This window comes from Solanum dulcamara, chromosome 1 (genome assembly GCF_947179165.1).
Source record: "Solanum dulcamara chromosome 1, daSolDulc1.2, whole genome shotgun sequence".
NCBI classification, from domain to species: domain Eukaryota; kingdom Viridiplantae; phylum Streptophyta; class Magnoliopsida; order Solanales; family Solanaceae; genus Solanum; species Solanum dulcamara.
The window spans coordinates 62,998,104-63,070,192 of NC_077237.1; the positions used below are offsets into that span (position 1 = coordinate 62,998,104).

General features: G+C 37.0%; 2 protein-coding genes across 2 annotated transcripts; one reads left to right on the forward strand and one right to left on the reverse strand.

Moving 5' to 3' along the window:
• Nucleotides 1-13,544: 13,544 nt before the first annotated feature.
• On the reverse strand, nucleotides 13,545-14,658 carry LOC129893466 (uncharacterized). Its single transcript, XM_055969007.1, has 2 exons — nucleotides 14,649-14,658; nucleotides 13,545-14,310 (listed from the first exon to the last, which is right to left on the reverse strand). Exons 1-2 carry the CDS (start codon nucleotides 14,656-14,658, stop codon nucleotides 13,682-13,684), a joined length of 639 nt encoding a protein of 212 aa, XP_055824982.1. The 3' UTR covers nucleotides 13,545-13,681.
• A 6,738-nt stretch (nucleotides 14,659-21,396) lies between these two features.
• Nucleotides 21,397-22,324, forward strand: LOC129888389 (uncharacterized). The gene has a single exon (XM_055963374.1). It carries the CDS (start codon nucleotides 21,478-21,480, stop codon nucleotides 22,159-22,161), a length of 684 nt encoding a protein of 227 aa, XP_055819349.1. The 5' UTR covers nucleotides 21,397-21,477; the 3' UTR covers nucleotides 22,162-22,324.
• The last annotated feature ends 49,765 nt before the right edge of the window (nucleotides 22,325-72,089 follow it).

The following is a 72,089-nucleotide window of genomic DNA, read 5'->3' on the forward strand; positions in this document are numbered from 1 at the left end:
TCGTGCACCCCTTCTGCTTCTTCTATTCAAAAAAAGTAGTTATTTTTCCAGTGCTTCAGCGGGCTTTGGCCTTTTTTTGTTATAGGTATTGTTCCAGTTTGGAAGAGAAACTATCAGTCAATGACGTGTTCGTTGTCTGTACTATAACAAATGAGAAAAGTGGCAACTTGGTGTTGAAGGAAGAAGACACAAAAATGTTTACAAAGTTGATATTATGGATCCGTTAGAATCATAACTGACACGCCTCAGTAACTTATCAAGTAGCTCACTACTATGGTATAAAAAGATGGGAAATATAAACTTCTCAACTATTAACAAGTTGTTGACAAAAGAACTGATGTTAGGACTTCATAAGAACAAATTTGATGAAACTATTGTGTGTGGTGACTGTGCAAGAGGAAAACAAGTAAGATCCTTCTTAAAACCCAAACAGATGTTGACTGCTAAACTACTACAACTGTTGTACATGGACCTGTATAGACCCATGATAGTTCTTAGAAGAGGAGAAAAGAGATATGTGTTTGTAATTGTAAATGAATACTCAAGATTCACTTTGACACTCTTCTTAAGCCCCAAAGATGAGACCTTTGAAGTATTTTAGGAATTTGTCAAGATGGTATAGAAGAAGTTAAGTACTGAAGTAGCTGGATTAAGATCAGATCATGGTGCTGAATTTGAGACCTCCAACTTCCTCAACTTTTTCTGTGAGAATAGCATTGATCATAACTTATTTGAACCTAGAACTCCTCAATAAAATGGTGTGGTTGAGAGAAATAGATCACTAGAAGATATGTAAAGAACTATGCTAATTGCCAGTGGACTTCCTAAATTTTTTTTGGGTAGAGGCAGTGAATACAACATGCTACTTTCTAAATAGATGTATGCTCAGGCCAATCCTAAACAAAACTCCCTAGGAGTTGTTGAAAGGAAGAAAACCAAACCTGACTTATCTGAGACCATTTGGATATAGATGCTATTTTAACAACAATGGATAGGATGCACTAGGAAAATTTGAGGCCAGAAGTAATGAAGGCATATTCTTAGGATACTCCTCTCAGAGCAAGGCCTACAAGGGATTCAACAAGAGAACTAGTTGTGTGAAAGAAAGCATACATGTTATCTTTGATGAAGAGAATTGTGAAATTCTTTCCACTAATGATGATCCTAGAATCGGGTTGGTCCATGACTTAGATGAACAAGGCCAAGAAGTTCTCAAGGATAACACTTCAGCTGAGTCATAGAGGAAGCACAAGAGACAGGGGGAAGCATCAACTCATACAATTATGGAGAAGAATTATAGACTTCAGGGGGAATCAATCATAAGGAATAATCATCCTACCATCTAAATGTGACTTCTCCTTCTCAAGTTATGATACGAAGAAACTGAAAACAAAAGCTCTCATCCTCTAGAAAACATCATCTCACCCCTAGACTCAGGAATACAAACTAGGAACAAGGTGAGAAACATGTGTGTTTATTCATCTTACCTGTCACTGATAGAACCATAGAACATCAAGAATTTCTTACAAGATGTTGACTAGATTATAACTATGCAATAGGAACTATACTAGTTTGAAAGAAGCAAAGTATGGAACCTAGTTCCCAAGCATGTTGACAGATCTATTATTGGAATAAGATGGGTATAACAAACTGGATGATCAAGGAGTAGTGACTGAAAATAAAGCTAGATTAGTGGTTCAAGGGTATAATCAAGAAGAGGGGACTGATTATGATGAATAATTTGCACCTCTAGCCAGAATGAAAGTAATAAAGATGTTGATTGCCTTTGCAGTCTACATGGAATTCAAACTAGTTTAGATGGATGTCAAAAGTACCTTTTTAAATGGCTATCTGCTTCAGAAAGTCAATGTAAAATAACCACTTGGTTTTGAGAGTTTTGAACATCTAAATTATTTGTACAAACTGGATAAAGCCTTATATAGACTAAAGCAATCCCAATGAGCATGGTATGATGGATTATCATCCTTTCTCATAGAGTAGGGGTATGTCATAGGTAAGATAGATAACACTTTGCTCATTAGAAAATAAGGTAGTAGGCTTCTCATTGTACAAATATATATTGATGACATAATCTTTGGTGCTACTGATAATGAGAAGAGCTAGGAGTTTGCACCCGTGATGAATATTGAGTTAGAGATGAGTATGATGGGTGAGCTAAATTTTTTGTTTGGACTTAAAATACACCATATCAAGGCATGTAGATCAATACATTAGAACAAATACATCAAGAAACTTTTGAAAAGGTTTGAAATGGATGGAGCTAAGACAAATGACACTCCTATTAAAACTATAACCAAATTAGATAAGGATGAAACAGGGGTAGCTGTAGATGAAACCAAGTATAGATGAATGATAGGATCACTGTTGTATCTTAATACAAGAGACCAGATATTGTATTCAGTGTTGGATTGTGTGTAAGGTTTCAATATTCTCCTAGGAATCCCACTTGAAGGCTGTAAAAAGAATCTTAAGATATCTAAAAGGGACTCAAGGGTTGGTTTTATGGTGTTGTGTAGGATATTTATTTGATTATGTGGGTTATGCTGATGCAAACTATGTTGGATACTTGGTAGATATAAAAATTACCATAGGAATGACACTTTCTAGGCCCATTTCTTTTATCTTGGGCAATAAATAAATAAAACTCTGTAGCTTTGTACATTGCTGAAGCAGAGTATGTAGTTGTTGCCTCATGGTGTTGCCAATTTCTATGGATCAAACAATAACTTAGTGACTTTGGCATCAATTTAGGGTGTATACCTACTTTCTGTGATAACATAAATGTAGTCAACATGGTCAAAAACCCTTTCCAACATAAAAAGACCAAGCATATTGATATAAGACACCATTTTCTTAGAGATTGTGTTGAAAAGGGGTTGATTAAAATGATGCACTATGGGAATGATGACCAGATTGTTGACATCTTCACCAAAGCTCTTGGAAGGGAGGCATTTGAGAAAAACAGGATGGCCCTTGGGATGATGAATCAGCTATAACAAAGGAAGGAAATAGAATCTCCTCTTAATGACTAACTTGAAGAAGAGAGTAAGTTGATAAGTGCTCAATTATGAATAATGCAATTCACTGAGTTTTTGTCTTGTTTCTTAGGAAAAATCTTCACTAAAAGGAGAAGGCATGGTTAGGATCCAAGAAACTCATTTTTTTTAAAATAACTATTGGAAAGTGCTTAAGGATCCGATCCCCAAGGTACGTACATCCTTCTCAAAACAGTATGAAATATGCATAAAATTCTTTTATTATTTTAGAAATGAGAGCCTGATCCCTAAAGTCCTTCATTGATCCAATTAATTAAAAGTGGGAAAATCAAAGACTGCATTTTTAATGATTGCCCCTTCCTTCAAAATTGACAACTGTTATTTTGAAACCGTCCTAGCACTCTTTCCCACACAAAGCCTTCCACTTCCTCTACTTCTCAAGAAACCCTATCATATACCAACTCATTCTGCATCCAAACCAAATTAAACTACAGTCCTTCTCTCGCACAAAATAACTTCATCAATGGCATCTTCATCTTCCAAATCCTATGCCCCACTCATCGACTACTCTAACAATGATGAGTACGTATGACTCGATATCAACTTAGGAAGGGGGGAAAGCCTCTCTCTCTCTATCACCAACTCTTCCATATATTCTCCTTCAAAATTGCCCATTTCTGATCATGCATCACGACCACCATCCCTAACACCCTCAAAATCCAAATCTTTGAATTATTCTTGGACGTTAGATGAACTAGAGTCCATCATTACTCCTCCTACTACCTCCAAACCCTCATCTTTAGAAGATGTTGAAGTAGATAGTGATGGAGATATTATTCTAATAGGTACACTAGGACTGCATCTATCCCTATTTGGGGGATGAAGAAGAAAGGGCCCATTAAACCCCAAGAAAACCAAGATCAAAACCCTTAGTGTCCTCTGCACCCTCTTTCCCACCAAGAACACCTTTTAACAGAAAAAAGGTTGATTATGCTTTGAAAGAGGCTAAAATACAGAGAGTTCACATAACTAGGTGGAAGAAAAAGATTTGGGATGATGATGAACCAATCGATGTTGATGGGGAGGAAGTTGAGGAAGAAGTTTATACTCCCAGACCGAAAAGAAAAAGAATTATGAGAAATTTTTATGTCTGGGACCACAAGGTTATTATGCTATTCAAGCTCTCCTCAAAGGCAGAGTTCTTGATGAAGAGGTACTGTCTAATCCATTTGTTCAAAGATTATTATATAGACTTAGCTTTCAGGGGTGGAATTATTTGTTTAAAATCTTAAAGCTTATGATGCATAGGGAAGAAGTTATTGAATTCTATACAAATTTGAAAAATTTTGACGCCTTGGTGGTTATCAGTACGGTGAAAGGGGTAGAAATAGTGTTTGACAATGTTAAGTTGGGTGAAGTGTTGTTTGTTCCTTTGGAGAGGTTGAAGGAATATGTCTGGAAATATGATAAGGATTGCTTGTTGACTAGAAAGTTATAACAGAGAAAAGAAAAGAGGGTAGCTAGGAAGGTGCTTAAGGGAGAAATGTCTCCTGATAACAAACTCCTCTTTGTGATTGTGAATACAAAGATTGACTAGGGGTGGGAGGAGACATGAGGCCATCTTTAGGGATATGGGCATTATGAATGCTCTGGACCTAAATAAAAGAATAAACTTTCCTGCACTCATGATCAAACATATGGAAAAGGTGACAACACCTAAAATTGGTCCTTATGGATTGGCGTATGGGTTCTTATTAACTGAGGTGTTTAGGAGTTTTGGGTGTCTTTTAGAAAATGTGTAGAAGGAACTAGAAATGAAAAAATCATACTTTCCAAATTAGAAGAGTGTGATTGTGCTTCTGCATCTACTCCTAAGAAGAATAGTTGCAGCACAATGACTCAATCTTTGTTGGACTTGGAGGTTGCCATGAAGGAGATTGCTCAGTTGAACAAGGAGAATGTTGGTTAAAGGGAGTGCTTAGCAACTCCTCAGGCTCAGGTGAACTCTCTAAAAACTGAGATCATTGAACATCAGACCAAGCATCTCCAAAATATATCGTCCCTGATGGGCCTGTTTCTCAAAACAAGCCCTCCTGTCAATCCTTCCTAATGTTGTTTCCTTATTTCTTTTTCTCTTGTGATAATTCGTTTATTCCCTGATTCTCTTTAACGGACAATATTTTGATTTTTTCTGAAAATATTTTACTATGTTTTGTTTAGAGCCACAATGTGGCTTAATTTGTGCCTGCTATGGGTAGGATGGATTCTTGACCTTACAGTTTTTTTGCTTAAATGGATGCATGACCTTGGCTCTTAAGTTTTGTTCTTTGGGTTGTGGCTCTGTTTATTGAATGTTTATTCTTGGCATTTTATCTTCTTACTCTTATTTTTAATAATGTCAAAAGGGAAAAGATTTCTCCATGATCTCTAATGTTTAATTGATATCTGACTTCCATTTGATGGTCATATGATTGCTCATATTCATGTTGTTTAAATGATATCTGACTTCCATTTGATGGTATTGTGATTGCTCATGTTCATGTTGTGGTTGCTAAGGAGCATTCTTGTATTTGTGATTGAACTTAGTATGATGCAACTTGTTTTTTTACAAAACAATTGGATATGTTTGCCATCATCCAAAAAGAGGAAATTGAAGAGTACTTGTCTAGAAAGTTTTGTTGATTAGGCAAAATTGAAGAGTACCTATCGAGCAAGTTTTGATGATTAGACAAAACCTATTTTTAAAAAAATACATGAGTAGCATTGTATAAAAGGCAGGTGTTCAAGGAAAATAAGAAATCAGTGTCCAAAGAGGAAAGGTTTGTTGCTTTCCTATTTAGAGAAGGTTAAGGTTGCTACAACTATAAAAGGCACAAAGGCATAAAAATTTTTAACCACCTGTTGCATGCATAAGAAATAGTGATTCTCAAGCAATAAGAGAGCCGAAGCAAAGTTGTTCGTGAAGGTTTAGAGTTAGGTTGTTTTTGATATTTTTTTCTATTTTGTGTTTGAGTCAAGAGGTGAGTTGTGAGACTTGTAACAAGGAGTAGGTCTGGCTTCTTAAGAGAATTTTACACTTAGAAACAATTCTGGGGAATTGTTTGAGGGTAGGTACTAGAGGTAGTTCCTTTTATTATTGAGTTGTAATCATACAACTTTGAAATTTTAGTGGATTTGAAGTTGTGGTTTTTACCCCTTTAATAAGGGGTTTTTCCACATTAAAGTTGTGTGTTATTTATCTGTGAATTCGACTAACTTCTAAACTAAGAACATGATTCCCAGAACAGTGAAGGTATCAACTTTCTTCAAAAAGATTTGTTCCTTCATATATTTACCCTTATAAAATAATAATACTCAAACTTAGATTTTCAAAACATAATCAATACGGATAATTTAATAAAATATGTCCAAGTGAATAAGGGACAAGTAAAATGGACGGAGGTGGGAGGGTGTATAATATAATTGAGTTGGGGTGGATAGTAATTATAATTAATTTTATGGAGGCATGACATAGTGGTGGTCATAGAGAAGGTTAAAAGTTAGGAATAGAATGACCAGGAAGAAAATGTAAAATTGATTCTATCGAAGCGCAATATGTTTATAGGGAAAAGACATAAATTCCCCTTGAAGTTGTACTGAAAAATCAGTTACACAGTTCAACTACATGGGCGATCTATTACACACCTATACTACTCAAAAGTGTATTTATTTACCTCTTCCTAAACCCAATCTCAAGCCCGTTTCAGTCATAATTTTTCAGCGCGTCAGTACCTTTACAAACTCGATATTTTATTTTTTTAATTAAAATGGTCCTTTTTTTTACATCTAAACCCAATCTCTAAATTCTCAATTCTGACAACCCAAGAAAAATTCCAACCTCTAAATTTCCAAATTTGATAATTCAAGAAAAATCCAACCTCTAAATTTCAAGATTTGTTGTCCATGTCTCTCACTCCCTCACGAACTTTCCCACAACCTCCACTACTCTATCGTCCTCATCCACCGCAACAGCCTTTATGGTATTCTTCCCTTTAGGTTTCAGCATAATCTTGGAAGAAATATTCACCTAGTTTCTTGACTTTTTGTGCAGAGATGAACTCTTTATTAAAATGGTCCTTCAATGGTAATTTCTTGGAAATTAATGTTATAGCCCACACACCTTACCTAAATTTTCACTCGAAAAAAATTGAAGAATCTAATTGTTCATCAAAGCTTAAATTTGAAGCTCCAAATTGAAATTCAAGCTCAGTTCTTTTTAAGGAGAATCAAATGTAACTTTTTATTCTTTTCTCTCTTATGTATGCAAGAGGAAGTGGAAATATTTGGAATTTTGAATTACAGAAAGAAGAAGCAATGTGATCGAATTTGGGAAAGATGAGAGAGTTGGTGCTTTTATTAATGATAACACGTGACATTGGGGGTTCATGATTTAATACATGGCATTAATTGGGGGCGAGTGGTTCTCACTCTCTACATAATATCTGGGGTTGGTGTAGGAAGAGTTAAATAAATACACTTTTGAGTTGTATATAGGTCGCCCCAGTAATTAAAGTGTGTAACTGACTTTTCAGTACAACTTTGGAGGAGGGGGGGGGGGGGTTTATGCATTTTCCCTATGTTTATATGGTTAGCAATTAATGTCACGACTCATGCTTGTAGATGCAGCATCAATCTTAACATTTACTAGAAAGGATTGATTATGCTTTAAGATAGAAGTTCAACTCCTATCTCTATCGTAATTGAGTAGCAATAAACCAGTAGATGGCATGTGGTAAAAGTATTCCTCAACTTTCTAAGAATACAAAAGACAAATGCAAGAAATAATATAGCCCATTCATTGTATACTAAAACTTGAATTAAAATTCTCTTATGGGTTCTAAATTTTATAAAGATGGTTTCAAGTCTTAATAATTGAGTTTAAACTTAATATTTGTATATATTCAATAAATTTCTTAATATAAATACACTATTTAAACAAATATTACACTGTATTCGGACCTCTAGCTCCACCCCTGATTACGTTGTGCTACTTGCTGAGCTGATGTATATTGTTGTTCTCTTTTGTTGCTGCTCTTCTCATTTTCATACTCATTACTCTGCTTTAGCTATTTTTGGGTAATTCCCATTTTTGTGCACTAAAATTTTAGTGTAAAGATAGTATTTTTATTTTGTTTAGCTTGAACTCTCAGAAGTGAATTGAAACTTGGTTATATTTTAAAGTTCCTTCTTTTATCATCCTCTTGTTTTTGTGTTTGTTATTTTTATCTTTTTTGGACTGCTTTGGACTGGTTGCTTATAATCCATAAATATAATTTTTTAATTTGGCGGAATTTCTTTTTCTCCAACTTTGAAGGTTGTGCTCTATTTCCACCTGCATTTTACTCTTCTGCAGAAACTCAGCTCGTTCAGCTTGCTGCGATTGATAATATTCAGACGCATTCTTGAAGTTTTCATCTCTTCAAGTGTTGAAGCTTGGTTTTTCCGGTGAAATCGCAAAACTTTGTTGGATCTTAATAATCTTTGGATAAATCCGTTGTATAGCTACTCGATCTGCTTCATCGGAGCTCCGATCTGTCTTTCCACTCAAATTTTTCTAGCGAAGTATTTTTTTTTCAGGTGTGGATTCCCGGTGAAGAACAACCGATACAACTGCTGCAACTCAACTCCGTACGCCGACGTGAACAGTACTCCGATGTGAGCAGTATTTTTCGGCGGCATTCAGGTTTATTTCTACCGGAGTTAGTACCTCCGATTTTTATATCTTTATATATCTATTCTTTGTCCATATACTTGTTGTTACATTTTGCCGACTTTAGACCCCCAAATAATTTATTAGTTCATATGCATTTTCGTGGCTTTGGATAGTGATGGTAGACTAGGGTCATGTTCTCGCTCATAGACGGGGACGAGGGTAAGGAGGAGAAAGTGGGTTAAAGGAGCGTCTAGACTGAGAATAGGTTCTTGGAACATTGGGACGTTAAGGGGTAAATCCATAGAACTGGTTAAGATTCTAAAGAAGAGGAAGATTAATATAGCCTGTGTCCAGGAGACAAAATGGGTAGGCTCTAAAGCTAAGGAGGTAGACGGGTATAAGCTTTGGTTTTCTGGTAAATCGAAGTATAGAAATGGGGTAGGCATTTTAATAGACAGTGATTTAAGGGATCAGGTGGTGGAGGTTAGGAGAGTCAATGATAGGATGATGTCGATTAAAATGGTCATTGAAGGGATCACATTGAATGTTATTAGTGCTTTTGCGCCGCAAGCGGGCTTACGCGAGGAGGATAAGAGGCGCTTTTGGGAGGATTTGGACGAGTTAGTGGGAGGCATACCACCTATTGAGAAACTTTTTGTGGGTAGGGATTTCTATGGGCACATCGGGTCCATTTCAGGAGGGTATGATGATGTGCATGGGGGCTTTGGCTTCGGGGATAGAAATAGAGGAGGAATCTCACTTTTGGATTTCGCAAGAGCTTTCGGGTTAGTGATAGCCAACTCGAGTTTCCCAAAGAAGGAGGACCACTTGGTAACTTTCCGTAGCTCAGCGGCTAAAACTCAGATAGATTTTTTACTCCTTAGGAAGGATGATAAAGGTTTGTGCAAAGACTGTAAGGTCATCCCGACCGACAACCTTACAACCCGACATAAGCTCTTAGTGATGGATTTAGGGATTAAGATGACAAGGACGAGGAGGGTCGGGGAAGAACGACCTAGGATTAGATGGGGGAGATTGACAACGGTTAGTGCCCTAGAAGTGGGAGAGAAATTGAAGGATATGGGGGCGTGGGATAGTAGTGGGGATGCGAACGGTATGTGGGATAAGACAGCTAGTTGTATTAGGGATATAGAAAGGAAAGTGTTAGGAGTCTCGACAGGTAGTCGTAGACGGCATCGAGGGGACTGGTGGTGGAATAGAGAAGTGCAAGGGAAAGTGGAAGCAAAGAAGGTGGCGTATGCTAAGTTGATGAAGAGCAAGAATGAGGTGGAGAAGTGGATGAATGGGGAACTGTATAAGATAGTGAGGAAGGAGGGGAAGACGGAGGTTGCAACGGCAAAAACGGCAGCTTTTGAACGCCTTTATGCTGAACTAGAAGAGAAAGGCGGGGACAGGAAATTATTCAGGCTAGCCAGGGCCCGGGAGAGAAGGGAATGCGATGTGGATCAAGTGAAGTGCATTAAAGAAGAGCACGGAAAAGTATTGGTAGAGGAGACCCTTATCAAACAAAGATGACAGTCATACTTCCATAAACTTTTGAATGACAGGGGGGACAGAGAAATTATATTGGGAGATTTGGAACATACAGGAAGGAGTCACGATATTAGGGGTTGTAGAAGTATTACGGTCGATGAGGTTAAAGGTGTTGTTCATAGGATGCGCTGGGGAAGAGCGACCGGACCTGACGAGATCCCTGGAGAATTTTGGAAGAGTGCGGGCTCGGTAGGTTTGAAATGGCTGACTAGGTTATTTAATATCATCTTTACGACTGCAACGATGCCTGTAGAATGGAGGGCGAGCATCATGATCCCTCTATACAAAAACAAGGGGGATAGCCAGAGTTGCGACAACTATAGAGGTATCAAGCTTCTAAGCCATACTATGAAAGTGTGGGAAAGAGTGGTGGAGATGAGGATGAGGAGGGGCGAGTTTATTTTAGAGAACCAGTTTGGATTTATGCCGGGGCGCTCAACTACGGAAGCCATCCATCTTATAAGGAGACTAATGGAGCAATATAGGGAGAGGAAGAGAGACTTACATATGGTATTCATCGACTTAGAAAAGGCTTACAATAAAGTCCCACGAGAGATACTATGGAGATGTTTGGAGGCTAAAGGTGTACCGGTAGCATACATAAGGGTGATCAAGGACATGTACGAGGGTGCCAAAACCAGGGTAAGGACAGTAAGAGGGGACTCAGAACACTTCCCAGTTGTGATGGGGTTGCATCAAGGATAAGCTCTTAGTCCGTTTTTATTTGCCTTGGTGATGGATGTATTGACGCAAAAAATTCAAGGTGAGGTGTCATGGTGTATGCTTTTTGTGGACGATATAGTCCTCATCGATGAGACTCGTAGCGGAGTTAACGCTAAGCTGGAGGATTGGAGACGCACCTTAGAGTCTAAAGGGTTTAAGCTGAGTAGGACCAAGAAAGAGTACCTAGAGTGCTAGTTCAGTGAGACACCTCAGGTGGTTGGCGCGGAAGTTAGGCTCGGGGACCAAGCCATCCAAAAGAAAAGTAGTTTTAAGTACCTTGGTTTTATAATGCAAGGAAGCGGGGAGATCGACGAGGATGTCACACATCGTATTGGGGCAGGATGGATGAAATGGAGGCTCGCCTCCGATGTGTTGTGTGACAAGAAGATGCCATCACAACTTAAGGGCAAGTTCTACAAAGTCGTGGTTAGACCAGCTATGTTATACGGGGCAGAGTGTTGGCCAATTAAGGTCTCCCACGTCCAAAAGATAAAAGTTGCCGAGATGAGAATGTTGAGATGGATGTGTGGGCATACCAGGTGTCACGACCCAAAAACTGAGGTCATGATGGCACACATCTCAAAACCCAATCTGATGTGTAACCCTAAAAATAAAATTCACACAAGACTCCCAAAGGGGAAAGTGATTCCACGATTTAAATAAAAAGAAAAAAAAACAATGAAGAAATTATCCCAAAACCTGGTGTCATAAGTATAAAGAGCATCTAATACAAGGTTCGAATCTGAAGATACAACATAAGTCTCTGAATGATACAAAAGACTGAAAAATAAAGATAGACTAGTGACGATCCGAATTCTGGGACCTCACCACTAATCTGAGAATTACACAATCCGCTAGAATATTAACTGCCACGTGGGGTACCCCGACTAGTATCTGCATCAAAAAGGGACACAGAAGTAGGGGTGAGTACAATTCACATGTACTCAGTAGGTTTTAGCTGACTGAGTATAAGTAATTAATCAAACCTATGAAATAAACTAAGGAACGCTTCCACCTGCATATAGAAAAATCCCACTTCGGCATCAGTGCCGCCAGTTTATATATATAGTGGCACGAATAAAGTATAATAACAACTCATAATCACAATTAATCAAATAATTCAAGCAGCACAAATGTCAATGCAATGCAATGCAATATGATGATGCAATGATGTGGTGGTACGGTGGAATCAAGACTGTCGCACAGCCTGTCGTATACACCTGCCGAGCTGTGCTACCAAGCAGGACCCATGGGGGTCTCGCAGACCATATACCTCAATCTCATTATCCTTGCCACCTCCTCGTGGTCAAGGGATCACAATGCATCCACTACCCTGCCGGAAAACTGCCTCGGTCAGGGACTCAAGATACAAAGGTTAGGATCACAATACATCCACTACCCTGCCGGAAAACTGCCTCGGTCAGGGACTCAAGATACAAAGGTTGGGATCACAATGCATCCACTACCCTGCCGGAAAACTGCCTCGGTCAGGGACTCAAGATACAAAGGTTTAAAGGTGTTTCATTTTCTTTCTCAAAAAGAATTTCCATATTTCTCAACTTCCCATATTTCATGATGTGATGAATGAGGATGAATGCATCAAAACACATATGCATGGAAGTAATAATCAACTCACATGTGGTATAATGTTCAAAGTTCTCAAAACTTAACCTACACATGATATTCACCCTCAATAAATAGTAACGGGAAGAACACACTTTCATTTAAATATTCACCCCTTTCTCAACAATATTTCAATACTCAAGTATGCTCAAAACCCCCAACTCAATCTCTCAGGCGGCATCACAAGTCAAATAATATACTCAAGCCTCTCTCTTAGGCAAATCATAATTCACATGCTCTCAAAGCAAATAAGATAACAAATAAGGCCCCCACACGGGCTATGTAATACAAATAAACCCCGTCACGGCAACACATTAATAAATAAGCCTCCACACGGACATCACAATATATATAACATTCTCAACTCATACTACAACCCCATCCCAAAGTCTATAACATATGAATGACTAATTACCCCATCTCAATCTCAAAGAAAGATAGCCAAACCTACCTCAATTGCCGAAGCCGCACTCGAATACCTCCACCGGACAAGCAACTCTCGAATTCAGCGCCCGGAATGACAACCCACTATCAACAATGAAACATACACGTCACAAGGAGTCCAATGACACTCATATTGATAGGTTTCGGAACCGGGGGTAAAATGGTCCAAAAATTAACTATTTTCGAAAAGGGTCAAATCTGGAAATTTATTGAACAATCCCATTCTATTGGTAATAAGGAACTCATGGTTGAAAAACCCATAAAAATAGAGCTCAAAACGAGTTGGAAATCACAATTTTCCTTAAATTCGGATTAGGGAAGAAACAAAGATTTTTGGGGTTTGAAACTAAAATTTAAGAGTTAAAATCGTCAAAAATTTAATGAAAAAAGAAGGTTTTAGGTCAAAAATCACTTACCCAACACTTTGCCTCAAAAATCTCTTCTCAAATCACCTCAAGGAGTTCAAGAACTCAAACAAATGATGAAAAATATTGAAATGGGAAGAAAGGGGCATTTTCTGCCCAAAAAGTTACTGTTCACGCGTGTTACTGTTCACGCGTGTTACTGTTCACGCGTGTTTTGTACAAATTTACGAAAATCACCCTCAAGGTCATTACAATATCCACCACTAAAAAGGATGTTCGTCCTCGAACATAAGATAAAATAAAGTACCTGGGGTCTCAAAAAGCTGAGGGTATCGAGCCTGCATATCAGACTCTAACTCCCAAGTCGCCTCCTCAGTAGGCCGATGCTGCCACTGCACCTTGACCGAAGCGACCTCCTTGGTCCTGAGTCTACGAAGCCGCCTATCTAGAATAATTGTCGGCTCCTCCTCATAAGTCAAATCCGGACTCAACTCTACCGCATCATAAGAAATCACATGAGACTCATCCGGTATGTACTTGCGAAGCATGGAAACATGAAACACCGGATGGACAGCTGACAATTTAGGGGGTAAGGCCAACTTATACGCCACTCCACCTACTCTCCTCAGGATTTCAAACGGGCCAACAAACCTTGGGCTAAGCTTGCCCTTCTTTCCGAACCTCATCACACCCTTCATGGGCGATATTTTAAGCCACACGCAATCACCCACCATGAACTCTAAGGGACGAACCCTCCTATCAGCATAACTCTTCTGACGACTCTGAGCTGTCAATAGTCGACCCTGAATCAAACGTACTCGCTCCACAGCATCCCTAAGTAAGTCAGTATCCAATGCATCAACCGCAACAGAATCAAACCATCCAATGGGTGATCGACACCTACGACCATACAATGCCTCAAATGGTGCCATTTGAATGCTGGAGTGATAACTGTTATTATAGGCAAACTCTGCTAAGGGCAAGTGTTGGTCCCATCGGGCACCAAAATCAATCACACAGGCCCTAAGCATATCCTCCAACACCTGAATAGTCTGTTCAGACTGACCATCGGTTTGGGGATGAAATGCTGAACTCATCTCTAGCCGCGTACCCAAACCACGCTGTAATGCCTTCCAAAAGTGGGAGGTGAACACTGAAACCCGATCTGATACAATAGAGATAGGCACCCCATGCAGCCTAACAATCTCACGAAGATAGATCCTAGCTAACTGATCTGCATTATAGCTAGTCTTTACCGGAAGGAAATGGGCTGATTTGGTCAATCGATCCACAATCACCCAGACAGAGTCATACTTACCCAATGCCATGGGTAATCCAGACACGAAGTCCATAGTGATACGCTCCCATTTCCACTCAGGAATGGGCATCCTTTGCATAGGACCACCCGATTTCTGATGCTCATACTTCACTTGTTGGCAATTTAAACACTTAGCCACAAAATCAATAATGTCTCTCTTCATGCCACACCATTAATAGTGTTGTTTCAAGTCATGAAACATCTTTGCCACTCCCGGGTGAATCGAATACTTGGAACAATGAGCCTCCTCCAATATCATACGTACCCATTCACTAACCTTGGGCACACAAATGCGACCATTAATCCTCAAAACTCCTTCCGAATCAAGAGAGGCTGATTTTGCTTCACCACTTAACACTTTGTCTCGAATGGCCCTCAACTTTTCATCTTCAAACTGGTGTGTACGAATCTGGTCCATCAAAGTAGACCTAGCCTCCACCAAGGCCAAAATACCATGATGTGTAGAAATATCAAGTCGGACCAACTGTCTAGCCAATGACTGAACCTCCAATGCCAAAGGCCTCTCCACAGCCTTAAGAAAGGCCAAACTACCCATGCTAGATGCTTTGCGACTCAGGGCATCCGCTACCACATTAGCTTTTCCCGGATGATAAAGTATGGTAATGTCATAGTCTTTCAATAACTCTAACCACCTACGCTGCCGCATGTTCAGATTCGGCTGAGAAAAGATATACTTAAGGCTACGGTGGTCAGTATAGACCTCGCAATGCACTCCATAGAGATAATGCCTCCACAACTTCAGAACAAACACCACCGCTGCTAACTCTAAGTCGTGGGTAGGATAGTTCTTCTCATGTACCTTCAACTGTCGAGAAGCATAAGCTATAACTCTACCTTTTTGCATCAATACACCACCCAAACCGACTCCCGAAGCATCACAAAACACAATAAATGCCACGCCCTCCTCGGGTAAGGCTAGAATAGGTGCTGAAGTCAATAATTCCTTGAGCTTTTGAAAGCTCGCCTCACACTCATCAGTCCACTGAAATGCCACAGTCTTTTGAGTTAGCCTAGTCAATGGGGGCTGCAATAGAAGAGAATCCTTGAATAAACCGACGATAGTAGCCTGCCAACCCAATAAAACTCCGAATCTCGGTAACCGAAGTAGGCCTAACCCAATCACGAACCGCTGCAACTTTGGCTGGATCAACCATAATACCATCCTTGGTCACTATATGACCCAAGAATGTCACGGATTCAAGCCAAAACTCACATTTGGAGAATTTTGCATACAACTTCTCCTCTCTCAATCTCTGAAGGACTGTCCTCAGGTGCCTAACATGATCCGCCTCATTCTTGGAATAAACCAAGATGTCATCAATAAACACGATCACAAACGAGTCCAAATAAGGTCGAAATACCCGGTTCATCAACTCCATAAAAGCAGCCGGAGCATTAGTCAACCCGAAGGACATAACCACAAACTCATAATGCCCATAACGAGTCCTGAATGCAGTCTTCGGGATATCAGATTCCCGAACTCTCAACTGATGGTAACCCGACCTCAAATCAATCTTTGATAACACCGATGCACCTTGAAGCTGGTCAAATAAATCATCAATGTGAGGGAGAGGATACTTGTTCTTGATAGTGACTTTGTTCAACTGTCGATAGTCAATACACATCCTCATAGTACCATCTTTCTTCTTCACAAATAAAACCGGTGCACCCCACGGTGATACACTAGGTCTAATAAACCCTTTCTTCAACAAATCTTCCAATTGTTCTTTCAACTCTTTCAATTCTGTCGGAGCCATCCGATAAGAAGAAATAGAGATGGGTTTAGTGTCATGCTCCAAATCAATCACAAAATCGATATCACGGTCAGGAGGAACTCCCGGCAAGTCTGTAGGAAATACATCCATAAACTCTCTCACCACCCTCGTAGTCTCTATATGAGATGACTCCGTGGTGAGATCACGTACATGAGCCAAATAAGACAAACAACCCTTATCCATCAAGCGACGAGTACGAATATAAGATATCACCCCCTTAGGATACGAACTCGGATTACCCTTCCATACTAAGCTAGGTAAATCGGGATAAGCTAAGGTCACGGTCTTTGCATAACAATCTAATATAGCATGATAAGGAGATAACCAGTCCATACCCAATATCACATCAAAATCAAGCATGTCTAGTAAAATCAAGTCTGCACGGGTCTCTCTACCCGAAAATATCACCAAACATCCCTTGTATACCCGATCCACTACTAAAGATTCACCTATTGGGGTAGAAATAGTAATAGGCACAATAAGGGACTCACTCACATAATCAATACCCACATCGAAATAAATCGACACATAAGAATAGGTAGACCCTGGGTCAAATAATACTGACGTAAAATGATGGCAAACCAGAACAATACATGTAATAACCACATCAGAGGCCTCTGCCTCAAATTTACCTAGTATAGCATAGCATAATTAATGGTCACCCTTAGCTTGTGAACTACTACAACCACCACCTCGAGTACTCCATAAAGCACCTCAAACAACTAAAACTGGTGTATTGCAGACAACTTGTGACCCTGGCTAAATAGAAGAAGAATCACATATTTGCCCCTTATTCAAACTCACCATCACAAAACAACCTAAGTAAACTACTCCCAACTCATCATAGGAGGACCAACAGGTCTATGAGCAAGAACAGACCTCTATCACTTCTTAGCCATTCCCGCAATTATAAAAAGAAATAAGACATTCCATGTGCCTTCAAGATACCCAATTTTGAACAACCTGTCCTGACACTTGGTCAAAAAGATATAAGCCTTCTCAACAGTGATAACCTCAAACTTGGGAGACAATACCCTGACGAATCTCTCCAAATCTCTTTTGCTCCTAAGTAAACATAGCAACGCTAGAAGACATAGGTGGAACCACAGATCTCAAAGGAATCCAAAGTGGGCTAATTAGATATCTAAAATTTGAAATCTAACTATCAAAGTCTAACCGACCATCTTCCATACTTTTTTTTTGTTGCTCCACATCTTCATACTCATAATCAGGCTCGAATAGGCATCACTAAATCATCCTTAAGCAAGAGCCGATATTTCGAACCCGACAGTTACTTTTAATGCGGAAGAAATAGATCAGAGGTAAATAACACTTGATATGAATAAATCGCACGAAGGGAGTAAAAAGAAAGAAATTCTCCTATTAAGTATCTTGTAGCCTCTCGAAGATAAGTACGGACGTCTACGTACCGATCCGCAAGACTCTACTAGACACCCTGCTCTTTAACTTATAAGACCGGTGAACCTAGTGCTCTGATACCAATTTGTCACGACCCAAAAACTGAGGTCATGATGGCACACATCTCAAAACCCAATCTGATGTGTAACCCTAAAAATAAAATTCACACAAGACTCCCAAAGGGGAAAGTGATTCCACGATTTAAATAAAAAGAAAAAAAAACAATGAAGAAATTATCCCAAAACCTGGTGTCATAAGTATAAAGAGCATCTAATACAAGGTTCGAATCTGAAGATACAACATAAGTCTCTGAATGATACAAAAGACTGAAAAATAAAGATAGACTAGTGACGATCCGAATTCTGGGACCTCACCACTAATCTGAGAATTACACAATCCGCTAGAATATTAACTGCCACGTGGGGTACCCCGACTAGTATCTGCATCAAAAAGGGACACAGAAGTAGGGGTGAGTACAATTCACATGTACTCAGTAGGTTTTAGCTGACTGAGTATAAGTAATTAATCAAACCTATGAAATAAACTAAGGAACGCTTCCACCTGCATATAGAAAAATCCCACTTCGGCATCAGTGCCGCCAGTTTATATATATAGTGGCACGAATAAAGTATAATAACAACTCATAATCACAATTAATCAAATAATTCAAGCAGCACAAATGTCAATGCAATGCAATGCAATATGATGATGCAATGATGTGGTGGTACGGTGGAATCAAGACTGTCGCACAGCCTGTCGTATACACCTGCCGAGCTGTGCTACCAAGCAGGACCCATGGGGGTCTCGCAGACCATATACCTCAATCTCATTATCCTTGCCACCTCCTCGTGGTCAAGGGATCACAATGCATCCACTACCCTGCCGGAAAACTGCCTCGGTCAGGGACTCAAGATACAAAGGTTAGGATCACAATACATCCACTACCCTGCCGGAAAACTGCCTCGGTCAGGGACTCAAGATACAAAGGTTGGGATCACAATGCATCCACTACCCTGCCGGAAAACTGCCTCGGTCAGGGACTCAAGATACAAAGGTTTAAAGGTGTTTCATTTTCTTTCTCAAAAAGAATTTCCATATTTCTCAACTTCCCATATTTCATGATGTGATGAATGAGGATGAATGCATCAAAACACATATGCATGGAAGTAATAATCAACTCACATGTGGTATAATGTTCAAAGTTCTCAAAACTTAACCTACACATGATATTCACCCTCAATAAATAGTAACGGGAAGAACACACTTTCATTTAAATATTCACCCCTTTCTCAACAATATTTCAATACTCAAGTATGCTCAAAACCCCCAACTCAATCTCTCAGGCGGCATCACAAGTCAAATAATATACTCAAGCCTCTCTCTTAGGCAAATCATAATTCACATGCTCTCAAAGCAAATAAGATAACAAATAAGGCCCCCACACGGGCTATGTAATACAAATAAACCCCGTCACGGCAACACATTAATAAATAAGCCTCCACACGGACATCACAATATATATAACATTCTCAACTCATACTACAACCCCATCCCAAAGTCTATAACATATGAATGACTAATTACCCCATCTCAATCTCAAAGAAAGATAGCCAAACCTACCTCAATTGCCGAAGCCGCACTCGAATACCTCCACCGGACAAGCAACTCTCGAATTCAGCGCCCGGAATGACAACCCACTATCAACAATGAAACATACACGTCACAAGGAGTCCAATGACACTCATATTGATAGGTTTCGGAACCGGGGGTAAAATGGTCCAAAAATTAACTATTTTCGAAAAGGGTCAAATCTGGAAATTTATTGAACAATCCCATTCTATTGGTAATAAGGAACTCATGGTTGAAAAACCCATAAAAATAGAGCTCAAAACGAGTTGGAAATCACAATTTTCCTTAAATTCGGATTAGGGAAGAAACAAAGATTTTTGGGGTTTGAAACTAAAATTTAAGAGTTAAAATCGTCAAAAATTTAATGAAAAAAGAAGGTTTTAGGTCAAAAATCACTTACCCAACACTTTGCCTCAAAAATCTCTTCTCAAATCACCTCAAGGAGTTCAAGAACTCAAACAAATGATGAAAAATATTGAAATGGGAAGAAAGGGGCATTTTCTGCCCAAAAAGTTACTGTTCACGCGTGTTACTGTTCACGCGTGTTACTGTTCACGCGTGTTTTGTACAAATTTACGAAAATCACCCTCAAGGTCATTACACCAGGAGCGACATGATTAGAAATGAGGCTATTCGAGATAAGGTAGGAGTGGCCTCGGTGGAAGACAAGTTGCGGGAGACGTGACTGAGATGGTTTGGGCATGTGAAGAGGAGAGTCCCAGATGCACCAGTGCGGAGATGTGAGAGGTTGGCCATGGATGGTTTCAGAAGAGGTAGGGGTAGGCCGAAGAAATATTGGGGAGAGGTGATCAGACAGGACATGACGCATTTACGACTTACCGAGGACATGACCTTAGATAAGAGGGTGTGGAGGACACACATTAGGGTAGAAGACTAGTACATAGTGGTATTATTCCCTCTTATCCGTAGGCATATTAATGCACTATGATTTCTTGTACTCTGATTTATGGTATTTATGTTATTATCTAATAATACCTACTGTTTTTTGTGCTTTGATTATTTCATTATCTACTTATCTACTTTTAATATTCTTGTCTGACATTTTTCTATGCTTCTATTGAGCCGAGGGTCTTTCGGAAACAGTCGTCCTACTTTGATAGGAGTCAGGTCTGCGTACACTTTATCTTACCCAAACTCCACGATGTGGGATTTCACTGGGTTGTTGTTGTTGTTATTTAATTTATTTGATTAAAACATGGGCAATAAACGGCTTAAATGATACAATCCCTCCATTAAAATTCGGCATAGTAAGCAAATACAAATCTTTACCCATTTCGAATTGGCTTGGACGTAGACCAAGTTACTGATGATAATTTTTAAAATTCGCAGAACAAAATGTGACAAAGCAAAATAAAATGTAACAAAAAGATGCATGATTGTATAGTCCATTATAATTCGAGGTTGTAAAATTGTCATATCTTGAGTACTCTTGCAAATAAAAATAAATAATCGTACAAAATTTGGACACGAAAGGATAACAGTAAAGAATGATATTCATGGTATAAAGTTAATTCAGTTACTACTTGCTCAAAAGTAAAAGTTTTCTTGTCGTTGTACGAAGGTAACTCTTATAAAGCTATTGTACTTCTTAACTTCCCCTGCATGTGCACTCATTCTGCAGGACCAGACTTGTCTTTCATCTTTAAATTCACAGTTCTTTTTTTAAAAAAAAAAAAAATTACTATAGCCTCCAAGAAAGTAGAAACCAGGCCATACTTCGCATTTCTTCTTTTGACTTTTGACCATCCTCTGATTTTTTTCTTTTAATCTCACTTCACATTTGAATATTATTGTCTTCTCACTACAACAATTAATCCCAAAGATTTAGGCTTTTCTATCCTTCCAATTTACTCTAAAGTAAAAATAAAATAAAATTATGGCAATTGATATGATCTCAGAGGCTCCAAGCCTAGTTACAAGTCCAAGAATCTCTTTCTCATCAGATGATGTTTGCAGCAAACAAGTCTTGGATTTGCATCATCAATCAGATTCAAATTCTGATTTTGATTTCTGTATTAGCAACAGCGCTAATACAGAAACTTGTTCAGCAGATGAACTCTTCTTGGATGGCTTAATTCGCCCTCTTCAACTACAAGAAAAATTTGTCACATTATCTAAAACTTTAGCTTCTCCTTCAACTCCAAATCAAAATGCAATCTCGAAACAAGATGTTACAATTACTACTACCATTAGTGTTGGTGTGCAAAAGGATCAAAACAAGTCGTTTTGGCGTATTGGAAGAAGCACTAGTCTCCATGGCAATAAGAAAAGCTCATTTTGGTCGTTACCACGAAGCAATTCTACTGGCTCAAAGAGTTGTTCAATAAAAGAAAGTCACAAACAGAATGCACAATTCAAGCAAATGAAGTATATGACCAATTCTTCTGCAGCTAGTTTTTACACATCACAAAAGCCTCCACTGAGAAAGAATTATAATAATGGGGTTCACATTAATCCTATTCTGAATGTGCCACCTACTTTTATTCCAAAGGCTACTGCTAATCTTTTGGGTTTTGGATCATTCTTTTCCAATGGAAAACAAAACAAGAGTAAGAAATGATTTGGTTGTACTGTGTACTTGCCTCTCTCTTCTTTATAAATTATTATTGAATTGCATCATATATGTTCTGTTGATAATTTTTTTAGTGTTCTTTCATGACACCCTATTCTTCTGGACTGATGATATGAATATCTGTACTCAGCATTAGTTTTCGGCATAATAAATCAATATGTACATTAATTTAACTTCAGCTTTGATTTATATTTTTTAATTTTTAATGTATATATAAGTAACATTTAAATTTGTATAAAGTTGAAAAATGAGATATATGCATCTTATGTGCATAATACATGTAGGACATTACGTAAGATGCGAATTAATATATATGACATCACGTAGAATACATATATCTACTTTTTCAAATTTATATAAGTTTAATGATTTATTTATATATATTCAGAACTGAAGGACATGAATATTAAATGTGACTAAGTTAAAATTGATGTATGAGTGGGATACTTTTTGTTTCTTGTGCCCATCTAAATAAACAATTAATTAAAGTCACATTTTTTTAAAGATCTAATAAAATATGTTCTATACTAATGTGTTAATTAAATACTAAAGAGGCGATGAACAGAGACAGGGATAAGAGGATTTGGTGGATTGAATTAGAGGATTTAGGAATGTCCATAAAATATCTATACTGTAAAATAGGCTTAGGCGACACAGAGACAAGAGGACTTCTTTCGTGGGTGTCTCTTTTGTTTCTTTATTCGAAATTTTTAGATTTGAAGGGTTTCTATTATCAAGATTACTCTTTTTTTTCCTGTCTTTTCATAAGGTATGATATATTTGATTAGGTTCAACTTTTGAGGAGCGGTTTATGGTATTTGTTGCTTTTGTTTTTTTTTCGTGAGATTGAGACAATAGCATCTTTCCAAAATCAAAATAAATTCTAATGGACAAAATATGTAAAATATGGGTTTATATTTTTCATGAAATACTAAGACATATTGAGGATCATTTCAAATCAAATGAGTAATAATTTTCACCAACGGTTTTTTCTTCAAGTAAAATCGTTTAAAACATAATTTAATTTTCAAATTAAACTAAGTACTTCGTTTCATTTTCTGTGCCCCTCTATTAAAAGTATATTTTTCTTTTATTTTTTTTATATTCATAGCAAATTAAGAGAGTTTTATTTATTTTTTTCTCATATTATCCTTCGTATCAAATATTTATTTAAAGTAGTAGTAGTCAAATTTTAGAGTCCATTTGGCCATGCCATATGAAATCAAATTGATATGAAGTTGAAGTTTTGTTTGGATATGTAATTTAAAATTTTTAAGTTGTATTTTTTTCATAAACATAAAAATCCACAAGTTGTGAAAACTATCAAAATTAAAATTTTCAAATTCCTACACAATCTTACCAAATGAAGAAACCATAGTTCATAAACAAGATATAAAAATATAATAAGACACTACATTGATAAGTCACATATCTCCATGTTCCTTTTATATATAAATGTGTGTAATTATAAATATTCAAATACATATAATTTTATAAAGATTCACTAGTCAACAATAGTAGTAACTATTATTCTTTAATATAATCATTTCACATGGTACTCACAATCCTTTTATATCGAGCATGAGTCTTATATTTTTTACAAAAATTTTAAAAAATTAGTCTTTTTTTTTACAAAATATTAACTTATGGGTCAAAATTTATATTTAAAAAAGTTGAAATTATGTTTGGAGTCCTAAATCGTGCTTTTTGGAGAATTTGAAATCATAATTTCAAATCATATTCAAAACCACATGTCCAAATACTAATTTGAAATCATGACTTCATATCTCATGTCCAAATACAAGCTTAGTGTTCCAAAACACCATTGATAAAGTTAGTTTAATAAAATGTACCCTTAATAAAGCTTTTTTAAGAGTTGTTCTAAGTCAACATGAGTTAAAGCAAAATGAAACATAGTAAGGACTTCTTCAGTTCACTTTTACTTGTTCACTATATTAAAAATATATTTTTTTACTTTTTGTTAATTTTAGCATATTAAAAAAAATATATTTGTTTTTCTTATTTTATAATCATAATTAATTGTTGCTACGCTCTTGCTTCTTGCCTTATCTTTTACTAAGAAACTAATCTAAATAGAAGCCCTTCTTTCTCAAAAGTTTTTTATAGTATGAAAACCCTCTCCCTTACCTTCATGCCTGTCAATTGGTATTCTATATGATGTGATGTTGCTAGTTTCATCTGCTACTTATTTTTCAAATTATTTTTCAAGACATAACACTAAATATTAGTTAATATTGTAATAAAATAATTATATTAATTATTATTTTTTAATGAACGTGCAAAATTAAAACTGAACAAGTAAATTGTTAACTTCAATTCAAATACGGTGGTTTTCTAACTTCCATAGAATATTGTCCAAACGGGTAATATTATGATTAGATACTCTATTGGCAGATCTTTTTTTAAAAAAGAGACCTTGACCACCATAACCAACAGGAGGCGGCACTTTGGCTAACGAGGCACCTTAACCATCAGAGTATTAATTGGAAGTTTGACTTCAACAACCCCTCCCAATAGTTCTAGTAAGGTGATGGTCCTATGTTTATTTGCCTGCAAACAAAAAGTACAAATGGTTCGCCCTTGAACAGTCAGTTCCTAATTGTTAGGTGAAATATTTTAGGTTGTAGATATGTTCCATTGATTTAATCAACAATTAGTTCAAAGTGACTTGTTTATATTATACTTAAGTATTTAACAGAAAATAAAATCAGAATCATTCATTATGCTTTGCACGACAGGATATCTAATTGGTGCACAGAAGATTTATTAGATCCTTCTTTGAAAGAGATTTAGAAATAGTCTAGTTCCTTTTTTCCAAACTATGAGCAAAAAACAAAAGTGAAACACATAAGGGTATTGAGAGAAGGAGAGTTGTCCTCCTAGACTTGCTGAATTGTTCACAACTAGGTGTGCTAAATGGGATTGTACTTGGTTCGATTAAAATGAGTTGACTCAATAAAAAGTGAGTTTTTAAACTCATAAAAGTTACTAAGGCTATAATAAATAAAATTGAAATCCGCCAACATGATCTAATTATGAAAATAGGGAAAATACTTAATAATATTTTCCAAACACCTATTTTTTCTATGAAACAGGTTATATGTTTCACTGATACCCTAACCAGAAAGTAAAACAACGAAACAATAATAAATATAGATGTTTTATGCGGAAAATACCCGGCTCACAAAAGGTTTAAGAAAACATGACTCTACAACATTTAACCCCAACTTCATTAAATACATAAGCCTTAACAGAATTTAGATTACTACTCTTGCAATCCTAAAAACTAACTCTAATTTCTAAACGTTAACAATCAACCAGATCGTTGAATCTACTTCAAGTTATGAATTCTAATTACAACTATTGCAATCATAAGAACTAACTCTAATTCCTAAACGTCATCAATCAAGCAGATCGTTGAATCCACTTCAAGTTATGAATTCAAATTATACCTCTTGCAGACCTAGTAACTAACTCTAATTCTCAAACTCCAACACAAACCTGCCATGGTATGTGTTCCCAAGTCTTTAAGCTATTCCTACTTAAAGGCAACACTCCTAGTTCAGTTTATGACACATTGAACTAAGATGACATCATCATTACAACTCAATGAACACTCCTAATACATGAATTCTAAAACTCTTAGCCTAAGTGTGTGCTAGCACCTGATTCTTCAACTTGTTCCTATAATCTTTTGTTACCATTTGCAAGTCAATTTTTCAATTTCCCTTTGTAAGTGGATAAGTATTCTAAATGAATTCGCCTCTATTTAAGCACAACTATTCAGAGAGATGTTCTTCACTTAAAACACTATATTGACTCGAACTCTCTTGACTTAGAGTTCTACTTCAAGTGAAACTTCTTTTTCAATTCAAATTCCTTACCTCTTTAGGCCCCTTGTTCAAAATCAAACTCAGTGTTTCTTTTGTGTTGTAGTCAAACTTCAACTCTTCAATTGAACACATTTATTTCTTGAGTTTATCAAAACTTAAGATTATTCATTCCTTGATTTTTGCACACTTATCTTTATTTATTTTTTGATCTTGCTATAAATTCAGCTCTTTGAGACAGTGTATTATTAAATCAACTTGACTTATATATTTCATGTCACTTTGTCAATCCTAAAACTACATAGAACTCAAGAAATTTCCCCTTTTTGATAATGACAAACCTCTTGTCTTTGTTAATTCAAACACCTTTACCTGTAGCCATAAAATTATGAAATACTAGAATGAAACAATTTAGTCAATGGATTATAAACACTTCATAATCCTTATCATCCCCCTTTTGGCATCATCAAAAAGTTATTTTAATTCTATATCATTCTAGCCAAAGTGATTAGTTAAACTATTCATGGGAACTAGGCTATCCAAGATAATCAGATAAAGTCTTCATGCAATATAATGATATATTAAAGAGAGCAAGAACATGAGTCATTAGAGTAAAAGATAATTATTCCATTAAACTGCCAAAGAATGTTCTCTATAAGATCTAAGAAATAAAGAAAAAATGCACTAATCAAAAAGCAAACATTGAATGTGAGTAGAACAAAGTTAGGGGCACTAAGATTGAAAAGTTAAGAGGAGGGTAGAATAGGTGGCAACAACTGTGTCAGCCGATGAATAATTCCACCATTTTTAGTCCACTCTATCAAGATCAGTCTACAAAGCTTCAATCCTTATCTAAAGGACATAGTTTCCTTCTCAAGAGCTGATTGACCATCCTCTAGTTCAGTAGTCTTATCAGCCAAGGCATTACTTCTACTTTATAGTGAAATATCATCTCTTCTCATTGAAACATGTAGAGCACCATAATTCATCTATCCACAAATATTTTTTTTATTGCTTAAAAATTTCAAAATTGAACTGGGATTGAGTATCCCTCAATATCATAAGGGAGATTGTGTCCCTTTCCTTCGTGCTAGTTCTAAGACCATCCTAAAGAGTGAAATCCCTTTGGCATTTGTGATTTCTAGTATGAGAAGTTCTAGATGGAATAGAAGGAAGAGATGTTCCAAAAGATGGTTCTTATCACGATCTGAGACTATCCCCTAGTTGAGATACGGTACATAGAGAGACAAGTTCCCCTAAGCTAACCTCATAATATGGCATAGTACACTCTGTATCTGTTTTTGTGATGCAGGTTCGAGCACCATCATCCAATATTGATTTGAGCTTGCAGTATTCTAATTCGGAGATAGGGTTGAGCACTAGGTGTTTTGTACTATTTCAGTCTACATTTGTATATAAATCTGACTAGTCTTTTTTAAGACAATTCTTGTTTCTATGGTCTACTTTTGAGACTTGTACTCTTTTATTTAGTCAGCTATATACTTGTGACTTTCAGGTTCTAGGAGGGATCATTTTGTATATATATTTTTTCTTTTTTCTACTTATTTTTGTTTGCAAGGTAGATCTTTTTCTTTTCCTTTCAAGATATTGCGTATAAAGAGAAAAATAGACAGTCCTCTTGGGCGGCTGAGAGTGTTATGTAAAAACGATCAAGGAGGATCCTTTTTTAAAGGAGAAGGAGGAGGAGTAGGAGCTAGCTTTAAGGGAGGAATCGAAGCAAAGAAATTCGTTCATGCCACGGCGATCTCATGTATGTCTTAGAATTGCTTATTCTTGTTTAGTTTCTACCCTTAAAAATATTACTTGTTATTTCGGGTTACGGGTTGGCTTACTTATTGGTGGATTATATTAGGTGTTGTTATGACTCAAGAAACTGGGTTATGACATATTTCTTATGTTTTCGATGAGCTAGGGCTTGTGCTACACCTTCGTCTAAGTCTAGTAGAGGCATTTTCAAAACAAAAGAGTATGTTTAATTCATTTTGACTATTATGTTTGAATATTCTTATATCAAGATTTCTGTGTTGAAGACTATCTTCCACCTTTAAAAGTTTTCTTTTGATTTCACGCTATGCATGTCATGCTATATATGCTAAGAGGCTTGGTTGGAGTCCCTTGAGATTCTAATCGTCGTGTCATAACTAGGGTCTAGCTTGGGTCATGGCAAACTTAGTTTTAGAGAATAAGGTTCAAGTGTCCTAGGGTATGTTACATATTGCATCGAGTAGAGTCTTGTTCATGGGTGTGAAGTGCGCCATATCTATGAATAGAAGGCTATGCGGCATTTAGGAAATATCACTTATTTCATCATTCTTACATTGTGCAACAGAGTTGAACTTTCAAGTTTTCCTTCTAATTCTTGTTCTTTGCGATTACAAAATCATGCCTCCATGAAGAGATCCACCGCACAGGAATGTGAATTAAGAGAAAAAATCTCCACAAGTTCCTAATAATCCCTTGGCCAATCAAGTCTCTCATGCCAAATTCCACGCAACTTTCCAAGTGCTTGCCTAAACTTTAGAGGCATGATCCAATCTAGAAGTTGTGGCCCCTTGACCCCAAATATAGGTATGGCGGCGAGGATGAACCCTTCAGGGTTTCATGGTTCAAAGGTGGACGAGGATCCATAATAGTTCATAGAGAGTGTTCATACGATCGTTGACATCGTGGGAGTTAGTTCAATGAGAAGGTGGACTTTGTCTCATATTAATTAAATGGTGTGGCCTAAATTTGGTTTGATAAATGAAAGGGTAAAAGAACTAGAGACGTGGATCCCTTAGATTGGAAAGAATTTAAGGATGCATTCTTGACCATTTCTTTCCCCTTGAGTTGAGGGATGCAAAAAATCAAGAGCCCATCAACTTAAACTAAGGTAATATGAATGTGAGAGAATATTTTTTGAAGTTCACACAATTGCCAAAATATGCTCTGTTCGTGGTTGCTGACTCTAGAGCTCATATGAGCAAGTTTATTTTAGGTTTTTTAGAAATGGTGGTAAAAGAGTGTAGAACTGCCATATTGATCAAAAAGATGGACATTTCGAGGTTGACGACACATGTCAAATAGATTGAGTAGAAAAAGCTCAAGGAGAAGGCTAGAGAGTCCAAGAGGACTCGAACTGATAGTGGTGGCTACTATTATCAGATGTCAGGTGGTAATTCTTCTTATTCTAGGTCTTGTGGAAATAGAAGATCTCAGTTTCAAAAAACATTCTCTGGTCTAAATCCATCCAGTGCTTCGGGTCAAAGGTTCAACAAGGATAGGATGTCTAACCCAAAACCTCAAGAAGGTGGTTCTAGTGGATCTTCTATTCCCGCTTGTCAAAAGCGTGTCATATGGGAAAGTGTTTAGTCGGTACCGATGCTTGTTTTGGTTGTGGAAAGATGGAACACAGAGTGATGGATTGCCCTTCGATTTTTGGCAAGGGTAGAGATGCTCATCAAACTTAGCCTAGTGCTGCTACTGATTTCGGTGGTTAGCGCCAGAATAGATTCTATGCTCTCCATACTTGATAGGATGTAAAGGATTCTCCCAGCGTGGTCACTGATATGTTACAATTTTTTTAATTTGATATTTATGCATTGTTATATTTGGGAGCAAATCTGTATTTTGGTACTCCATATCTTGCTGCAAAATTTGATGTTTGTCCAGAAATCTTGTTAGAATATTTTTCAGTCTATACTTATGTCGGTGATTTAGATGTGGCTAAACTAATTTATAGAAATTGACCATTCATAGTGTTCCAAAAAATTACCTCAATTGATCTTGTAGGGTCGATATGACAGATTTTGATATTATTCTTGGTACGGATTGACATCATGCATGCTATGCTTCTATTGATTGTAGAACCTAAGTGGTTAAGTTTCAATTTCCTAATAAGCCAGTCCTAGAATGGAAGGGTAGTAATTTTATATTTAAGGGTCAATTCATCTCGTGCTTTAAAGTTTGGAAAATGATTTTTAAAGGTTGCATATATCATCATGTATGGGTTAAGGATACGAATTCCGACGCCCCTATCTTAAGTCAAGATCGATGGTGAATGAGTTTTCGTAAGTATTTTCCGATGATCTTTCAGGTATCCCTCCCGAAAGGGATATAGACTTTGGTATTGATATTCTTCGCGATACCCAGCCTATCTCTATCCCTTCTTATAGAAAGGCTCTGGCAAAACTTAAAGAGTTAAAGGATCAATTAATAGACTTGTTGGATAAGGGCTTCATTAGACCAAGTATCTCTCCATGGGGGATCTAGTTCTCTTCGTTTAAAAGAAAGATTGTTCTCTTTGTATGTGTATTGACTATCGACAGTTGAACAACGTCACAATTAAGAATAAGTATCACATTCTAAGGATTAATTACTTGTTCGATCAGCTTCAAGGAGCAAGTTATTTCTCAAAGATAGATCTTTGATCGGGCTATCATCAGCTTCGTGTGAGGGAATGTGACATTCTAAAGACGGCTTTTAGAAATCGGTATGGTCACTTTGAATTTTTGATTATGTTATTTTGACTAATAAATGCTTCTGCAGCTTTTATAGATTTGATGAACATGGTGTTCAAGCAATACTTGAACATGTTCGTCATTGTGTTTATTGATGATATATTGATCTATTCTCGGAGTGAGGATGTGCATGCCAATAAATTGAGGATTGTCCTGCAATTTCTCAAGGATCATCAATTATTTGCTAATTTTAGCAAGTGTGATTTTTGATTGAGATCAGTGGCGTTCCTTGGCCATATTATTTCCAATGATGGTATTCAAGCTAATCTTAAGAAATTGAGGCAAAAAAGAATTATCCTAGACCTTTTTCTCCTTCATATATTTGGAGTATCTTGGATTTAGCCGTTTATTATAGATGGTTTGTGGAAGATTTTTCATCTATTGTTTCACCTTTTTTTACATTAACTCAAAAGAAGGTCAAATTCCATGGTCTGAAGCATGTGAAAAGAGTTTCCAAGAGTTGAAGGATCGACTGAATTTCTCTCCAGTTTTGATTCTACTGGAAGGATCTGATGGCTTTGTTGTGTGCTGTGATGCTTCAAGGATTGGTCTTGGTTGTTTGTTAATGAAAAATGGTAAAGTGATAGCCTATGCTTCTAAGAAATTTATAGTGCGTGAAAATAACTATATGACTCATGATTCAGAGTTAATGATGGTTATGTTTGCTTTGAAGATTTGGAGACACTATCTCTATAGTTTTGTAACACCCCCTAAAAACATTGTATATGATGTTCCAACTCTCGATGAAAATGATATCGCTTCTGTATTTTGGGCATAACCTTTAATAGGAAGGTCCAAATTAGGTGATTCAAATTTTTGAATAACCCAAACATCATTACCTACAACTTTTGTGATACCATATTTTAAGTTTCGGAGGTTAAGTAGGTCAAATAAATTAATTGTTGCAAGACATAGTGTTGTGAAGAAATAGAGTATTTGTAGAAAAAAAGTCATATCTCACAGTAGGATGCTCCAAATCAGTTGATTCATGAACAACATGAAAGTAGACTTCTAGATCAACAATTCATATGAAGACACTAGATCCTAATGAGGAAGTTATCTTTTTCAAACGCAGCTCCGAAAAAGGGTATTCCATTAAAAGAAGATTCATCTCACCAACCAAAAATATCTAGATCCATTTGATATCACCCATGACATCAATAGTCCTCCATTTGACATCACCCATGACATCACAATCTTTTATTAAATTTTTAGATTTTGCTTTGTAATTATTTTAATTATTGTTAGGTCCCTCCTTCACACCTATAAATACCCACCTTATTTCATTATTTTATTTATTAAGCTTTCTCAAACAATTCTTCTCTCTATATACTCCTTTACTCATTCTAAAAATATAGTTTTAGTTTTTAGTAGTGTAGAAATACTATTCCGGTGATTTATATACTCCGGGTAGTACACAAAATGCTTCGATGAGGAGAAAATGCTAGGATTCAAGAGTGTTTATTAAGTCTTTTGATTCTGAGTAACGTTTTGGATTCCAGGTATGTAAGACTTAAATGAGAGTATTCCTTCCACTCTCATGCCTAAAGTATTTTGATTATATGATAAATTATGTTTATTTTCTTTAAGCTTTAGTGTAAATTATGTGGATGTTTATCTATGGGTTCTTCCACCTATGTAGTCCAAAAATCTTTCAACTAAATCTCTTGATTTCAAATAAAATTTTCTTAATGGTAATTCTTATTTCTGCTTAATAGTAGGAATCATGGTTAAACTAATGATTATTGATCTATTTTGATGCAAAATAATTTTATATGTATAAATTGATGGTTTGCAAGTAATTTCTCTATTTATCTCTTTAAAGATTCTTGAAATTTATGGTGAGTTGTTTAAAGTATAATTTTTAATTAATGAATTTCAAAGTATTTATGCATAATTTCAGTTACATACATGTTTGAAAGTTGAAGTGATTTCAACCTACCTAGTTTTACTATATTTTAAATGAAGTTTGACTTGAAAGCTTTGACTCCAAATGAATATTTATGAAAGCAATGCCTATAATCAAAGGAAGTCTTATGAAATAAAAGAATGATGAAATGATATGAATGATGAATTCTTTATGCAATAAGGACAATTCTTGCATATTTGAATAACAAAATGTTTTAATGAGCTATTTTACTGAATATGATATTTTGAATTCTCAAGCTATATGCTATGACTATTTTGAAGTATTAAACTATTCCGTGGGATTGACTTAGCACCGAATGGGTCATTGAGGTGTGATTCAATAAGGATATCCTAGTAGCAACCCCTTGTATCATTAACAATGTGTCAACATAGAAGCCCTTGTAGACTTAGGCTAATGGATCCATGAAATCCTTTAAAGTTAAAGTTAAAAAAATGAATGGAGTTGACGGAGTTCTACTCGGAAAATAGTCTCCCCGACCAACGTAGGGTAACATGTTGGATTTTATGTAATAGCTCGCATGGTCTTAAATGTTGGTTATGGTCATTTTTCCACAAAAGGAATGTTTTAAAAGATATCTATATGATTGATTATGCATGCATTTCATTATATTTCATATTACATAAATATTTTAATATTTTTAAATATTCATGCATGCTTACTGTAACACCCCAATTTTCTTTTTATGTTTTTTTCTAAAGGATTGCCATGTGATTCATGTTATCTATGAAGTTCTATATGAGTAGCGATGGTTGGAAACAGGTCTAAAGGGATTTGGAAGGAGTTGGAGTCCAAATAATGGGTTGTGGTAATCAACTTACTTGCGTAAGCTACCACTTGGATATCTTACATAACAAAGCTACTTGAGTATATGTCGAGCTTAAGTAGCAAGGATTTTATAGGTTCTTAAAGTGAGATGAGATTTCGAACCCACGAAAGAGTAATAAGGAGACAACGCACCTACTTGGAACGAGTAGGTGATGCACCTACTTGGACTAAGTTGGTGATGCACCTACTTGGACCAAGTAGGTGACATACCTACTTGGGTGGAACCCACCCCGCCATATGGAAGCCATGGGGTGGATGCATGGAATGAGGTGGCGGCCTAAGAACCATACATGTGTCACCCTTAGGGGCTGACACATGTCATTCTCAAGGGAGAAGTATATAAGGCAACTAATGACTAAGGGTTCTCATTTGTTAATCTTTTACACTTAGAAACTTAGAGAAAATTTAAGATAAATCAAGAACAAGAAGAGATTAACGTGCACACCACATATTTTAGCCAACTTGAGAGACCCACTTGTTAAGGTAAGATTGAGGTTCTTTTTCTTGTTAGCAAACCCATTTTTGGATGGGACTGCCGTTAGTAATATTAGTATAATTCCTTGTGTAAAACTTCATTTTGAGTGATTCAAGATGTTTTGGAAAGATATTTCATAGGGATATAACTTTCATTTAGGCTCTAAAACCCAATTTTTCTTTTATCTGCTCGAAAATGGGTGATAAAGTATAGGGGAGGTACTGCCCGGATGTTGTTTTGGAAATCCTACATGGACTGCTGTTGGTATTTTGGGCATATCTTTTTATACAAAATTATTATAGGGGTGATTCGAAATTGTATGAGACTCTAAGACATATGTATATAACTTTCATTGAGGCCAAAAAAGCCTAATTCCCCCATTTACCCCTTTGAAACTGAGCAACAAAATACAAGACAGTAGGCTGTCCAGAATTCTTGTTTTGATAGTTTGGGCTGATTTTCATTGATTTCATGTTTAGTTTCGATATAATGAGACTGTTAAACTTAAGTAGTTATTTTATTGTTTATTTAAGGTGTATATGCTCTTATACAACCTAAGGGTAATTGTTTGACAAAGTAGACTTTGGTTGGTCTATGGCGTAGATGAGTTGAACTCCCCGAGTTGTGGTAGAACTGTTATGTGCTAAAACGCCAAGGTTTGTGTATAAACTTGAACTTGGAATATTTTATTTTTCTAAAATTTGAAGTATTTTGATGAGTTGTTTCCTTACTCCTTGTCTTATATTATGCTCTTATACAACCTAAGGGTAATTGTTTGACGAAGTGGACTTTGGTTGGTCTATGGCGTAGATGAGTTGAACTCCCTGAGTTGTGGTAGAACTTGTTATGTACTAAAACGCCAAGGTTTGTGTATAAACTTGAACTTGGAATATTTTATTTTTCTAAAATTTGAAGTATTTTGATGGGTTGTTTCCTTACTCCTTGTCTTATATTATGGTATGACCATTATCTTAAGTATTGCAAAACTTTTGCTAAACCACCCACTTGTACTAATTGCTTGATCATTTTGAATTGTTATTGGGACTTTGTCCTTCTTGTTATGGTGACTTATCCTCGATATTGGCATGCCTCTCGATTCGTATCTTTCCCATCTTGACTTTGAATTTATATTTCGTCTTGATGATGGATTTTCATCCATTTTCGAGTACGAGTGGCCACTTTCAACATGGTTCTTGATTCTCTTAATATTGGGTGACGATCCTTTTTGATATGGGCTTCGGTCCTTCTTGATTTCGGGGATTCAGTTTGTCTTGGTACAGATTGTGCTTAGTGTGAAGGCATGACGTATATATTGGGCGAAATTAATTATTTAACTACTCTTTTGAATTAAATTATAAGCTTTCTTGATACTTGAATCTTCGAATATTAATATTGATATTTTGAAACTCTTCAAGGTTTGTGTAATGACCCGTTTGGTCATTTTGAGAATGAGTCATCTCTCTCCATAAAATACTCTCTCCGTAAATTTAAATTAGAAATTTAGATCTTTTGGTAACTTTGGTTAATTAGTTGAGGGATAATGGTAGAGAATTAATCTAATTGATGGGCTAAAGTGTTAATTTATTTAATACCCTATACCACTTTTCTTATATTTATTAAAATAGGTTAGTAGAGTTTGTAAATTTTAATACATAATTAGTTTGAAAAGGAAAAAAAATAATAATAAAAGAAAAGAGAAAAAAATAATAAATTTTATATATATAATCTGATGGCTTAATGCCATCAGATGTAACAAGAAATAAAGAATAGAGACGACGCGACGATGAACACTGAAGAGAAAAAATACGGAGGAAGAAAGAAAAGAAAGGGGAAAAGAAAAATAAAGGAGAAGAGAAAAATAGGGATTTTCAATCCAAAGCATCAAAGTAATTATTCTCATTCTTTTCATTTAATTTTCATGTGATTATGAACATATTTTTAGGGTATATTGGTGGAGAAACAATGCTGAAATAAGAAAATATGACCCTAGGGTTCTTCATATAAAATCTTGATTTTAGGGTCGAATACCAATCCGTTTTAGCTGAAATTTGACATGTGAGTTTATTTTATCATGAGTGAATATAATCGGAAAGAAAATTTCAGATTTGACTTCAATGGCATAGAATGAGTTAGTTCCCAAATTTTGATATATTGAGATAGATAATTAAATATTAGGTATATTATATTTTATGAATTCCATTAAATTTATGATGTTGGGAAATTAGAATCTAACCCTAGGCTTAAAATTTATAAATATGAGAGTTGACATATTATTTGACATCAGCATTAGGAACTTGATTATAGATTTGGATAGATTTTGGGTCTAGGCTAATATGGGTGTTGTTAGTTTCGAAATCTTATTGTGGTTATTTATTTGATTAGATTATACTTATTTGGAGGCCCAACGAAAAAGGAAGGCTCAAGTACCAGAGTAATTTCGTGATTAATTAAGGCAAGTAAATTTCTAAACCTCAGTTTAAGCTTGTAGATGCTTGTATTTCTGTGTTATGTGTACTGGGGAGTAATGTGAATTAGACTGCGTTATTGACTGTATGATTGACCTTAAAAATAGAGATGAGGGGTATAAAATGGTGATCAAATGACATGTATTGGTGGAATTGATATATTGTGATTATGGATTTATTTTGGACATGTGAAATGACTATGTTGATGTGAGATAGGAAAAAATATTGTTGTTGTAATGTTATTATCATGAATTATATGAACATAAATTAATTGCATTGGTTCTGATATATTGTGTTGAGACTGAAAATGATATGAAACAAAGGGGTCGGGCCACAGGCTCCGTGGTAGGTATTATGAAACAAAGGGGTCGGTCCATACACTCCGTGGCAAGAAATATATATTGAGGGGTCGGGACACATGCTCTATGGCAGGTTACATGGACAGAAATATCCCCCAAGGGTTCCAAATTGTAATTCAGCGGATGTGTACCGATAGGACAAACATGCATCATCTCATTGCATTGCATCACATTTTTTTAATATTTGTGAAATTTGTGTTTACCACTTATTGATCTGTATATGATGAACTTGATTTGATATGATTCATTGATAAGACTATTGATGAGTATTCGTGGACTGTAATACTGTTGTTATTGTATAATTATAGAATTGGGCTGGTTTTATGCAGGTTGCAGTTAAGGAGGTTTGGTCGGGAGGACAGGAGTACTTGTATTTATTGAGTTTTGCTTAGTTTTAGTTTTCCACTTGCTGAGTACCGTGTTGTTTGGTACTTACCCCTTGCTTCTACACTTGTGTAGGTTGTGAGCCCGGATCTGCTTGATCTCCAACTTTTTTCCACTACATTTGAGGCTATTATTCCAGTGTTGAGGTAGCTGTTACATCCATCTAGCGGATACCTGTTACTCTTTTATTATATTTTAATCATATTGTAAAGATAAAGACATTGTGACTATATTTTCTTGTCATGACCCAACCCCATAGGCCGCAACTGGGGTCCGACCTAGACCCCCCGTATACATACCTATCAGCTGTGGTCACATTTAACTATAAATAAAATAATATCATATAATAGATCCCCACTGGAAGATAATATTTTCATAAACCTGTAGCCCTTTTCATTTATACCACAACATGACAGGGCACGCAAGCTGACAAGGCTGCCATAATATATTAACATATATCATATAACATGTAGACCCAGCTGAATCAAATTGACATGCACAACCCACATATACATGTCTGCAGACCTCTAAAAATATAAATGACGACATATGGCAGGACAGAACCCCCACCGTACCCCCGAATGGACAAAACAATTTTATACATTAGTGGACAATATCAAAAACTAGGCCACGATATAATGGAGCCTCTTCTAGCTGAGCTGCATGAAATCCTAAGCTGACGGACCCCAAAAACCTATATTTGTACCTGTGGGCATGTACTGAGTATGTAAAACGTAACATAATACACTAGAGGTATATTCGAAATCACAAAAGCATGCATGCTCAATTTATACAATATAGCTGGCCCTTTCAAGGGTCCGGTGAATCACATCTGTAGGACCATCGTAAGCCCGACGCCATCACCACCTTATTACAACACACCATCATATATATACATACGTACCCGACCCTCTAGTGAGGGGCTCGGTGAACAATACAGTGAATTGTGCATGATAACATACCCGGCCCGGGACTCGGTGAAAGAAGGGTTACAGTATACACGAGTAGAGTAGTGAGTAACGATATGCAATTTAAATCATTATCAGAGACTAGACAAAATAAGAAAGTTAAGCTTTTGTTTGAGGACCCGAGTAATGGTGTAGTCATCTTGAGTGTCCTGTAAATGCCATTATGGGCTGTCTCAAAAGTAATCTCGGGGACCCTAGACATATATTAATATAGGGCCAAATCATTTACGGAATCAAAAACACTTAATCTCGTATAGTCTTTAAGACTTGGAGCCTGTACATTTGGTACCTCTTTAACATATAAAAGTTTCCAGGGAAATAGTTCGACTACTGTAGGAGTTCAATATTCAGAAGTAAATAAGAGATGTTTAAGAATGGAGTTACCCCAGAGCTCAGATCATATTCAACTTACAACTAAGACAGAGACATGCCCAAAAGAAGAAAGAGAATAAGCTTTATGTAGTCTGTACTTTCCTTCAGGTGATCTTCATATATATATTTCGTACCCGGCCCATTATGGGGCTCGATGAACCACTATGGCATCATAATCTCATTTTCGTACCAAATACATATCAAGGAAAATGAGAGATAGCTGTACGTACTTATACCAAAACATTCCAAGAGAATGCTTTACATACCTCTTATGAGTTACTCTTTATCTCATTCGCCTCGTCGTCCTTTGAACCTATTCAACATGAAAGTAATACAAATTCAACCACTCTTAGCTTTCCAGCATCTTAGGTTGCACCTTAGCATTCCTGGAATCTATTTCCTTGCCCGTCTCTTCGACTAGTTCTTTAATTAGGTAAGGCGTTAACGAAAATTGGACAGCACCTCCCCTATAATGTGCCCTATCTGAATTTCCAATAACATCCTTAATAAATACAGCCAACCAAGAACAACAACCTGCAATATATATACAAGAAATTCACACCAACATTACGCAATACAAACCCCAAACAACCCACTCAAAACTATCAAAACGTGAATTCTGGACAGCTTATTGTTTTACCTTGTCGCTTCATTTCGAAGGGGTAATTGAGGGAAACAGGATTTACGTCCTCCATGAAAGTTATAGACTTGTGTCTTAGGGTCTCATACAATTTAGAATCACCCCTAAATCAATTCTGTACAAATATATATGCCCAAAACACCAACAGTAGTCCATGTAAGATTTCCTAAACCAAAATCTCGGCAGTATCTCTTCTACACTTTATAACCCTTTTTCTAGAAGATAAAAGCAAAAATTGATTTTAAAGGCTCAATGAAAGTTATATACATATGAAATATATTTCTAAAACATATTGAATCACCCGAAACTAAGCTGTACACAAGAGGTTATACCAATATTACTAACAACTGTCCCTTCCAAAAATGGGTTTGTTAACTAGTTTTTAACGTTTTCTCTCTTTGTTCTTTCAACTTTCTCTCAAATTCCAAGCTGAAGAATTAATTCCGTAGACATCGTAAGATACATATATACACCTCCACAGGGTTGAGGAACATCATAGATAATTAATTCACAGAGGAAAAGTGAAGAACTCACCTTTAATTCTTCTAAATCATGGCTGCCTCCTTCCCTTCTTCTTCTCCACGTTTTTCTCTCTATGTTTTGGGATGATTTTTGGATAAATAATTACTTGAGAGTCATTAACATACATATATATGGTTCCTTAGGAAGTGACACATGTCATCCCCTAAGGGTGACACGTGTCAAGCCCTTATTGGACCACGAATCCACACCTAGCCTCCAAGGCTACCACGTGCCCTTGGTGGGGCCCACCCTCAAGTAGGTGGGTCACCTACTTGACCCCAAGCAGGTGGGTAACCTTCTTCCACGTGGCACTTCCCTAGGCTACCACGTGGCACCTCTTTTTACTGCCATGTATCTTCTTCTCCTCTCCCCTGTGGGTTCGTAATCTCGTCTTGTCTTAAGAGCGTAAGTGATCCATTCTATACAATCTTGGTACGTACTCCAATAGCTTAAGTATGTAGGACTTCCAAGTTAGTAGCTCATGTAGGTAAATCGAGTCCAATGACTCATTACTTAGCCTCCAATTCCTTCCGGATTCTTATGACTCCATTTCCAACCTTCTCTACTATGGGGTATCACATTCTCCCTTCCTTAGAGTTGTTTGATAGTGTCGTTGTGTATCCGGATCACATGATAATGACTAAGGAACTTATGAGACATTCTGAGTTTAAAAGTTTGGGGTGTAACATCCTTTCCCCCTTTAGAACATTTGTCCCTGAATGTTAGACAAAACTTCTCTTAGCACCTTATACAAATTGTAGGGAGATTCTTTATTGTTTCCATAACACCTACTTCTATCCAAGTACTTAATATATGAATTTTCGGAGTTGGGGTTACCTGCTGACGTAGGGAATAGGTGTGAATACCTGTGTTTCATGTTCTCTTCAGTTTCCCCAGTCATTCTCTTTCTGGTTTTGGTTTTTCCACTGTATCTTGACAGAAGGCACATCTTTAGTCTACAATCTTCCAGTTTGCTGGTCTAAGATGGTGATAGGTTTTTTTTCCTGATAGGATTCTATTTCCTAGACATCATCTATAGAATATACCCTGGGTGACTCGTCAGTACCCTTGCAAAGCATTTCTATCTGATGGACTGAGCGCATAGTTTCCAAATAAGGTGGTAAGCTCAACTTACCAGCCATGTTGCCCACCTTATGAGCAACTTGATACAGTCTAATATATTTTGGGTTAAGTTCTCTTTTCTGGATGACTCTGTTATGAATATCCAATCATCCATTTGAACTTTGAATGTCGATGTCGATTATCTGTATATCATTTCTGCCGACTCTAGGTTGTTAGTCAATAGTTTGCTTAATCCTGTTTGGCCTACCAGTTTAGTCTTTTCCCCAACAGGGGGACTTATACACTCTGCCTTACAACATCTTATAGGGGGTCATCTGGATACCAGAGTGGTAGCCATTATAGTAGGTAAACTCAATAAGTGGTGGACGATCGTCCCAGTTACTCTTAAAGCCAACCATATAAGGTTGCAATATGTCTTCTAGCATTTGATAATATGCTTAGTCTGTTCAGCAGCTCAAGGAAAAATGTGGTATGAAGACTTGTCTGTGCTCCTGATCTCTTCTTGGACTGATCTCCAAACGTTAATCGTAATTGAAGTCCCTCTATCTAAGATATTAGCTGAGGAAACCTCACGGAACCTTACTACCTCCTTGTCCTATAACTTCACCTAGCTCTAGCTGCATAGGTGGTCTTGCTTGAAATCAAATGGGCTGATTCATTAGCCTTCTCGCAATAACCCGTATAGCACCCTACTTTTGAAGAGTATAGAATAGGTGCGTGATGACGTTGATAATTCGGGAATCCTTAGCTTCGTATAGTTCTTCTCAACTTTCTTCAGAACTTTAACTGACACTTTATTTTTTGGGTTTTGCTTTTCAATCCTTAGAGTTGGCTGCCAGGTGGTGTCGAAATTCTCTCGCCCACTGGCCTATATAGTCATTCTGTGGTTTTCCTCTCATTAACTGGTACTATGTTGGAGAGCTGTGGCATTCGAGTGCGTCGTCAGTTAGCAGTTAGCTAATCCTTTTTGTCTTGCTTAAATCCTTTTTACAATACCCTCAACGTAATGTATAGTACTCCAGGAACATAATCTCATGTCGTTTCTCTACTGCTAGTTCAGATTCTTCCATCTCGCGCGACCACATCCGTACTATCGCACTAAATTCCACCAGAATTTAAAATTTAAGCATGCTTAGGCGAGAGAAATACTGAGATGGGTGACCTCCTTGGAAAGTCCTCATGTCTTGTTTCATGGCAATCTTTGCAATAATGTGCGGGGCACACAACTTAGCCCAAAATTTATCTTAGCATCGTCTCACTAGTCTTTATGTGTTGCCTTGCCCTTTCCTATGTTATCTTACAACTGGTATAGGGGTAGGTCTTTAGTTCCACTATGACCATGTCCCTTTTTGGTCATTTTGGTTTAAATCCTTCTATTGTATTCACCCCTTTTTGTACGCATCCATTCATTAGGGTTGTCTACTGAGTAGCACTAAAGTTCGTTCATATAGTGCCCTTTGAGCCACTTTGAGTTCTGTCTATCATTAGCTGGCATAGTTTTAAAGGAATTTGACATATAAGCTTGCCAATCCTATAGTAACCAGCTAGTCCTGTTCTTCTTATTTAAACCATTTCACAATTTTTCCTTACCCCCGCTTATAACCTTCCTGACACATTCTCATGTCATTCTTTATCTTTACGAGAATATGAGAGAGTGCAAGAAATACCTTGTCGCACTTCTTTGTATTTCCTTATTTACTTCTTGCTTATCTTATCTCCTACCATAGGAGTCTTACTATTTCTTTTCCTTGGTTATTTATCTATCGCAATATCATTTGTGACCAACTCTACAGCCAACATGTGGCTTTTGATCTCGCATGCTGTCATTATCCTTCGTAGTGTCCCTTGAGTTATTCGATATCCTTTTATTGATATATTCTATTGCTTTTATACGTACCCACCTTCTAGTGTTATATTGTTCAGGGTCTCGTAAAAACTTCTTAACGCTGTCTTACTTAGCATTCTGGCTTCCATCCAATTATTGGTGGCTTCCGAACCTTTCAAACTTGGTTCAGCAAGATATTTTATTGAAGTTTAGACAGCTATCTCAAATATATTGCCATACAAATTGCCTCCTCCTACTTTTGCCATTTTCTCATTAACTTCCCCCCATTAGAGGGTACTCGTACTTTCATTTTCTTATACCTTTCTCTATGTCTTTATGTCCAGTTTCAAATTCATCTGGTCTCCTCCACCAATCTACTTAGTACTGCATCATGTCCCCATTTTTCCGTATATTTTATAAACTGATTATCCACATATGGAACCTTGGCTAAATCACGAAGCGACGAGAGATTTTCCATACATAGTGCAACATATTCTCTATTAATCTGTACTTTAGTAATGAGACCCATGGAATAACTTGTCCAAGGCCACCTTCTACTTATCTTTATAAAAAGTTAATATACACTTGTAGCCGTTCTAAATTTTCTTTTAACTAGGTAACATTTGTATTCCGGCATTCATTGTCCCATGTTCTCTTGGAGTAGTGGCTTTCCCAACCTATATCCTTTGTTTCTTAAGATAAATGGAAGCTGTGCTTTTTATTCCTTGGGGTAATGTAGGTTACACCAATTATTCCTTAAGTTTGCCATCCTCGTCCCTTAAGGGTTCCACTATTTTTAGGGTGACATTGCATACATGCATCATTTCTTTGTATCTTAAGCTCCATGCTTTTACTGTGTACTCAACGTAGGCTTTTAGCTTAATCAAAGTATATTAAGTGTGCCTTGCTAGTGGTCCTACTTTATCCCTGTATAATTATATCACCCCGTTCAATTCATACTTACATATCCCTCTTTTTGTTTGTACTCATATTAAGTTCCTAACATCTCTTTAAGGTGCTTCTGTTTAGAAGTTCTTTCCCCAATTAGTTGGTGGAGAACTATATACTGTTATCGTAAACCATTTCCCAACCACTGTTGGAAGAAACCAGAACCTCTTAAACATTATAGTACTTCTCTTTTTATACTCGACCTACCTGGTCTCTTTCTGAGTTTATCTCGAGGTACGAACAACTTATCTAATTTACAATAGGAGTTGGGGATTGGTACTTTCAAAAAGAGTGAAGCTCAATTACCGAACATCTTACCCTTCAACCTGAGCTTCTCTCTTTTTTGTTCTTACAGCACAATTATGGCTGGAGATATTGTGGTCTGAACTGTACTGCTCGGACAAACTTTTGTTTTTCTGAAATAAACTTCCCCGAGTAAAAAGGGTGTACCTTATTGACGACCTGAAGGGTACCTTTTATAGCTTTAGTTAAACATAGTAGGGGTACTTGGTATCAATTTTTAAGGCATACTAAAAGTCTATGTTCCATTTCCTTTTCTTGTCCTGGGAAAATTTCGGCAGAGTTTCCTCTGCACTTCTTACTATCCTACAACCCGCACGTAGAAAATACCAACAATGCCTCACAAGGCCAACACACACACACATATATATATTCATGTCATATCACAGCCGCATAGGGCTTTCAATAACATCTCATATCACAGCCACACAGGGCTTTTAATATCAATAATAATATAAAAATACTGGACTTACCTTATACGTCTAACTTCAAACTGCATTTGTTGCATTTTCTAGTCTACTTTCCTTTCAGGTTTCGACTTTATATTTTATTTTTTCTTCCATAACTTACCCTAACAGATATCTTTCGTGCCTTTACTTACCTGTGTGCTTCGTAATGTCCATGTCGTCAATCACTTCCTTCGGTTGATGTCGCCCTTCTGTTAAAATCCAAGGTTAGTATAAGAAATTTTCCTATTACTCGGATCTATATCACGATCTCAGATGTGAAGGAAAGGAAACATCCTAAATGCCTTGTAGCTTCCTATTTATAGATGTGGCGCACAACACATCGATAACCAAGACTTTACTAGACACAGTCTGCAGACAATCCAAGGACGAACTGCTCTGATACCACTTCTGTCACGACCTAACCCCGTAGGCCGCGACTGGGGTCCGACCTGGACCCCCCATATACATATCTATTAGTTGTGGTCACATTGAATTGTAAATAAAACAATATCATGTAACAGAGCTCCACTAGGCGATAACATTTTTATAAACTTGTAGCCCTTTTCGTTTATACCACAACATGACATGGCATGCAAGCCGACAAGGCTGTCATAACATAATAACATATATCATATATCATGTAGACCCAGCTGAATCAAATTGACATACACAACCCACATATACATGTCTGCAACCTCTAAAAATATAAATGACAACATATAGCGGGATAGAGCCCCCGCTGTACCCCCGAATGGATAAAATAATCTTATACATCAGTGAATAGTATCAAAAACTAGGCCCCAATACAATGGAGCCTCTTCCAGTTGATCTGCATGGAATCCTAAGCTGACGGACTCCCAAAACCTATATCTGTACCTGCGGGCATTAATGTAGCCCCCCGAGAAAGAGGGTCAGTACGACATATGTACTAAGTATGTAAAACGTAACATAATACACTAGAGGTATGTTCAAAATAGAGAAGTAGGGGAACAAATTATTAAATCAAAGACATGTACCTGTACTCTATGAATCACAAAAGCATGCATGCTCAATTTATACAATATAGCCAGCCATTTCAGGGGTCCGGTGAATCACATATGTAGGACCATCGTAGGCCCGACGCCATCACCATCTTATTACAACACATCATCATATATATACATACGTACCCGACCCTCTAGTGAGGGGCTCGGTGAACAATATAGTGAATTGTGCATGATAACATACCCGACCCGGGACTCGGTGAAATAAGGGTTACAGTATACACGAGTAGAGTAGTGAGTAACGATATGCAATTTAAATCATTATCAGAGACTAGAAAAAATAAGAAAGTTAAGATTTTGTTTGAGGACCCGAGTAATGGTGTAGTCATCTCGAGTGTCCTGTAAATGCCATTATGGGCTGTCTCAAAAGTAATCTCGGGGACCCTAGACATGTATTAACATAGGGCCATATCATTTATTGAATCAAAAACACTTATTCTCGTATAGTCTTTAAGACTTGGAGCCTGTACATTTGATACCTCTTTAACATATAAAAGTTTCCAGGGAAATAGTTCGACTACTATAGGAGTTCAATATTCAGAAGTAAATAAGAGATTTTAAAGAATGGAGTTACCCCGGAGCTCAGATCATATTCAACTTGCAACTAAGACAGAGACATGCCCAAAAGAAGAAAGAGAATAAGCTTTATGTAGTCTGTACTTTCCTTCAGGTGATCTTCATATATATATTTCGTACCCGGCCTATTATGGGGCTCGGTGAACCACTATGGCATCATAATCTCATTTTCGTATCAAATACATATCAAAGGAAATGAGAGATAGCTGTACGTACTTATACTAAAACATTCCAAGAGAAAGCTTTACATACCTCTTGTGAGTTACACTTTATCCCATTCTCCTCATCGTCCTTTGAACCTATTCAACGTGAAATTAATACGAATATCAACCACTCTTAGCTTTCCAGCATCTTAGGTTGCACCTTAGCATTCTTGGAATCTATTTCCTTGCCCGCCTCTTCGACTAGTTCTTTAATTAGGTAAGGCGTTAACGAAAATTGGGCAGCACCTCTCCTATAATGTGCCCTATATGAATTTCCAATCACACCCTTAATAACTACAGTCAATCAACAACAACAACCAGCAACATATATATAATAAATTCACACCAACATTACACAATACAAACCCCAAACAACTCACTCAAAACTATCAAAATGTGAATTCTGGACAGCTTACTCTTTTACCTTGTTGCTTCGTTTCAAAGGGGTAATTGAGGGAAAAAAGATTTACGTTATATACATGTGTATTAGGGTCGTATACAATTTAGAATCACTCCTAAATCAATTCTGTACACAAATATATTCCCAAAACACCAACAGCAGTCCGTGTAAGATTTCCAAAACAAAACTCTGGGCAGTACCTCCTCTATACTTTATCACCCTTTTTATAGAAGATAAAAGCATAAATGGATGTTAAAGGCTCAATGCAAGTTATAGACCTATGAAATATATTTCTAAAACATATTTAATCACCCAAAAATAAGTTGTATACAAGAAGTTATACCAATATTACTAACAACTGTCCCTTCCAAAAACGGGTTTGTTAACTAGTTTTTAACGTTTTCTCTCTTTGTTCTTTCAACTTTCTCTCAAGTTCCAAGCTGAAGAATTAATTCCGTAGACATCGTAAGATACATATATACACCTCCACGGGGTTGAGGAACATCATAGATAATTAATTCACAGAGAAAAAGTGAAGAACTCACCTTTAATTCTTCTAAATCATGGATGCCTCCTTCCCTTCTTCTTCTCCACGTTTTTCTCTCTATGTTTTGGGATTATTTTTGGATAAATAATGACTTGAGAGTCATTAAAATACATATATATGGTTCCTTAGGAAGTTACACATGCAGCCCCTAAGGGTGACATGTGTCAAGCCCTTATTGGGCCACAGATCCACACCTAGCCTCCAAGGCTGCCACGTGCCCTTGGTAGGGCCCACCCCCAAGTAGGTGGGTCACCTACTTGACCCCAAGCAGGTGGGTCACCTGCTTCCACATGGCACTTCCCTAGGCTGCCATCTCGCAACTCCTTTTGCTGCCACGTGTCATATTCTCCTCTCCCCCGTGGGTTCGTAATCTTGTCTTGTATTAAGAGCCTATGTAATCCATGCTACGCAAGCTTGGTACGTACTCCAATAGCTTAAGTATATAGGACTTACAAGTTAGTAGCTTATGTAGGTAAATCGAGTCCAACGACTCATTACTTAGCCTCCAATTTCTTCCGGATTCTTATGACTCCATTTCCAACCTTCTCTACTATGAGGTATCACATTCTCCCTTCCTTAGAGTCGTTTGATAGTGTTGTAGCATATCCGTCTCACATGATAATGTCTAAGGAACTTATGAGACATTCCGAGTTTAAAAGTGTGGGGTATAACATTTCTTTTGTACTTCGGTAATGTATTAGTGTCTTGTACACGTGATAAACAATCTTGGGGGATTTTGAGGTTGTTTTAGGTGTTTTCGGTTAATTTAAATTTCAATTTATGTTTTTTTCTTCTGCATCTACTTTCCGTTGGGTATTAGGCTGACTTGGCTTGATGGGTAGAGATGATTTTCATCACACCCATATTTGGGTCATGAAAAAAATGGTATCAGAGCCCTAGGTTCATAGGTCTTACGTGTATACAAGCCGAGTCTAAGTAGAGTCTTGAGAATCGGTACAAAGATGTCTGTACTTATCTTCGAGAGGCTATGAGGACTTTTAGGAAATTTTCCGTTTGTTCTTTCACTTCATATCATGCATGTTGTGTTGGTACTGAGTTTTAGCGTGTCCCTTCTAATAGATGGCGAGGACCAGAACTACGGCTAGAGGTAGAGGTGTTGGTGGTGCTATAGTCCCTCAGGGAGGAGGTAGAGATGTTAGGCAGGTCGGAGGTGGTAGGAGAGCTCAGTGTTATGCTTTTCCAGGGAGACCTGAGGCTGAGGCTTCCAATGCAGTTATCACAAGTATTATACCAGTCTGCCATCGACATACATCTATATTATTTGATCTAGGGTCTATATTTTCCTATGTGTCTGCCTACTTTGCGTCTGACTTTGATTTGACATGTGATCGTATGTCCGTGCCTGTTCATGTTTCTATACCTGTGGGTGAACCCTTAGTGGTAGATCGAGTATATCGATCCTATCTTTTTTCCTTGGCCGGGTATGATACTTGGGTAGATATGATTATTCTAGGGATGATAGATTTTTATGTGATATTAGGTATGGATTGGATTTCTCCTCATCATGCTATTCTCGATTGTTATGATAAAACTGTTACCTTAGCGATACCTCGTTCCCTTAGGATTGAGTGGAAGGATACTAGTGGCTCCTATTCTAGTAAGGTTATCTCATATATTCTTGCTCGTAGGTTGATTGATAGAGGGTGTATGTCATATTTGGACTTTATTTAGGATACCAGTATTAAGTCACCTCCTATAGAGACTGTTCCAATGGTTAAGGAGTTTTCTGATGTATTTACTACTGATCTTCCTAGTGTTCCTCTAGATAGGGACATTGATTTTGCTATTGACTTAGAGCCTGACACTAAACCCATTTCTATTCCTCCATATCGCATGGCTCCAGTTGAGTTAAAGGAGTTGAAGGATCAGTTGCAAGACTTGTTGAGTAAGGGGTTTATTCACCTTAGTGTGTCGCATTAGGGTGCACCACTTCTATTTGTAAAGAAGAAAGATGGGATTATGAGGATATGTATTGATTACAGGGAGTTGAACAAGGTAACTATTAAAAATAAGTATCCTGTTCCCCGTATTAATGATTTATTTGATCAGCTATAGGGAGCATTATTGTTTTCCAAAATAGACTTAAGGTCCGGTTATCATTAGTTGAAGATTAGGGCGTCACTACGAGTTTTTGGTGATGTCATTTGGGTTGACCAATGCCCCCGCATCATTCATGAAGTTGAGGACTAGAGTGTTTTGCCCATACTTGGATTTTTATATGACAATATTCATTGATTACATCTTGGTATATTCCAAGACTGAGACAGATCATGTCTGGCATTTGAGGTTGGTACTTCAGAAGTTGAGGAAAGAAAAGTTGTATGCAAAGTTCTCCAAGTGTGAATTTTGGCTTGATTCTGTTACATTCTTAGGACATGTAGTGTCCAAAGAGGGGATTAGAGTGGATCTATCTAAGATTAAGGTAGTTATAGGTTGGATAAGGCCTACTTCTCCTATTGAGATTCATAGTTTTATGGGGTTAGTTGGTTATTACAGACGATTTGTGTAGGGTTTTTCCACTATTGCAGCTCCATTGACTAGATTGATTTAGAATGCCATGGATTTTCATTGGTCCAACTAATGTGAAATGAGCTTCTAAAAGCTCAAGACTTTATTGACTTTGGCTCCTATTTTGATGCTACCCAAGGAAGGTGTGGGTTTATTGTATACTGTGATGCTTCCAGTGTTGGTTTAGGCGGTGTGTTGATGCAGAAGGGGAAGGTGGTTGCCTATACCTCGAGACAGTTAAAGGCCTTTGAGAAAAACTATCCTACTCATGATTTGGAGTTAACGACTGTGGTTTTTGTTCTTAAGTTATGGCATCATTACCTATATAGTGTGCATTGTAAGGTCTTCACCTATCATAGGAGTCTTCAATATATATTCAGTCAGAGGGATCTCAACTTGAGGCAACATAGATGGCTTGAGTTGCTAAAAGACTACGACATGACTATTTTGTATCACCCAGGAAAAGCCAATGTGATGGTGGATGCCTTGAGTAGGAAGTTCTCTAGTATGGAGAGTCTTTCCGCGATCTGAGTTGAGGAGCGACCATTGGCTAGAGATGTTCAGAGGCTGGCTAATAGCCTTGTCCAATTGCAGATTTCAGAGGATGGTGGTGTTTTTGCCTTTGTAGAGGCACGTTCTTCCTTGGTTGAGCAGATTTGGGAGAGACAGTTTGAGGATGAGAAGTATGTATCATTCGAGACAAGGTGTTAAGAGGTGAAGCTAAAGAGGTGGTACTTGATTCGGAAGGAGTATTAAGGATTGGCGGTAGAATCTGTGTGTCTAAGGTGGGTGACCTGACTAGACTTATTTTGGAAGAGGCTCATTGTTCAAGGTATTCCATCCATCCGGGAGAAGCCAATATGTATCAGGATCTGGGCCAGCAATATTGGTGGTGTGGGATGAAGAAGGATATCATAGAGTTTGTGTTAAGGTGTTTGACTTGCTAGCAGGTAAATTGTGAGCACTAGCAACCTAGGGGTGTGAGTTAGAGGATGCCTATTCCCACATGAAAGTGGAAAATGATCACCATAGACTTGATTGTGGGTTTACCTCCCACCGTGGGTGGTTATGATTCTATATGGGTGGTTGTTGACAGACTGACAAAGTCTGCCCATTTTATTCCGATTAAGGTGAGGTACACAATAGATAAGCTAGCCCAGTTCTATATTAGCCATATAATTCAGCTTCATGTTTTCCCGGTATCCATTGTTTTGGATCAAGGTTCAGTATTCACTTCGCACTTTTGGCAGGCATTACAGCATGGTTTGGTCACTAGACTTGATATGAGTACTGCTTTTCACCTAAAGACTGATGGTCAGTCCGAGCGGACGATCCAGGTCTTAGAGGACATGCTCCGAGCTTGTGTTATTGATTTTGGTGCTAGATGGGATCAACACTTGCCCCTAGCAGAGTTTGCCTACAACAACGGTTATCACTCCAGTATCCAGATGGCTCCATTTGAGGCTTTGTATTGTAGGTGGTGTCGATCCCCTATTGGATGGTTTGACTTAGCTAAGATGGAATCCTTAGACACAGACTTGCTTAGAGATGCTATGGAGTTGGTTCATAGGATTCAGCATAGACTCTTAATAGCCTAGAGTAGGCAGAAGAGTTATGCAGACCGGAGAGTTCGAGCATTGGAGTTCATGGTGGCCGATCATATTTGGCTTCGAGTGTCACCCATGAAAGGTGTGAAGCAGTTCGGGAGGAAGGGAAAGCTCATCCCTCGATTCATTGGCCCATTTTAGATTTTTGCGCGAGTTGGAGAGGTGGCTTATAGATTTTCCTTGCCACCTAGCTTATCGGCTGTGCATAATGTGTTACATGTATATATGCTATGAAAGTATGTTCCAGATGAATCTCATGTGTTATCATTTGATTCAGTAGAGTTGGGTCCAGACCTAACATTTGAGGAGGAGCCTATAGCTATTCTAGATAGATAGGTTCGTAAGCTTAGAAACAAGGAGATAGCTTCAGTGAAGGTACAATGGAAGCACCGTTCAGTTAGAGAGGAGACTTGGGAAATAGAGGCTGATATGTGCGCTAGATATCTCCAGCTTTTCGAAGCTTCAGGTACTTTCCTTTACTTTATGTTCAGGGACGAAGATGATATTTTGTGGTGGATAATATAATGACCCGTTTGATCATTTTGAGAATGAGTCATCTCTCTCCATAAAATACTCTCTTCGTAAATTTAAATTAGAAATTTGGACCTTTCGGTAACTTTGGTTAATTAGTTGAGGGATAATGTTAGAGAATTAATCTAATTGATGGGCTAAAGTGTTAATTTATTTAATACCTTATACCACTTTTCTTATATTTATTAAAATAGGTTAGTAGGGTTTGTAAATTTTAATACATAATTAGTTTGGAAAAGGAAAAAAAATAATAATAATTAAAGAAAAGAGAAAAAAATAATTAATTTATATATATATAATCTAATTGCTTAATTCCATTAGATGTAACAAGAAAGAAAGAATAGCGACGACGCGACGACGAACACTGGAGAGAAAAAATACGGAGAAAGAAAGAAAAGAAAGGGGAAAAGAAAAATAAAGGAGAAGAGAAAAATAGGGATTTTCAATCCAAAGCGTCAAGGTAATTATTGTCATCCTTTTCATTATATTTTCATGTGATTATGAACATATTTTTAGGGTATATTGGTGGAAAAACAATATTGAAATATGAAAATATGACCATAGGGTTCTTCATATAAAATCTTGATTTGGGGGTTGAATAACGATCCGTTTTAGCTGAATTTTGACATGTGAGTTTATTTTATCATGAGTGAATATAATCAGAAAGAAAATTTCAGATTTGACTTCAATGACATAGAATGAGTTAGATCCCAAATTTGATATATTAAAATAGATAATTAAATATTAGGTATATTATATTTTATGAATTCCATTAAATTTATGATATTGGGGAAATTAGAACGTAACTCTAGGTTTAAAATTTGGAAATATGAGAGTTGACATGTTATTTGACATCAACATTAGGAACTTGATTATAGATTTGGGTAGGTTTTGGGTCTAGGCTAGACATATAATAATATGGGTGTTGTTAGTTTTAAAATCTTATTGTGGATATTTATTTGATTAGATTATACTTATTTGGAGGCCCAACGAAAAGGAAAGGCTTAAGTACCGGAGTAATTTCGTGATTAATTAAGGCAAGTGAATTTCTAAACCTCAGTTTAAGCTTGTAGATGCTTGTATTTCTATGTTATGTGTACTGGGGAGTAATGTGAATTAGACTGCATTATTGACTGTATGATTGACCTTAAAAATAGAGCTGAGGGGTATAAAATAGTGATCAAATGACATGTATTGGTGGAATTGATATATTGTGATTATGGATTTATTTTGGACAGGTGAAATGACTATGTTGATGTGAGATAGGAAAAATTATTGTTGTTGTAATGTTATTATCATGAATTATATGAACATAAATTGTTTGCATTGGTTCTGATATATTATGTTCAAAATAAAAATAATATGAAATAAAAAGGATCGGGCCACACGCTCCGTGGTAGATATTATGAAACAAAGGGGTCGAGCCACACACACCGTGGTAGGTATTATAAAAATAAAGGGGTCGGGATACACGCTCCGTGGTAGGAAATATATATTGAGGGGTCAAGCCACACGCTCTGTGGTAGGTTACATGGACAGAAATGTCCCCCATATGTTCTGGACTGTAATTCAGCGGATGTGTACCGATAGGAAAAACATGCATCATCTTATTGCATTGCATCACATTTTTTTAAATATTTATGAAATTCGTGTTTACCACTTATTGATCTGTATATGATGAACTTGATTTGATATTATTCATTGATAAGACTATTGATGAGTATTCATGGAATGTAATACTATTGTTATTGTACAATTGTAGAATTGGGCTGGTTTTATGCAGGTTGTAGTTAAGGAGGTTTGGTCGGGAGGACAGAAGTACTTGTATCTATTGAGCTTTGCTTAGTTTTGGTTGTTCACTTGCTGAGTACCGTATTGTTTGGTACTTACCCCTTGCTTCTACACTTGTATAGGTTGTGAGCCTGGATCTGCTTGATCTTCTACTATTTTCCACTACATCCGAGGGTATTATTCTGAGTGTTGAGGTAGCTATTACATCTATCTAGCGGATACCTCTTACTCTTTTATTATATTTTAGTCCTATTCTAGAGACAAAGACATTGTGACTATATTTTCTTTTGTTTTTCGGTAATGTATTAGTGGCTTGTACACATAATAACCAATCTTGAGGGATTTTGAGGTTGTTTTAGGTGTTTTCGGCTAAGTTAAATTTCGATTTATGTTTTTTTATTCTGCATGTACTTTCCATTGGGTATTAGGCTGACTTGTCTCAATGGGTAGAGATGATTGCCATCACACCCCTATTTGGGTCGTTAAAAAAATAGTATCAGAACCCCAGGTTCATAGGTCTCACGTGTATACAAGCCGAGTCTAAATAGAGTCTTGAGGATCGGTACAGAGACGTCTGTACTTATCTTTGAGAGGCTATGAGGACTTTTAGGAAATTTTTCCTCTGTTCTTTCACTTTGTATCGTGCGTGTTGTGTTGGTACTGAATTTTAGTGTGTCCCTTCTAATAGATGGCGAGGACCAGAACTGTGGCTAGAGGTAGAGGTATTGGTGGTGCTATAGTCCCTCAGGGAGGAGGTAGAGGTGTTAGGCAGGTCAGAGGTGGTAAGGGAGCTCACTATTATACTTTTCTAGAGAGACCCAAGGCTGAGGCTTCCAATGCAGTTATCAGAAGTATTGTACCAGTCTGCCATCGACCTACATCTATATTATTTGATCTAGGGTCTACATTTTCCTATGTGTCTGACTATTTTGCATCTGACTTTGATTTGACATGCGATCATATGTCCGTGCCCATTTATGTTTCTACACCTGTGGGTGAACCCTTAGTGGTGGATCGAGTATATCGATCCTATCTTTTTCCTTGGCCGGGTATGATACTTGGGTAGATATGATTATTCTAGGGATGGTAGATTTTTATGTGATATTAGGTATGGATTGGATTTCTCCTCATCATGCTATTCTCGATTGTTATGATAAAACTGTTACCTTAGCGATACCTGGTTCCCTTAGGATTGAGTGGAAGGATAATAGTGGCTCCTATTCTAGTAAGGTTATCTCATATATTCTTGCTCGTAGGTTGATTGATAGAGGGTGTATGTCATATTTGGACTTTATTTAGGATACCAGTATTAAGTCACCTCCTATAGAGACTGTTCCAATGGTTAAGGAGTTTTCTGATGTATTTACTACTGATCTTCCTAGTGTTCCTCTAGATAGGGACATTGATTTTGCTATTGACTTAGAGCCTGACACTAAACCCATTTCTATTCCTCCATATCGCATGGCTCCAGTTGAGTTAAAGGAGTTGAAGGATCAGTTGCAAGACTTGTTGAGTAAGGGGTTTATTCACCTTAGTGTGTCGCATTAGGGTGCACCACTTCTATTTGTAAAGAAGAAAGATGGGATTATGAGGATATGTATTGATTACAGGGAGTTGAACAAGGTAACTATTAAAAATAAGTATCCTGTTCCCTATATTAATGATTTATTTGATCAGCTATAGGGAGCATCATTGTTTTCCAAAATAGACTTAAGGTCCGGTTATCATCAGTTGAAGATTAGGGTGTCACTACGAGTTTTTGGTGATGTCATTTGGGTTGACCAATGCCCCCGCATCTTTCATGAAGTTGTGGAATAGAGTGTTTTGCCCGTACTTGGATTTTTATATGACAATATTCATTGATTACATCTTGGTATATTCCAAGACTGAGACAGATCATGTCCGCCATTTGAGGTTGGTACTTCAGAAGTTGAGGAAAGAAAATTTGTATGCAAAGTTCTCCATGTGTGAATTTTGGCTTGATTCTGTTACATTCTTAGGACATGTAGTGTCCAAAGAGGGGATTAGAGTGGATCTAGCTAAGATTAAGGTAGTTAGAGGTTGGATAAGGCCTACTTCTCCTATTGAGATTCATAGTTTTATGGGGTTAGCTGGTTATTACAGACGATTTATGCAGGGTTTCTCCCCATCATGCTATTCTCGATTGTTATGATAAAACTGTTACCTTAGCGATACCTGGTTCCCCGAGGATTGAGTGGAAAGGTACTAGTGGCTCCTATTCCAGTAAGGTTATCTCATATATTCGTGCTCAGAGGTTGATTGATAGATGGTGTATGTCATATTTGGCCTTTATTCGGGATACCAGTATTGAGTCACCTCCTATAGAGACTGTTCCAATGGTTAAGGAGTTTTTTGATGTATTTCCTACTATTCTTCTTGGTGTTCCTCCGGATAGGGACATTGATTTTGCTATTGACTTAGAGCCTGACACTAAACCCATTTCTATTCCCCCATATCGCATGGCTCCAGTTAAGTTAAAGTAGTTGAAGGATCAATTGCAATACTTGTTGAGTAAGGGGTTTATTCTCCTTAGTGTGTCGCATTGGGGTGCACCAGTTCTATTTGTAAAGAAGAAAGATGGGACTATGAGGATATGTATTGATTACAGGCAGTTGAACAAGGTAACTATTAAAAATAAGTATCCTCTTCCCCGTATTAATAATTTATTTGATCAGCTACAGAGAGCGTCATTGATTTCCAAAATAGACTTAAGGTCCGGTTATCATTAGTTGAAGATTCGGGCGTCACTACGAGTTTTTGGAATTGTGATTTGGGTTGACCAATGCCCCCGCATCATTCATGGAGTTGAGGAGTGGAGTGTTTCGCCCGTACTTAGATTCTTTTATGACATAATTCATTGATAACATCTTGGTATATTCCAAGACTGAGGCATATCATGTCCTCCATTTGAGGTTGGTACTTCAGAAGTTGAGGGAAGAAAAGTTGTATGCAAAGTTCTCCAAATGTGAATTTTGGCTTGATTCTGTTACATTCTTAGGACATGTAGTGTCCAAAGAGGGGATTAGAGTGGATCCAGCTAAGATTGAGGCAGCTAGAGGTTGGACAAGGCCTACTTCTCCTATTGAGATTCATAGTTTTGTGGGGTTAGCCGGTTATTACAGATGATTTGTGTAGGGCTTTTCCACTATTGCAGCTCCATTGACTAGATTGATTTATAAGGCCATGGATTTTCATTGGTCCAACGAGTATGAAACAAGCTTCCAAAAGCTCAAGAATTTATTGACTTTAGCTCCTGTTTTGATGCTACCCGAGGAAGGTGTGGGTTTATTGTATACTGTGATACTTTCAGTGTAGGTTTAGGCAGTGTGTTGATGCAAAAGAGGAAAGTGGTTGCTTATGCCTCGAGACAGTTGAAGGCCCATAAGAAAAACCATCCTACTCATGATTTGGAGTTAGTGGCTATGGTTTTTATGCTTAAGTTATGGTGTCATTACCTATATGGTGTGCATTGCAAGGTCTTTACCGATCATAGGAGTCTTCAGTAAATATTCAGTCAGAGGGATCTGAACTTGAGGCAACATAAATTAGTTGAATTGCTGAAGGACTACGACATGACTATTTTGTATCACCCAAGAAAAGCCAATGTGGTGGCGGATGCCTTGAGTAGGAAGTCCTCTAGTATGGGGAGTCTTTTCGCGATCTGAGTTGAGGAGCGACCATTGGCTAGAGATGTTCATAGGTTGGCTAATAGCCTTATCCGATTGCAGATTTCAGAGGATGGTGGTGTTCTTGCCTTTGTGGAGGCACGTTTTTCCTTGGTTGAACAGATTTGGGAGAGACAGTTTGAGGATGAGAAGTATGTATCATTTGAGACAAGGTGTTAAGAGGTGAAGCTAAAGAGGCGGTACTTGATTCAGAAGGAGTATTGAGGATTGGAAGTAGAATCTGAGTGCCTAAGGTGGGTAACCTGACTAGACTTATTTTGGAAGAGGCTTATTGTTCAAGGTATTCCATCCATCCGGGAGCAGCCAAGATGTATAATGATCTGGGCCAACACTATTGGTGGTGTGGGATGAAGAAGGATATTGTAGAGTTTGTGTCCAAGTGTTTGACTTGCCAGCAGGTAAAGTGTGAGCACTAGCGGCCTAGGGGTGTGAGTTAGAGGATGCCTATTCCCACATGAAAGTGGAAAATGATCACCATCGACTTGATTGTGGGTTTACCTCCCACCGTGGGTGGTTATGATTCTATATGGGTGGTTGTTGACAGACTGACAAAGTCTGCCCATTTTATTCCGATTAAGGTGAGGTACACAATAGATAAGCTAGCCCAGTTCTATATTAGCCATATAATTCAGCTTCATGTTTTCCCGGTATCCATTGTTTTGGATCAAGGTTCAGTATTCACTTCGCACTTTTGGCAGGCATTACAGCATGGTTTGGTCACTAGACTTGATATGAGTACTGCTTTTCACCTAAAGACTGATGGTCAGTCCGAGCGGACGATCCAGGTCTTAGAGGACATGCTCCGAGCTTGTGTTATTGATTTTGGTGCTAGATGGGATCAACACTTGCCCCTAGCAGAGTTTGCCTACAACAACGGTTATCACTCCAGTATCCAGATGGCTCCATTTGAGGCTTTGTATTGTAGGTGGTGTCGATCCCCTATTGGATGGTTTGACTTAGCTAAGATGGAATCCTTAGACACAGACTTGCTTAGAGATGCTATGGAGTTGGTTCATAGGATTCAGCATAGACTCTTAATAGCCTAGAGTAGGCAGAAGAGTTATGCAGACCGGAGAGTTCGAGCATTGGAGTTCATGGTGGCCGATCATATTTGGCTTCGAGTGTCGCCCATGAAAGGTGTGAAGCAGTTCGGGAGGAAGGGAAAGCTCATCCCTCGATTCATTGGCCCATTTTAGATTTTTGCGCGAGTTGGAGAGGTGGCTTATAGATTTGCCTTGCCACCTAGCTTATCGGCTGTGCATAATGTGTTACATGTATATATGCTATGAAAGTATGTTCCAGATGAATCTCATGTGTTATCATTTGATTCAGTAGAGTTGGGTCCAGACCTAACATTTGAGGAGGAACCTATAGCTATTCTAGATAGATAGGTTCGTAAGCTTAGAAACAAGGAGATAGCTTCAGTGAAGGTACAATGGAAGCACCGTTCAGTTAGAGAGGCGACTTGGGAAACAGAGGCTGATATGTGCGCTAGATATCTCCAGCTTTTCGAAGCTTCAGGTACTTTCCTTTACTTTATGTTCAGGGACGAAGATGATATTTTGTGGTGGATAATATAATGACCCGTTTGGTCATTTTGAGAATGAGTCATCTCTCTCCATAAAATACTCTCTTCGTAAATTTAAATTAGAAATTTGGACCTTTCGGTAACTTTGGTTAATTAGTTGAGGGATAATGTTAGAGAATTAATCTAATTGATGGGCTAAAGTGTTAATTTATTTAATACCTTATATCACTTTTCTTATATTTATTAAAATAGGTTAGTAGGGTTTGTAAATTTTAATACATAATTAGTTTGGAAAAGGAAAAAAAATAATAATAATTGAAGAAAAGAGAAAAAATAAAATTTATATATATATATATATATATAATCTGATTTCTTAATTCCATCAGATGTAACAAGAAAGAAAGAATAGCGACGACGCGACGACGAACACTGAAGAGAGAAAATACGGAGGAAGAAAGAAAAGAAAGGGGAAAAGAAAAATAAAGGAGAAGAGAAAAATAGGGATTTTCAATCCAAAGTGTTAAGGTAATTATTCTCATCCTTTCCATTAAATTTTCATGTGATTATGAACATATTTTTAGGGTATATTGGTGGAGAAACAATGTTGAAATATGAAAATATGATCCTAGGGTTCTTCATATAAAATGTTGATCTGGGGGTCGAATAACGATTCGTTTTAGCTGAATTTTGACATGTGAGTTTATTTTATCATGAGTGAATATAATCGGAAAAAAAAATTAGATTTGACTTTAATAACATAGAATGAGTTAGATCCCGAATTTTGATATATTAAAATAGATAATTAAATTTTAGATATATTATATTTTATGAATTCTATTAAATTTATGATATTGGGGAAATTACAACCTAACCCTAGGCTTAAAATTTTGAAATATGAGAGTTGACATGTTATTTGACATCACCATTAGGAACTTGATTATAGATTTGGGTAGGTTTTGGATCTAGGCTAGACATTTAATAATATAGGTGTTGTTAGTTTTGAAATATTATTGTGGATATTTATTTGATTAGATTATACTTATTTGGAGACCCAACGAAAAGGGAAGTCTCAAGTACCGGAGTAATTTCTTGATTAATTAAGGCAAGTGAATTTCTAAACCTCAGTTTAAGCTTGTAGATGCTTGTATTTCTGTGTTATGTGTACTGGAGAGTAATGTGAATTAGACTGCGTTATTGACTGTATAATTGACCTTAAAAATGGAGATGAGGGGTATAAAATGGTGATCTAATGACATGTATTGGCGGAATTGATATGTTGTGATTATGGATTTATTTTGGACAGGTGAAATGACTATGTTGATGTGAGATAGGAAAAATTATTGTTGTTGTCATGTTATTATCGTGAATTATATGAACATAAATTGATTGCATTGGTTCTGACATATTATGTTGAGACTAGAAATGATATGAAAAAAAAGGTCGGGTCACACACTCCGTGGCAAGTATTATAAAATAAAAGGGTCGGGCCACACGCTCTGTGGCAGGTATTATGGAAATAAAGGGGTCGGGCCACAGCTCTATGGCAGGAAATATATATTGAGGGGTCGGGTCACATTCTCCGTGGAAGGTTACATGGACATAAATGTCCCCCATGTGCTCCAGACTATAATTCAGCGGATGTGTACCGATAGGACAAACATGCATCATCTCATTGCATTGCATCGCATTTGTTTTGATATTTGTGAAATTCGTGTTTACCACATATTGATTTGTATATTCTAAACTTGATTTGATATGATTTATTTATAAGACTATTGATGAGTATTCGTGGACTGTAATACTGTTGTTATTGTATAATTGTAGAATTGGGCTGGTTTTATGTAGGTTGTAGTTAAGGAGGTTCGGTCGGGAGGACAAAAGTACTTGTATCTATTGAGCTTTGCTTAGTTTTGGTTGTTTACTTGTTGAGTACCGCATTGTTTAGTACTCACCCCTTGCTTCTACACTTGTGTAGGTTGTGAGCCCGGAACTGCTTGATCTCCTACTGTTTTCCACTACATTCGAGGCTATCATTTCGAGTGTTGAGGTAGGTGTTACATCCATGTAGCGGATACCTCTTAATCTTTTATTATGTTTTAGTCCTATTCTGGACTATATTTGTTTTTGTATTTCGGTAATGTATTAGTGGCTTGTACACGTGATAACCAATCTTGGGGGATTTTGAGGTTGTTTTAGGTGTTTTCAGTTAAGTTAAATTTTGATTTATATCTTTTTCTTCTGCATCTACTTTCCATTGGGTATTAGGTTGACTTGTCTCGGTGGGTAGCGATGAGTGCCATCACACCTGTATTTGGGCTGTGACAGTTTGTATTCGATACTTTGATATACTTGTTCACTTAGGCTTACTTTTACCTTATTGAGCTACCTGCGACGAACAAGGGAATTGAAGATTTTAATGACTCCAATCCTAAAGTTTATACACCACTAAGCTTTATACTTAGCGATAGTTGTTTTCTATCGTAGGTAATGTGCGGGACAAGATGTGAAGATGGCTATTTGCAGTAGACTTTTGGAGCGCTTGTGAAGATCACATCTGCATATGTAATTAGTTTTGTAATTTTTTTGGGGACTTGTACATGATACATGTGACACTTATATATGAAATTTTGAAGGCATGTGAAAATAAAACCAGATGCTTGTAACTTGAACAGGGTGACTAGGTTTGCTATTTTTGGAGTGTGCTTTTAACTCAAGTCATGCCATGTGCTGGGTTTATACTTTGACTTGTCATTATGCACAAAGGAAGATAATAGTTTTGTGATAATTACTAATTTGAGTTTTGTGTACTTTATGGACCCGTAATGGTGTTGAATTGGAAATAGAATTTCAAAATAAGTTTTCTACATATGTTGACTATTTGAGATTATAAAAAAATGTCTTTTGCTTCATAAGTGGCATCCTCTTAAAGGGGATGCTACACATACATACTTAGTACATTCAAAGTACTAACACATACTCTTTTGCCTACATGATATCACTATGTAGGGACCGGTTCTCCTCCTCGTTCTCCTCCATGTAGCTAGTTGAGATTTCTTTTGAAGACTACTTTTGGTGAGTTCTCATGTTCTAGGAGCAATACTACTTTATATTTATAGCTTATGATATATTGAGATCTTTAAATACTTACTATGGCATTTCTTTCGATTATGATTGAGGGTGAGCTAGGGACTTGTCTTATCCCCATTAAATCTAAAAGTTAGAGGTATTGTTGGACATATCTAAGTTGAAGATTTACTATTATGATTTCTACTTGTTTATTTATTGTCATTAGCTATGAAAGGTCAAAAGAATGGTAAGAGGCTTGTTTGAGGTACTTTCAGGTTCCTCATTCACCATGTCACGTCTAGGCCCTAGGCTTGGGTCATGACAAGTTTTCATGTTGATGTAATCACTGACCATAAGAGTTGACAATATGTGTTCAAGCAAAAGGACTTGAATATTCAATAAAGGAGATGGATCCTTATAAGGTTCTTACAACTTACTACGGACCATAAATCTGTCCGTAGAAGGACTAAAAGATTATGAACATTGATCCATGAAACACATAAACAATTTCCCAAATTATAAACTCTGATCTATGATCCCACCACGATCCATGAAATATTCCACGTAGACCGTACTATGGTTTGCTGACTTTAGTTCTTTCTGATTTCCAAGGTTTGATCCAATTTTAGGAACTTTCAGGGTATTACAATATCTATCTCTTGGTAAAATTGATCCTTTAATAGAGTTGATAGGTTGAAAAGGATAGGGAATAAGATTTTGCAACCCAAAAATGAAAAACTGAGCTTGAAACTGATGAAGTAATTGACTCCAAGCTAAAATATGTATACTGAACTGATTACATGAACATGCATGCATACTAAAAAGGAGAAAACTGAGAGACATGAACATGATTGGGAGGGGTGAATCTGAAAGAGAGTATCATGGAGGAACTACTACCTCACGTTGGAAATGAACTAGAAGGAATGATATGGGGGTACTTAGCCATCATATATGATTCGGCTTCTCAAGTGGCTCCCTAAACTAATTGATTCCTCCAAAAGATTCCCACTAAAGCAACTTTTTAATTCCTCAACTTACTAACCTTACAATCTAGAATCTCAACTGGAACGTCCTCGTAAGAGAGATCATCTTTCACACCGACACTCTCTAAAGGAAAAAATGTTATTGGGTGACCAATGCATTTCTTCAACAAGGACACATGAATTATGAGATACATTAATTAATATTCTGAGGCTAAATCCAACTCATAGGCTACCTTATCAAAATTTCTCAAAATCTGATAAGGGCCAACATATCTAGGATTGAGCTTCCCTTTCTTATCAAACCTCATCACACCTTTCATGGGTGAGATTTTCAAAAAAACCCAATCATCAACTTGAAATTCAAACTCTCTTCTTCTCAGATTGGTCTAAGGTTTCTGCCTATCCTAGGATGACCTCAACCTCTCTCTAATGAGTCAACTTTCTCCACAGCTGAACTGACTCAAGCCTTATAAAAGCCACTTAACCAACCTCAAACTACCCTATAGGGAACCTACACCTCCTACTATAGAGTGCCTCAAATGAATCCACCTAAATACTAGAGTGGTAACTATTATTAAAAGCAAACTCAATCAAAGGCAAATGATAATTCCAATTACCTTTGAAGTTGATCACACAAGCTCTCAACATATCCTTTAAAGTCTGAATAGTCCTTTCGGCCTGGCCATCAATCTATGGATGAAAAGCTCTACTGAGCTTAACCTGAGTAACGAGGCCTTTCTAAAATGATCTCCAAAAGTGTGATGTGAACTGAGTAACTCTACTAAAAATGATGGATAGTGGAACACCATGCAACTTTACCATCTCTTGAATGTTAAGTCTAGCATAATCCTCAGCTGAACAAGAAGTCTTAATCAGAAGGAAATATGCCAATTTATTCATTAGTTCTACAATCACCCATATAGAATCATATTTTCAATGCATACAAGAAACTTGTGATGAAGTCCATGTTAAAATCTTTCCACTTCCAAGTAGGAATATCAATGCTATGAGCCATACTGCCTGATTTCTGATGCTCAACCTTAACTTGTTAGCAATTTGAATACTTAGCCACAAATTTTGTAATATACTTCTTCATTTTATTCCACCAATAAACCTCTTGCAAATCATGGTACATATTGATGGCTCTTGGATGACTAGAATTTTCCTATCAATAATTGAGAGATTTTGCTAAAATATGTTGCCTCAAGCCATCAACATCTGGAATACACAATTGATTGCGATAACAAAGTAAACTATCTCCTCCTTGGGAAAAAGCCTCAACGTCCTTTTTAAGAATCGCTTTATTTAGCTCAACCAAGATTGGATCCTTATTTTTTTTTGCCTTCACATCCATCACAAGAGATGATTCTGAGCCAATCTAAACAACAACTCCACCATCTTCTGAATCAACTAATTGAACTCCCAAATGGGCAAGTCTATGAATATGTCGAACTAATTCCTTCTTCTCATCCTCTGAGCAACACTGCCCATGGACAATCTACTAAGATCATTTTCCACAACATTAACTTTATCCAGATGGTACAAAACACTCATATCATAAACCTTCAACAATTCAAGCCACCTCCTTTGGCGAAGATTCAAATCCTTCTAATTAAACACATATTGCATATTCTTATGATCAGTGAATACATCCATATGAACACCATAAAGATAACACCTCCAAATCTTCAAGGCAAAAACTACCATTGCCAAGTTCATGAGTCAGGTAGTTCTTCTCATGAACTTTAAGCTGCCTAGAATCATAAGCTATGATCTTACCATATTGCATCAATACATAGAGAAGATCAATTCTAGAATATCACATTACACAATAAAACCATCTGAACCATTTGGTAAAGTCAAAATCGTGCATGTAGTATGTTTGAGTCTTCAACAAATGAAAATTCTTCTCACAATTATCGGACCACTGGAACTTGATTTTTTCTAAGTCAATTTTGAAAAATGAGAAGCAATAGAGGAAAATCCTTCAAGAAATTGGCTGGAATAACCTATTAAACCCAAGAAAATCGTGATATCTAAGGCAGAAAGAAGTCTAGGCCAGTTCTTAACCTCTTCGGTCTTTTGAGGATCAACCTGTATGCCCTCTCCAAAGCTACTAACCTCAACCAAATTTCACACTTCTAAACTTAGCAAATAACTTACTGTCCTTAATAATTTGCAAGACAATCCTCAAATGTTTGCATGCTCATCCTCACTCCAAGAATAAATCAAAATGTCATCTATGATAATGACGAACATATCCAAATACTTATTGAACACCCTGTCATCAAATCCATAAAAGTTGTAGGAGCATTAGTTAGTCCAAAAGATATAACCATAAATTCATAGTGACCATACCAAATCCTGAAGGCTGTCTTTAGAATGTCACATTCTCTAACTCACAGCTGGTGATAGCCTAATCTGAGGTCAATCTTTGAGAAGAAACTGACACTTTTAGTTGATCAAACAAATTGTCTATCTTGGGGATAAGATATTTATTCTTGATTGAGTCCTTATTTAACTGAGGATAATCAATGTATATCTTGAGAGAAATGTTTTTCTTTTGTACAAAGAGAACTAGAGCACTCCACAGAGAAAAGTAAGGCCTGATGAAACCTTTATCTAGAAGGTCCTTTAACTGCTCTTTCAACTCCTTAAGATTAGCTAGATCTATTTTATAAAAAGGGATAAAAATAGGTTGGGTATCTAGAAAAAGGTCTATTCTAAAGTTGATCTCCTTTTTGGTAGGGACTTTAAGAAGATATTTGAGAAATACTTGTAGAAATTCATTCAAAATAGTAACAGACTGAAGAGTTGGGGTTTTGGAAGAGGTATCTTTAACCCAAACTAGATGATATATACAACATTTGGAAATCATCTTCCTGGCCTTAAGTTAAGAAACCAGTCGACCTATAAGTGCTAAGGTACCATCCTTCCACTTGATGATTGGCTCATCAGAAAAATGAAATTTTATGACTCGAGTTCTACAGTTGATAGAAGCATAGCAAGCATGTAGCCAATACATGCCAAGAATGACATCAAAATCAAGCAAGTGCAACTCTACTTATCACGATCCAACCTAGGTCCTAATCATAACATGGCGATTGGGATGCGAGGGATACCAACTATAAGTCATCTTAGCATACATTGCATACATAAGGTAAACATTAATATAAATATGAGCAAAAATAATCATTAAGTGAGGAATGGGACTAAGGAAAATAAACTCTATAAACATCCAATTCGGACTACACCAATGAGTATTGTCTAAACATGCTTCTAGTCTATTCTTTGACGGGGCTCAGGAAAAGCTCCTAGATCACCCTAACAATATGAGAAAGTGAAAAGAACAATAGTAATATGAATAAAAGTCCTGTCCTCAATAGAATGAGGACTCACCAATGTCTTTGAAATCTAAAGAAATCTCTAGCCATGATCAGAATGATCGTTAGTGTCATTCATCCCTACATTATGACACAATGTAGGAAAAATATGTATTAGTACATTTGAATATACTAAGTATGTGAGGTATGCATGACCAAGTAAAAGAACGTAATAAATATTCCATAAGATGCATGACCAATCATAATGAACTTGAGTACAGCTTAAAAATAATTTAAAACATAAGAAACTCCTGGTCAATGCATATCATAAGAACTTCATCATATACTCATAACTTGGCATCTCATACTTAACTCCAACTTATATGGGATAGGAACTTTAAATGAAAATTAAGCCCATGCAAGCTATTACATGGAATTCGATAACTCATGCATCGAGACAGGCCGATAACTCCTGCATCAAAACAAGGGAGGCTACCTTGCTAGGTATACTCCAAAAGTAACTATTCAACTAGGCTATGTGGATCCACTATTAGGCCATAAAGGCAACCTACATGGGAAAAGTAGTTTGGGACTTTATGTTGCTACTAGGATTCCCCTAGAAAACTAACTATGTTACAGGAATGAACCCCACCTAGAATTCCTCTCGATGCTTAGTCAATATTCCAATAGAAATTCATAAACATGATCATAACGTAGTAGGGAAAGATAGTAACTGCCTATCAGTTCATCTTTAAAATATATTAGGAATAGCTCATCTACTTGATGATTCATAAGAATCTATAACTTTGGTGTGAATTGTCCTTATCACCATCTTTAAAGCATCTTTTGATCTTAATCCTGATCATCATCATAACTTTAACTTTAGAATCATATAAAACTTTCATTGAAAATTATTTAACTAATGACCAACTCAAAAATCATCTTAACTTCATAATCATAGCTTAAAAATACAAGTTTATGCATGGGCATCTATAGTTCAACTTAAAATCATGCAATTCATATGAGATCATGCATATAAAAATCATTGATAACATTTAAAAACGAAATCAAACCAGCCCAATACAATTCATCAAAACTAGGATTCATAATCAATTGAAAATTTAATGAAAACTTAAGGAATCTTTTGGACTTCAAGGGTGAAAACAGTCCATGAATCAATCCCCACATACCTTGCTAGAATTCACTAATAATTGAAGAAGAAACCTTGTAGAAATCTGGAAATCCTAGCTTTAGCTTAAAGAGAAAACCTTGAGAGACTTTGTTCTTGCCTTAGAAAATTTTAGGAGAATGAATTGAATAGGAGGAGAATTTCTAGAATTGAATATTTATAGACTTTGAACTTGTGCATAAAAGTATCTAGGTTCATTGAATAGAACTTGAAAAAAGACATAATTTCCGTTTATTAAAATCTAAAAATTTGACCCTACGGATCCCTTTCTACGGGTTGTCTTAGTAATGATGAGTCATTTAAACAACTCATCCTACAGGTCTAAGAAAAGGTCTGAAATTCAAGTCTCTGAAGTTGTAGAACGGGTAAGGTTTATAGCCCATCATCTTGTCTATAGTTCATCTTGTTGGCTCGTCCTACAGATCCCAAAAACCTGCAAATTTGAGAGTCTCAGGACTTTGTTTATGAGTCATAGTTCCTACGGATCATCCTATCAAGTCTAGAGTTGACCTCGAGGGACCCTTGAAACTTGGCTCCGAAGTCTTCCTATGAGTTGTGACTATGGGGTCATCTGGGTGAGAACGGGTCATAACAGTGAGTAGTAAGACCTTCCTTTAAGGTTGGTCTTGATTATCAATAATGACTCCCTCCATTACCTATTTCTATGGGTCATGTAAATTTCTACGGCTTATAGATACAGTCGTAAATTTGGTTTTAATTCAAGATTTGAGAATTTTCTCCTTGATTCCAACTTTCCGAATTGCAGGTCTTACAATATCTCCCCCTTAGAAACAATCATCATCGAATGAGATTAACTTATCATAGGAGGAAGGACACAGAAAGGGGACTATCAACCCAACATAATCATGATGATATCTTATAATGCATGGAACATGAAAACTTTAACTTAACATAAAATCATGACTTAAAAATTCAACTTTTCGTGAGCATGCATGCATGTGAATGGAATAGGAGGAACTGAATACGTAAATGTTCAATTTCCTGGAATAGGAATAGCTTACTACTTTAGTCTTGAGTAGAGGGAAAGAAGTACGGGTATCGTTTCATCATATCCGCCTCCGCCTCCCAAATAGCACTTTCTACTTTTTGATTCCTTTATAACACTTTGACAGACACACTTCTTTGTTTCTTAACTTCATAACTTGCTGGTCCAAGATTTCCACCAGAACTTCGTCATAAGTCAAATTCTACTCAACACGTACATCTTTCAAAGGGACAATAGAATTTGGATCACCCACGAACTTCCTCAACATAGACACATGAAACATTGGGTGAACCATAGCTAACTCAAATGGCAAATCTAACTCATAAGACACTTTGCCAACACGTCTTAATACCTCGTAAGGTCTAATGTACCTAGGACTCAATTTACCTTTCTTTCCAAAATGCATTACACACTTCACGGTGAAACCTTCAAATAGACCTAATCATCCACTTCAAAAACAATCTCTTTTTTGCTAACATCGGAATAAGACTTTTGATGACTTTAAGCCGTCTTCAACCTCTCCCTTATGAGTCTTACCTTTTCCATATCATCAATCACCAAATCTGGACCAATGAAGGCCACCTCACCAAATTCAAACCATCTCACCGAGAATCTACATCTCCTCCCCTACAATGCTTCGAAAGGAGCCATTTGGATGCTAGAGTAATAACTATTATTATATGCAAACTCAATCAATGGAAAATTTTCATCCCAACTTCCTTTAAAATCAATAACACACGCCCTTAACATACCCTCTAAAGTTTGAATCATTCTTTTGGCTTGACCATCGGTTTGAGGATAATAAATAGTACTGTACTTAACCTTTGTACCAAGACCCTTTTGAAATAACTTCCAAAAATGTGAAGTGAATTGTGTACCTCTACCTGATATGATGGACAATAGAACACCATGAAGTCGTACTAACTCACGAACATACAACTGCACACCATCTCCTCTAGGGAAAAAGCCTCAATGGCTTTTTCAGCAACCCATTTCGTCAATTCAACCAACACCAAATCATTATCTTATTTAGCCTTAACATCCATCAAAAGAGACGATTTTGAAACATTTTGAACAAGAACATCCCCATCATTAGAATCAACCAAACAGACACCTAAATAGGCCAATCTATGCACATTCTTAACCAACTCTTTCTTACTTTCTTCAACATGGGAAACACTATTTATAGACAACAAACTAAGTGCATCGGCAATCACATTAGCTTTATCTGGATGGTATTACCCACTCATATCATAGTTCTTCAATAATTCAAGCCATCTCATTTGTCGAAGGTTCAAGTCCTTTTGCTTAAACATGTATTCCAAGTTCTTATGATCTGTGAACACAGCCACATGGACAACATAAAGATAGTGTCTCCAAATCTTCAAAGTAAACACAATCGCCGCTAGTTCCAAGTCATGAGTCAGATAGTTTCTTTCATGTACCTTCTGTTACCTAGAGACATAGGCTATCACCTTACCATATTGCATCAACCCACAGCCAATTCCAATACTTGAGGCGTCGCAATACACAACAAAATCGTCAAACCCTTCCAGTAAAATCAAAATAGGAGTGGTAGTAAGACTATTTTTCAACTCTTAGAAACTCTTCTCACAAACTTCTGACCATTGGAACTTCACTTTCTTTTGGGTCAAGTTGATCAAGGGAGAAGAGACTGATAAAAAAAACCTTCCACAAACCTTCTATAATATGCGGATAGGCCCAAGAAACTTCTAATATCCATAGGTGACAATGGTTTAGGCTAATTTTTCACCGCCTCCATTTTCTTTGGATGAACCTTAATTCCATCATCGGACACCACATAGCCGAGAAATGCAACTTCCCTTAGAAAAAATTTGCACTTAATAAACTTGGAAAATAATTGCTTGTCCTTCAAAGTTTGTAATACAATTCTCAAGTGACTCACATGATCCTCCTCATTCCGAGAGTAAACCAAAATATCATGAATAAACAAAATCAGGAAAATGTCATAGTATTTCTTGAACACCATATTTATCAAGTCCATAAAAGTTGTGGGGGAATTGATTAGTCCAAAGGAAATAACTAGAATTCAGAATGACCATACCTTTTCTGAAATGCCGTCTTGGGAATATCATCCCTTAATTGGTCATAACCAAAATGAAGATCAATTTTTGAGAAGTAGCTTTTCCCTTGCAATTGGTCAAATAAATCGTCTATCCTCAAAACTAGATATTTATTATTTATGTTCACTTTATTCAATTGTCGGTAGTTGATTCACATGCAAAGTGACCATCCTTCTTTCTAAGAAACAAAATGGGAGCACCCCATGGAGATATACTTGACCTAATAAAACCCTTATCTAACAAATCTTTCAATTGGTCCTTTAACCCTTTTAGTTCCACCAGAGCCATACTATAAGGTAGAATAAAAATAGGTTGGGTATCGGGAAGAAGTTTTATGCCAAAGTTAATTTCCTTTCTATAGGAACACCAGGTAGATCATCGAGAAACATATCCTGAAACTCATTAATAATAGGGACTGACTCTAGGGTAGGGGTGTCAAAATTGGTATCCCTAACTCGTACAAGATGGTAGATGCAACCTTTGGAAATCATTTACCGAGATTTGAAGCATGGGATGAATTGGCCTTTAAACATATAATTATTACCCTTCCACTCTAGGATCGGCTTATTAGGTAATTGAAACTCAACAACACGGGTTCTAAAATTAGTAGAAGCATATAATGCATATAGCCAATCCATACCAAGGATAACATCGAAGTGGATCATATCAAGTTCAACTAGATCACATGAAGTAACTTTTGAAAAACTGAAATCGAACAATGTTTATGAACTTTTTTTAGCCACAATCGACTCACCTATGGGAGTATAACTGAAAAAATGCTCTAACAATATTCTGGGGCTAACATTAAATATCATATCCACATAAGGAGTAACAAAAGATAAATTGGAACTCGGATCAAGTAAGGCATAAATGTCATACTGAAAGACCCATAACATACTAGTAATAACATCGGGAGTCTCCTCTACCTCTTGCCTAGCATTAAGATCATAAAACCGATTATTATGTTGACCACCTTTTGGTTAAGCTTGGGCACCTTATTGCACTTTCCTTCCATGAGCAACTTGTCCTTGAGTATAACCTTTTTTACCTCTACACTCCTTAGAATAATGGCCTAGTTTGCCACATCTATAGCACACATTCAATCTCGCTAAAAACTTTCCCTTGTGGTGCTTTTCATGCTTTTTGCATGCGGGGATAACTTGGCCATTAGGAACTCCTTCTTAACACTTATGGTTAGGGACCCCATCCTTATCAAACCTTATAGTTAGAGCATTTGAAGAACCTTGACCAGAATACCTTTGGTTAAATTGAGGACGCCCGCCATTGCCAGATCTAGCATAAGATAAATCACCACCATCAGTCCTTGCCCTCTTGGACTCTCCAGCACTTTCCCTTAGTTTCTCATCCTTTATTTTCTCTGCATGGGTCATGAGTCTAGTGATATCCATTTCCCTAATCAACAAAGCTATCTTTCACTCCTTAGACACCAAATCTGACACGGCCATAATGAACTTGCTTATACTATATCTCAAGTCGGCAACCATAAATGGGGCATACTTTGACAATTAGGTGAACTTGAGGGAATACTCCCTCATACTCATATTTCCTTTCTTGAGGTTAATGAACTCTTGTATTTTGGCCTCCCTCAACTCCAATGGAAAAAAGAGATCAAGAAACACTCCTTTGAATTCTTCCCAATTCACGGGACCTACCTCTGTAGGCCTCTCACTCTTTCATTGATCAAACCATATACTAGCAATGCCCTTCGATTGGTAAGTAGCCAACTTCATCCTCTTAACTAGCTAACCCTCATTATCTCCACAATCTTACAAATACTCTAAACAAATTCTTGTTGATACTCATCTACCTTAGAACCCCCAAAACTCCAGAGGATTCATCCTCATA

Bases quoted from the DNA above. Each gene is read 5' to 3' on its own strand.
- LOC129888389 (XM_055963374.1), top strand. From the start codon at position 21,478: ATGGCAATTGATATGATCTCAGAGGCTCCAAGCCTAGTTACAAGTCCA.